The sequence below is a fragment of the Microchirus variegatus genome, assembly GCF_963457635.1.
Source record: "Microchirus variegatus genome assembly, chromosome: 7".
NCBI classification, from domain to species: domain Eukaryota; kingdom Metazoa; phylum Chordata; class Actinopteri; order Pleuronectiformes; family Soleidae; genus Microchirus; species Microchirus variegatus.
In genome coordinates, this window is record NC_139808.1 from 1808647 (window position 1) to 1872000 (window position 63354).

Here is a 63354-nt window from a genome sequence, read left to right on the forward strand (position 1 = left end):
TGGAGTGTTGGCGGTGAATCCGTGTGCCAAAACGTGTTGCCTGGACAAGAATTGTACAACCACTGATGTGTTGTGAAATACAGCGAGATTGGGAATTCCTTGAATTTGCGCGGCATCTTTACTGACTGTCAGTAAATCATATAATCAGTTCATTAATTGTCAAAAAAAAAAAAATGCGAGTGACTCACATTGTTTCATTTGACCAAAACGTGACCCTGGAATTAAATAAGAATCATAACCAGGAAACTCCCCCTCTGTCTGCACCAAATGTCAACAAACCTTAACCACACTATACACGATGGTAATAGTCTTAGAAAACTACACAGGAGTGCGTACACTCCCATCTGCAGTGTGCAGCGTGCACGAAACCCAAAGTTATAGTTATAGACGTCTTTAACCGTTAGGCTCTGTAACCTTTTAAAGATTGACTGTACGTCTCTGCTTTGTTTTTTTTAATATTTCAGCACTAATTCAACTAATTCAGCACACGTTGTCAATACAAGGATAAGTCTTTTAACACGTGGATTAAAGGTAGATGTTTGATTTAATTACGTGACACGAACTTTACATCTATCGCGTGTACTTACTGTAGGTTTTACAGGGTTTTCCGGGGACTCAGAATGAGTCATATGCCGACTTGCAGTATTGGAAGGCTTGATAAATACACCTATCAATCGTTTGAGTAAAAGGACCATTTACACAAGCATGTGTTGTAAAGCATGAAATATAAGTTAAGAAAATAAACGCAGTAATGAGTTAAAGGATCATTTCTCTTCCAAATCCCAGTTACGCACAATGTTTTTTGATTTTTACAAGAGGGAAATGTTACAAAGCCTGCAAGCGGTGAAACATTGTCCTGTTACTTGAACAATTCAAATCCTCACTGTAAATACACTCACACATATATTTATATACTTATAATAGATCAAACCTCTGTACAATTTATGTACAATTTGACCTATTCATTTTTATATGACAACTTATTGTTCTGTGTTGTCTTTGTGTTCTTTTGAGTTGAATGCAAGTCAAATTCCTTGTATGTGTTCTCCTACACTCTTAGAAATAAGGGTTCCAAAAGTATTCTTCTACAAGGGCTGTGGTTCTACCTAGAACCATTTGTTTTTCAAGGGTTCTTGGTAACACTCATGGTTCCAGTAAGAACCATTTTGATCCAGAGAACCCTTTAAAACTCCTTTCCTGAATAAAGGGTTTTTTAAAAGGGTTCTTGGTATCACTCCAAAAAGGGTTCTCCTATGAGGACAAGCCGAAGAACCTTATATGGTTCTACTTAGTACTTGAGTGTACATGGCCAATAAAGCTGATTCTGATTCTGAACATGAAACCTAAACATGAATAAAGAAGAAGTAAAGAAACAAAAATCAGATGTGTTAATATAAGCAAATGAAGATTTAAGAGAAAGATAAGGTTATTTGGATTGTCCTCATAGGAGAACCCTTTTTTGGTTCTAGGTAGAACCTTGTGTGTTACCAAGAAACCTTTTAAAACCCTTTATTCAGGTTTTAAAGGGTTCTCTGGATCAAAATGGTTCTTGCTGGAACCATTAGTGTTACCAAGAACCCTTGAAAAACAAAGGGTTCCAGGTAGAACCTCAGCCCTTGTAGAAGAACCCTTATTTCTAAGAGTGTACGTTAAAACTTATTTTCTGTCCTCACAAACAAACAACACACAGGTCCACCAAATAAATCCATATGAAAAAAAGAATAAGAAATACAAAAACACTTCTCCTCTCTTCAGCACATGAACACGACTGGGGGGTCTTTCACTTCCTCTCTTCCGGCTACAGCAGACGTTTCAGTCTCGCGAGCGTCTCTCGGTGACTCAACCGCACACATCTGACTGTGACGTCAGCAAAACAGGCACAATAAAACATCCTGAAGGCACACAAACAAAAGCACTGGTCACAATGGTTTCCCTCAAGCGTACGCTGATCTTACACCTATGGAGCATTTGGATAGCACTCGCCGGAGGCTGTGGGGAGCAGCAAACTGGGATCAACGGGTTGTGCTGTGACCTGTGTCCTCCAGGTAAAAACATAACCTTTGAATAACTAGAATAAAGTCATTATTAATCCGTCGGAATGTGACTGTTTACGTTGATATTACCGTGTGTTTTTGTTTGACCTGAGAGACTGGATTCAAGGAACAGAGAGTGAATATTAGTCATATGCTTATTATGAGTATTTGTTTGTTGTCCTGTTTCAAAGGTGAATATGTGAAAGGGTTCTGCACCGAGCACAGGCAAACTCTCTGTAGCCCCTGTGAGAACGGATCCTTCTCGGACCACTACAGCGTCTTTGACACGTGTAAGGAATGCCAGTCGTGCCAACAAGGTAAGGCCCTCTGACTGTCTTTGTCTGTGATAAAACAAACAATGTAAAGAGTTATTTGTGGACCGGAAGTTGTGATTTTTTCTCTTTTTCCGCAGAATACGCAGAGAAATGTACAGCGACCACAAATGCGAGGTGTTCGTGCGCCTCTGGGTTCCTGTGTTCCGATAATGTGTGTTCAGCGTGTGAGGAAAACAAATGCACCGCAGGGGAGAAACTGATAAGGGCAGGTGAGAATCTGACAAAACCAAAGCTCGTCGAGGTGTCGACCTTTACAGGCTGCTGTCATTTGATAAAGATCGTGGGGGTGTCGTGCCATCGGATGCCAAGGCGCTCAGAGGAAATGGGTTATGTAGGTTATTACAACCACATCTGTAGGTTGGACCAACACCAACAACCTTCTAATCGCTTCATGATCAGAGATCAAATGATTTATATAGGATACATATGCAACATTTTGAACGTTGTGACCCAATACTCCATGAGGAAGATCAAAAAAGTTAAAAGCTCAAAGAAGCACATGTGTAGGCAAATGAAGAAAAAAAACAAAACAATTTGATGAGACATGAACTACAGCAAATTTACAGAACTCTGACTTTGCCCGTTTTAATTCATATTGTGGATCTAATCTAAGAAGAAAAAGTCACTTACTATGCATTAATAGTCTCAGGCTGCTGTTAGATTTGTTGTTTTAGCAACGCTTCAATAACCACACAGTAGATTTTACTTCTTACTACTCAATCACGTTGGAACACCACAACCAGAAAATACAGGAAACATGTATACAGTTTCAGAATAAACAACAAAAAACAAAGATCTGAACAAAAGCACGATCTTGGCTCTCTTAACTGGAGTGGAGCCCTACACTGTAAAAAATGTTGAGTTGAGAAAACTCGAAATTTCAAGGCAACTTAGTTCAATAAATTTTCGAAAGTTTTTTTTTTTTTTTTTTAAATCCTATATTATTTTGTCAGACTAACTTGTAAGTTAGCGTTGTGCCAACTCCAAATTCTGTTTTTAAACAGTTTGGCTAACTTATCTTGTTCAGATAATTTCAAAATAAAATTTTGAATTTTGACTTGGCACAAGTTTGTCTAACAAAATAATATTAGTTGATGGAACTTATTAAAAACTCAAGATCTTTTGTTGGGCTGTAAACTCAAAAAGTGATTGCAGTAAGTTGCCTTGAAATTTTGAGTTTTCTCAACTTTTTTTTTTTTTACAGTGTTGTAAGTGGTGTTGTAAGTGGTACACTGTAAAAAAAATTGTACACTGTTCCATCAATTGATATTATTTTGTTAGACAAACTTGTAAGTTAGACTAGTCAACTCAAAATTCAAAATGTTATTTTTTTTAATACATGTTTACATTATCTGAACAAGCTTGGTTAGCCAAACTGTTTGAAAAGATAACTTTACAAGTTTGTCTAACAAAAGAATATAAGTTGATGGAACTTTTTTTTTTTTTAAACTTGCAATCTTTTGTTGGGCTGTAAACTCAAAAATTGATTGCAGCAAGTTGCCCTGAAATTTTGAGTTTTCTCAACTTTTTTTTTTTTTACAGTGTAAAAGCTGCGTTTGTACAACTATTACATGTCAGGGAAATATCTGCTGTTTTGCATACTTCTCTCACCAATCAATCAATCTGTCTTTGCAGAAACTCCAATGAGTGGAGAAATACTCATCTACTCATATCAGTGTGAGCCCGTTTGCCCCGGTCCTGCCTATTTGGACGTGAAAGCGAATCACTGCAAACCGTGGACCCCGTAAGAACCGCTCAAAAGAGTTCAACTTCATGACACACAATTGGCCGTAAAAGCTTCAAAGTACTTTGAATAAACAATGTGTGGTTAACAGGTGCAGTGCATTAGGACTTGCTGAACTGTTTCCAGGAAACAAAACCCACGACTCTGTGTGTGATATACAAGGTACGTACAGAGAGAGACAGCAACAGATCTGACTACAGCAGCTCTCAACACAACACATTTTTGACGACAATATGATCGAATTGACGTTTGATTGGCTGTTTCAGCACTGACGCGTGGCAAAGACGGAGAGAGCATTCATATAATCCTGGGCATCAGCTTTGCCGTGTTCTCCCTGGCCTTCCTTGTGGCCTCCCTTCAATGTGTAAAGAACGTCAGGAAGCATAAAGCAAGTAAGTCACACCGCTATAGGGAAATGTAGTTTTTATGTTTACTAAAATCACAGACATGGTTGTTTGACTGTGACCTGGACGCACACCACTTCAAATATGTGTTATTGTTGCGTTTTAATGCCATATATTACAGTATGCTAAGTAAAGTAAAAATGTGTTTTTGTCTGCATTAAATGTGCAAAATACATGTTTATAAGAATGTATTATTCAACAGGCATACACTTACACACCCACCCATAGGGGTTTTCTGAATCTCTTCTGCTGAATGTGTGGGTTTTTTGTTGGTGTTTCACTGCTTTGTGCTTTTCTGTGCAAAATAAATCAACCTAAACCTAAAAAGATAAGATTAAAAAAGTGTTAAAATAGACTGAGATAATACAAACAAATTGTCCACTATGTGGTCTATGGTGACGAAAGGCCAACACAAAGTACAGTTTACACATTGGCATTTTATCCATTCAGTAGATTAAAAAAAACCTTCTTTATTCTGCTTCAGATCATTATCCCGTTTTAGCCGTTTCCACCAACAACAACGACTATCACCTGTCAAAGGAGGAGAGTGGACTCCAGCTCATCCTTCAGGACCAATCCAAGGACAACAAGAATATTGAACTGCTTCTGGGAAGAGACGCCGTCTCTTTGCTATAGAAAGCCTACAATGACTCCATCAGTCAGGATATCTGCACCTTAAAAGCTGTACCAAAAAAACACATAACTAACACACGAAGAGAGAGCTCTGTAAAGGTTAGAGTTGTCGTATTTGATCTCAAGACAAAAAAAAAGGATACACGTGGACAGGAAACTCAAAGACGAGCACTTCTTCCGTTTCCTTTGAACAAGGTACTGCTCCACCAGAGTTCAGCAGGACAGGCAGTGGGTGTCATTTACAACAGTTTATACCGAATGTACAAATGTGAATGTCATTTTTTTTTTTTTTTTTTGTAATAAATGATTGCACAAAATAGAAACACAAAATAAAACACAAAAAAAACCAGTGCTTGCTTTTACAACTAAAGCAACGACGCAAACGCCAGTTTAGAGTTCACAATGTATTTTCCTAAAGTTTCCCTTACTTTCACTGAGTAAAAAAAAAAAAAATCAAATCAATGAATTGATGTGCCAGAACTTTCTCCAGATCGAAAGGTCAAAAGTCAGTGCTCAGCTTGAATCCATGTCATCGAGTGCTACAAATCAAGCCAGAAATATTGGTGTAATTATTGACTCAGCTATCACTAAGTCTGGCTATTATCATCTGAAGAGCATTGCAAGGATCAAGGGTTTTCTGTCTAAACAAGACACAGAAAAACACTGGTTCATGCTTTAATTTTCTGCAGACTAGATGATTGTAATGGTATCTTTACAGGTCTTATATAAAAAAAAATATCATCAAAAATCAACCATGCAGCTGCAGCTGGTCCAGAACGATGCTGCCAATGTCCTGACTAATACCAGGAAACTGGATCACATCAGATCCAGGTCCTCAGATCCACTACACTGTCTTACTCACTGACTAACTCTAAACATCCTAGATTGATTAGTTCCCCATCACCAGGAACAGGTTTACTGTGTGTTTCACAGATGCAGAACCAAAACAAAGTGAAGCGGAATATAGTTATTCTGCTCCTCAGCTGTGGAGCAAACTTCCTTCTACTGCGATGACCTGACAGATCTCCTCCATCGCGCCCATTCACTCCCACCTGACACCCTCACGCCCCATCATCAGGACCAAATACAGCACCATAGGTGACAGAGCCTTTGCCATTGCCGCCCCTACCCTCTGGAACTCCACCCCCTGGCCATTTCAAAAGCCATCTCTTCAACATCACTTACAACACCCGAAGAACCATCTTCCACCCTCTCTTTCTTAATTTCCTATCTACTCTCTCCGTATTGTTTTTTTTTTTTTTTGTAAATTATATTATTATTATTATTACTACACAAATATACAAACATGAGTAGTATATTCAAATTCCAGCTAAATTCCCTGCTAAATGATTAATATTGCTGTCCATGTACAGTATGTAGATCAGGGGTCTCAACACTCAAATGACCTGGGGGCCAATGTGCATCTATTGTGGTCAAGAGGGGGCCCGCCTAGAGAACAAAAAGGCGGAAAAGACTGTTCATAATATCACACGTATACTTAATAATACTAGTTATGATGCAAAATTCATGTATAATATCAAACACAGAGATTTATTTGAAATTACATAAATAATAGTATTACTGCCATTCGTGGCTCAGGCCCTAACAAGTGTATTTATATATGTAATTGAATGTTGTATATAATACATATAATAATGGGATAATAATGACCAAATGTCTTATTATTACTGTTATAAAAAAACATTGGTAGCAAACATATATTATATTCTAACACCTCGCTGGCAGCTGTGCCTCAGATAAGATAAGATAGTCCTTTATTCGTCCAGCAGTGGGGAAATTTCCAGTGTTATAGCAGCAAGACAATAAAGATAAGGATAATAAATAATAAACATGCATTACCAAAAAGAGATAGAATATATAAAGTACAATATATAAAGATATTAACACTGACTATAAAAATAGGTTTAAAAATAGAATGTAGAATGTACATTATAACCGGTCTGCAGAATATACACAGTATGCACATGGTATTTATAGTGTAAGGAAACAAGGTTGAGCTATTAAATAAGGATATTAAATAAGGATATGGATATTGCACTGATGAGAAAACTACAGTATAAAAAAATGTATAGTATGTACAGTATGAAAAATGATAAATATATTGCACTTAAAAAAAATGTACATTATGAAAAAAATATATACAGTATATTACAGCTAAGAAAAATGAACAGTATATTGCACATGGAGAGTGGAGTGTGTGTGTGTGTGTGTGTGTGTGTGTGTGTGTGTGTGTGTGTGTGTGTGTGTGTTCTTGTACTTGCGGCATACTGAGGACCAATGAGGGTTTTTAACCAACAAAGTGAGGTCATTTTTACAAAGTGAGGACATTTTGGCCGGTCCTCACTTTGTTTTCATTGAAATCACTTTCTTAGGTTGCTATAACATGCTATACTCAAATTTTGGGTCAATTTTTTTTTTCCACATTTTGAACGACATACTATAGTATGATGGTTTTGTCAAATTTTGGACCAAACATTTTTGGTCAATTTTTTTTTTAAATGTTGGTCGACATAGTATAGTATGATGTTTTTGTCAATTTTTTTATTTTTATTTTTTCCAGCCCTGTCTGCTCTGGGGCTCCACCTGCAGACATTTAATGGTACTGCAACCAGTAGTTCTTTGTAGATGTCATTCATGAAGTATATATTTGTAATTGTGTTGATTTATAAAGTGGAAATGCTGGTCCTCAGTATGCAGCAAGTACAATAATGTGTGTGTGTGTGTGTGTGTGTGTGTGTGTGTGTGTGTGTGTGTGTGGTCTACTTAGAGCAGTACTTGTTGTACAGTCTAAACACAGCGACACACTGTGTTTAAAAGACTTGGGCCAAGTTTTTCATCATAACATGATATTAAGTGGGGGGGACGCATGTAATCGATTGGGGGGCCGCATGTGGGCCCCCCAATCGGGCCGCCAGTTTGAGACCCCTGATGTAAATACATAGCCATCAAAGGCTTTACCAGGTGGCGCCAGTACCTCAAAGTGCCTGCCGGGGTCGCTGTCGAGCACACACGGACTGACGGACTGATCATATGACAGCGTCCCACTTCCCTTCCTCGCTGGAAAACGCCACATCTGACAGGGAGAGTACGCGGATACGACCGTAGAAAAACACACCGACGTCGCGATGCTGGCTCTCATGAACCGGTTGCTGGACTGGTTCAAGTCTCTGTTTTGGAAGGAGGAGATGGAGCTGACGCTGGTCGGCCTCCAGTACTCGGGGAAAACAACATTTGTAAACGTGATCGCCGTAAGTCTTCTTAAGCCGCTGCCTGGCGCTAGCCACCGTGCTAGCGTAGTGCTAATGCCATTAACGCTAATAATGTGGACACTAGCAGCCAATTTGGGGTCTTTGCTGACTTAAAGTGTCCGCTTGTCGGCCCCGCAGACAGCGCAGTGTTGCTCTGTAGTGGCCGTAACATCCACAGTAGCACACCTGAGGCTAAGCCCGTGTCAACATTGAGTCACCTGGGCTAACTTGTCCCGCGGCTAGTTGGTGACTGTGTTATGAATGTTTAGCATCACACACGCAGCAGTGTTAGCGAGGACGCTAGCCTGTAATTTGCACAGTCTAAACAAAAACCTGACCCCCAACCTTAACCACAATCACTTAATCCGAATTCTAACCAGTTAATGCCCAACCGTTACCTAACCCCTAATTCAGGTCTTAATCCTAACTTTACCCATAGCCTCAGAAGTGAGGACATAAGGACTATAGTGGACATGGGAAAGCTCGGTGTTTATATCAGAGAACATCACACAGAGGGCACAAAAATGTTTTTTTTTTTTTTTTAAAAAAGGTATACATTCGCTTTGCTGTGGCTTAGATTATTATTATTTTCAAAGGTGAAACACCAGGGAGGTCACACTCAATGACATCACACGTGTCTGGGTGTGTAGTCAAACAGGATACTAATACAAACACATTGTCTATGTTATGCTTCAGCACTTATAGCCAGGTAGAATTACACATGACTGTGTCTGATTTAAGATGCTTAACGTGTGATAAAGAAGCACAGGGAGGTTGGTGCTCTGAGAGCATCTCCCTCGCTTTCTCTCTTGGGCAACTTTACAGGGATGGAGCAATTTCCATTGGCCAATCACCTACACAGCAGCAGCAGCAGCAGCAAGTGGAGGTTAACGCAGCATAATATTGGGAAACTTGAAGACTTCCTTTGCTCGTCAACAGTCTGCGGTGTTTTGACAACATCAGCTCCACCTTTGCCCAGTCAAACTGAACTTCACTGGTTGTTAGATTCAGTTTCTCTGCGTTTTGATTTGTTTCAGGTGAAAATAAGTCACGTCGGTCTATTACTTGACGTTTTACTCGGTGCACATGCTTTGGCGCACTGACAGTGAGATGATCGTCGGCCCACGAGCGTTACAAAATTCTACATGGAACTACAACCATGTTGTAGGAAGAAATATTAAGAAGCATATACCCCACTAAAAAAAAATACTTTTTTTTTATCAAATAACAGACCAATCTAGTGTTAAAATAACACGTACAGCCACTTTTTTTGTTGATTTTATGTCTATTTTATAATGCACTAAACCAAATATCTCTACAGTTCTGACTGCTGGTTACTTATAGACGTCTTAGTGCTACACAATTTAAAATGTTTTTAAATCATTATTTAAGACACTCAATCTGCATATTAATTGATAATAAGTGCTAATTTACTCTTTGATTTATAGCCATGACGTAATTACTATGTTTAAGAGAATGACTGAATCCCCAGTGACTGATTTAAAAGTCAGGTGCGTGTGGAGTTTGGTGTTGGAAACACCGGATGTACACAGGGTTGGAACAGTTTTTATTCCTTCACATTGAAGATCTGGGATAAATGTTTTGTCAGCCAGCAACACAGATTTATATATATATATATATATATATATATTTATTGCACAGTTATGTTGGGGGGGTGGTTCCTCCTTTTTCTCAGTCATAAGACTGCTGCACTCATTTTCACTTAGCTTCATCAGGTGACTCTTGCAAGTCATGTGATGTAAAATGTGTGCGCAGCAGCAGCAGCAGCAGACGGCCCTTGTTCTGCACTTTACAAAGCAGGGGGCGAGCAGAGGGAATGCTTTGTACAAATCACATTTCCTGCCTCTGCACAAGTTTAAACACACACTGAAAGCTGATATTCCTAAACACCACTGCGTCAGTCATGAACATGTTTTATTTTATTGGCTGAAATTGAAATTACTGGCTTTTTGAAAAATAATTTGATTTAATCTAATACACTTAGTTCATTTATTGTGGTCATGTGCATATTTCAAAAGTCACATAATAGTAAAGTATAATAACCATTAACTCTTCTTTTCTTTCCAGTCTGGGCATTTCAGTGAAGACATGATCCCTACAGTCGGCTTTAACATGAGGAAGGTCTCCAAAGGAAATGTCACCATCAAGGTTTACTTTGAATTTTATTTAATACTGTTGTCAAAACATTCATTATATTACACATAAAGATGTGTAATTTGGTAGCACTTTAGATTAGAGAACACACATTCACCATCAACTCGGTGCTTACTAACGTATATAAGTTGCGTACTAGCCCTTTATTTAGTAATCATTAAGCACGTATTAACACCTTATTCTACATAAGCTTATTCTACCTCTATAATGACATGAATTAAGATTTTTCCTACATAAAGGTGTTAATGCGTGATTCATATTTACTAATAAAGGGCTAGTATGCTACTTTTATGCATGTTAGTAAGCACCTAGTTAAGTGTTACCAGTAATTCTACTTATTATTGTCACTTTTATAAGCCACATTATGATGATGTTTTGCCTTTTTAATAATTGTGCAGATTTGGGATATTGGAGGGCAGCCCAGGTTCAGGAGCATGTGGGAGCGATACTGTCGGGGAGTTAACGCGATTGTGTAAGTATCCAGGTTAAGATGAGTAAGGTATGGTTTAAATGACAGGAGTGTTGCACTGCACAACCTGCAACTACATGCAAACCTCTCCGTTTGATTCTCAGGTACATGGTGGACGCAGCAGATCGAGAAAAGGTGGAGGCATCGAGAAACGAGCTTCATAATTTATTAGACAAACCTCAATTGCAAGGAATTCCCGTAAGTCTTTCCCTGAAGCGACTTGAAACTTTTCGACAATTTCTGCAAAGCAATGCGTGGGCTCTGCCGCTCATTTCCAGCTGCAGTTGCAGATTTCAGGTGTAATCTGTTCTCAGGTCTTGGTACTCGGCAACAAAAGGGACCTTCCCAGTGCTCTAGATGAAAAGCAGCTCATTGAGAAGATGTAAGTATCAAACTACAGTGCATTATCCTTGACCTATTTCATTTGATTACAACTGAGTAGACATTTTTTAATGTACTCTAGATTCTTACTTTTATGGAAATTGTTAATTTTTCCTCGCTTGGAATCTTTTTGGTTGGTTTGGTTGAAGTATTGTGTTTCTATACAATCAACCCACATCTGCTATTTTTTTTAAATTCCACATCAGTAAATATCTTCACGCTGTCGACACAAACATTTCCTCAAAACCATTTCCTGTTCATTTTCTGCAAAAAACAACCTGTCGTCATAGGTTACTGTAAGGATCTGGCGCCATCTGCTGGCGAGTTAGAAACACGTTCAGAGAGTCATGTGCCTGGGAATCCTCGGATGAAAGACGGTGATGTTTGATGTGGATGCGTTACTTACTCACCGTTTGTATTCGCTTGCACGTCTTTTTTCCCTCTTCTGTGTAGGAATCTGGCCGCTATTCAGGACAGAGAGATATGCTGCTATTCCATTTCCTGCAAAGAGAAAGACAATATTGGTAAGTTAAAGTTAAGTCACACATAAGACACATGATATTGAATTGATTAGTGCATCAGTAATGCAGTTGGTTACTGAGCAGACTTCAATTCTCGTTGTTAACATTGTTAAATTACGATTAAAACGGCAGTTTAACCAGGTTTTGTGTAGCTAAGTTTGCAGCCAATTTTGCCTGCATGTACGGAAGTGACGCTTAAACGTCTGATTTCAGACATCACGCTTCAGTGGCTCATCCAGCACTCGAAATCCCGGAGGAGCTGAAAATTCCAGACTGCGTTGGCCCACGTTACCGTCATGCCACACCCTTCGTCGCTCTGATGTACAGTCGTGTCTTCGGGTCACAGGTCACGCGCTGCACTGTTCTGCTTTGTGTCATACAATATTCTTTTCTCACTATCACACACACACACACCATGATGGTTCTTTTCCCCCCTCTCGGAACCCTGATGATGCACTACTTAAAATGTAAACCTGGTACCAAATTTGAGCATTATAATTGGGATTGTACTTAAAAGGTGACGCTGTCATTTAACTAGGAGTTGGAACCTAATTTCTCAGGCATTACTCTCTTAATCATACCCAGAGGTTGATAACACTAATCTTGGGCCTCACAATCTGAGGAGTGTTCATCACACGGTGGGATTATCATGTCAGGAGGTGGCTGATGTGGATTTTCTTTAAAAAAAAAAGAAAAAAAGCTAGATCTCGTTTTCTTCTTCCAACGGTCGCCTCTGTCATTTCCAGTTTGAGCAGGTCTGTGCAAATACCAAGCGAAATATGATTTTTACTGATGTGAGATTGTGCGCGTGTGAATATATGACTCTATTTAACAAAAAAAAAAAAAAAAAAAGACTGAATGTACTAAAAGTAAACGCTGTATGGAGTTGTGTGGTTCATGCTGGCCTCTGTTTGTAAGTAGCCTCAGTGCAACGACGTCCTTCGTGCCGCCTCGATGCTGACGGAGTGGCAGAATTTAAAGTGCCTTGTGCAGCAGTAAGCAGTGTCTCTCTCTCTCTCTCTCTCTTTCACCTCTGCGGCATATGCGAGGTGTGCCCAATGGGAAAAAAAGAGTGAAAATACACCACTTCAATACATTCAAGAAATAAAAAGGCATGCTTTTTAATTTATTACATCGTCCTGTTTGGTCTTCACTTTTTGAATACAATCATTCTGGGTATCTCACACGCCGCTGCTCATGTTTGGGATTACAGGTTAAAAGGAAACATTTATCTAGTATCTAGTAATCTAGAGTGATATATGTGGAAAATGGCTGACAAAAGAAATTAATGTATATGTTTAGTTTTATGTGCTGATACGTAACAGCTGAATCCTGTTAAAACCTTCAGAGAAGTAGTTACTTTAAACCTTAAAAAGTACTATATTTTACGTACGATAATACATCTTTTTAGAAATGTTTAATGGTATAGTTAAATCCAGCGCTTGACTATACCATCCCTCCAACCCTGGTTACTAGAAACACACAAATGTCAAATAATATTAATATTAAGTCATAGTTTTGTAAAATTAATGGATTTTAATCCACATTCTTTGCAGCCCTTTTCACAAATTGGACCAAATTACCCATATGGGAAATTTAAAATGGACACAGCAGCACAAAGGTTTACAACAAAAGGTAATAAGAATTGAAATGAATAGAACAATTGTAGGAGAAAGGTGAATAGAAATATTACAGTCTTTTGGGATTGGTTTATCCAACCTTAAATAATAACTGACCAATAAAGCCACAATTTGAATAACGGAAGCAACATTTCTCATCGTAAACATCTGCGCGACCTCCACGTTCGAGTCATCAGTTTCTCGATTCAGCTTTACCGCTGTCAAGAAAACAGGTGACGAATAAACAAACAGGAAACACAGTCAAGCTGGGGGTTTCTGTGTCACTTTCACAATAAAGCGTAATGTCTTTCATACTGGTGGGTGATGGATTTTTTTTTTTTTTTTTAATTCCCCCTTTCACACCACTTAACACGACTAACCACAAAACCACATCAAAACATGTCGCTTTCGTATGAAATAAGATGGAATTCAAGAGGAAATCATAGCATTTGTTTACATCCTTAACAAATTAAAGTTGCATTATGTAATAAATCTAAATCAACTGGCCGTAAAATCCTCCTAATATGTCACAGAGACTCAGGAATAATGTTCATATAACAAACTGAACTCACCAACAACAACAGTACAGACAAAATATTTGCATTAAAAAAAATATTTTGCAGACTGCAAATTATGTTTATGTTTTGAAATCATGTTTTGGCATGTGGCGCCACCTACCGCCGTCTACCAATCATTGCAGTCGGTAGAGTCTCAGCTGCCGAGCAACCACGGGTTGCCAGTTAAGTCAGAAAACGAAACCTAAAAGACCTCGCTATTTTGAATTTGAATGTAGTGACTGTTTTTGTCCACATTCTTACATATGGCACGTTTAATTAATGTATTTTTTTTAAATAATTAATTTCAAAAAAAAAATTAATAATTAATTTCCATCCAATCCAACTTTATGTGTAAAGCACTTTAAAACAACAACAGTGCTGTACATCATAAATAAATAAATAATACAAAAAATAATAAATACAAACATGTGACCTAATAGACCTAAGAAATGTCAAATTTCGACAAATTAATCACAATACCACGCAAAACTTCACGTCAATCCAGAAGAATTTAACACGACGAATTTCCCAGAATAAATGTAAAATAGTCCCAGTGTCACAAAATCATACAAAGATCATGTTTTTTTGAAAGAAAGCGGTTGTGTCTGTTTTCTATTGGCGCACAAGTTGAACGAAGACACGTCACGGATGCCACGAGACGCACCCTCGGTGACGGACGTGCCCGCAGCCAATCAGCGGCCTCGCTTTTTGAATGACGACGCAGAACGTGGGCGGGGCTAGTTTGTTGACAGGAAGCGTGTGAAAGCCACCGTAGTCAGTCAGTCAGTCAGTCAGTCGGAACTCGAACCACCACCAGCAGTGGTTTGTGTTCTAAACCTGTGAAACTGATTTCGCCCGTAGCAGCTGACGGCAGTTCCCATTCGCCCATGCCCTCGCTGCTGTGCGAACTTAAACTATGCTCTGTAAGACCGAGCCAGGGCAAAGATGCAATGGAGGTCAATAGTGGTCGGTCTGGTCGTGCTGAGACTCTCCCTCAGCTGTGTGCTGTGGCTCGCTTTCGGACTGGGACCTAACGTGAGCTGCGGCTTCAACTTCCCGCTCGGGTTCAACCTGGGCAAGTTGGACCTGCTGTTCCGGGACGGGAAGGGAACCGACCAGCGGAGCAACTCGTGGTCGCAGCGCATACGCGGACACGGCTATGACGAGGCGGCGAGTACATGGGCACAGGTGGCGGCGGCGGCGGCGGAGGAGGCGGAGGAGGCGGACGACGGGGACTCACCCAAGCGGTCCTACCTGAGCTTCTTCGACGGCAACAAGGACGAGTACGCGCGGCGCTACAGCTCCTTCCCCGACACGCTGAAGACCAAAATGAGAGCCATGGCCAAGGAAATGTTCTACTTCGGATACGACAATTACATGAAATACGCCTTTCCCGAGGACGAGCTGAACCCCATTGACTGTGAAGGACGGGGGCCGGACGTGCTCAATCCGTGAGTACGATGGCGATTAAGGGACGATATTTATACACGATATGGTTCGATACTTTGTCTGATACCGATATCGCAATACATAGAGAAACAATACAGTCTAGGTCCATACTAGAGCTGAAACGATTAATCGATTATTCATCTTTTACTAAATTAATCGCGAACTATTTTGAAGTTTTTTTCATGATAAAAACAAGATTTCTGATTGTTTTAGCTTCTTAAAAATTAATATTTTCTTGGTTTCTTTGCTCCACATAAACAAAGAAATCATTAGGGTTTGTGAACAAAGCAAGACTTTCGAGGACATTGTCATTTCCAGCTTTGACAAACACCGATCAATGTTTTTTTTTTTACATTTTATTACATTTTATGACCAAACGTTTCACCGAGAAAATAATCGACAACGAAAATAATCGTTAAATGCAGCTCTAGTGTGGAAAAGTGTGTTTTCAGACAAATAGAAGTAATCTGCCTCCATACTCACATATGTCACATGAGCATTCATGCTGGTGTCAACAGCTGTTAATTATCACCTCTGCAGTTGTTTGCTCAGGTTCCAGAGATGTGTTTTTAACCACATGTGATGGTGAAACATGTGATGTAAAACAAGGATTATATTTAGGAGACTAACGACACAATTAAACTGTAATTTGAAGTAGTTAGTCGGAGTTTTCCAAGCAGAATAAACATCAAAACGCAGGATAATGTGGACGACCGTACACGAGCATAGACTGTGATACCAAAAAAATGGACAGAGTTTGTTTTGGTTTCCTCAAACTCTGTTGGTTGGAGAAAGGACTTGGTTTGAATGGAAGTCTTCTTCCCACTCGATTTACATACAACAAGTATGTTCCTGTTTAGAGGAAATTTGACAATAATAAAGCACGGTGCAAGGTTGTCTAGGCAGCACCAGTGTGGTTTGCAGGTGACACCTGTGAACTTCTGCCAATGTGCAAATCGTGCGGCTTCAAAACCGGAGTTCAGATCGTCATGGGTGACCGGCTGCCACTTGTATACGTGCGTCATTCAAAGCTGCTGTGCACTTGGGTTATCTTATTACTGTCCCCTTTGCGCTTGTTTGCATCTATTTTGCAATCAAATAAGCCAGTAAGTAGTGTAACAGTACTGCTGTCTCTGTGTTTAACTGAAACCTAGTACCCGACACTGACGAACACATTTCCATTATATGGAATATTATGGAAATATTATAGCCCAAGGTAATATCATCCAAAAACTAGTTTGGTCTGCCCTACAGTCAGACGTATGTACAGTATATCCTGCCGATACTAGTGCGAGATACTACTATAGTAAGCGTTTTTCTGTGGTCTGGTGATTATTTTCTGATGACACAACTGCTCCTGTTTTGATCACTGTTTTTATTTCAGGTCCAACATCAACATAAACGATGTCTTGGGGAACTACTCTCTGACACTGATCGACACCTTAGACACCCTGTTGGTAAGCGTAAGCTTACACTTCTACGTCTGACTTGTTCTTCATTGTGGCTTGAAAAGAACATTGAAAAGTGCATATTTGAAGCACTAAAATACCATTTGTTTCTGGAAGATTAACATTACAAAAAGTGTCATAAGGAGCTTAAAGTGCTTTACATTCAGTGGAACAGTGGCGAAGGCTTCCTCTGACATTTTGACAATGAGCAAATTAAGTGGAGCAAATCTTTTTAAACATGTGTGTAGGTGTGAGTCTGGGTGTGTGACAAATTGAGGTGTGTAATGTCTCACGTCCAAGTGAAACAAAAACAATAATAACATGTCGGTATGAACGATGATGGCTATTATTTCAGGAAGAATACTTTGCGTTAACAGTTTGCTTTCTTCTTCTTTGTCACCGTGACTGACTGTTCTACTTTGTGTGACTTATGTATACAAAATGTGGCCTTTCCCTCCAGGTGCTCGGCAACGTGACCGAGTTCCAGAGAGCCGTCAAGCTGGTTATAGATACCGTATCTTTTGACAAGGACTCGACGGTGCAGGTTTTCGAGGCCAACATCCGGTACGAATGTCGCCGCTGTTATTCTCTGTGTCAAAGAAGTGTCGATCCAGAAGTTGATCGAACTAAAAATCACGTTTAAAGTGTGTCAACGTGGTCTTGTTTTTCCACAACAAATGTTTTGACTCGATCCATAACTAAATATGTCCATTTTAAAAGGACAGATGACTGCATCCCCATTCCTACAATACTTTACATGTGAATAAAGTCGTTTCAGATGCACGTGTTTAAAATAAAGTAAGAAAAGCAACAATGCATTATGCCTGATCGTTAAACTGTGAATGCATGATTAAATGAATATGCTATACACTACCGTTCAAAAGTTTGGGGTCACCTATACATTTTTTGTGTGTTTTCCATTAAAAGTCACACTTTTATTCATCAAAAGAGTTGCAAAATGAATAGAAAATATAGTCAAGACATTGACAAGATGAGAAATAATGATTTTTAGAACCAGCAAACCTGTTGACAGCTGTGCTAAGATAATTTCACAAGGGTTTTCCCTATATAATAGCCTTTAGTCGCCATTAGCAAACACAATGTACCATTAGAGCACTGTAAATGGGCCTCTATACACCTATGTACATATTCCATTAAAAAACTAGCTAGAATCGTCGTTTACCACATTAACAATGTATAGAGTGTATTTCTGATTCATTTAATGTTATATTCATTGAAAAAATAGTGTTTTTCCTTAAAAAAATAAGGACATTTCTAAGTGAGCGCAAACTTTTGAACGGCACATTTTTTATGATTGTTGTTGTTCATGTTTGTGTGTGCCATCACTCTGTGAAGGATCTTGGGCAGCCTTATCTCCGCTCATATCCTGCTGACCGACCCAAAGCATCCGTTTGGCGAGGTGGGCTTTGAAGGCTACGACAACGAGCTGCTCCACTTGGCTCACGACCTGGCCGTGCGCTTACTGCCGGCCTTTGAGAACACCAGCACGGGCATTCCTTACCCCAGGGTGAGTGAGTGATGCTGCTGTGGCCACAAGTTTACAGGGTGTATTACACAAGTAAACCTGCAAGTGTGTACGCGCAAGCTTTTGTTTTACCTGCTCGTAATGATCGTCTTTAGTGACTTCGTACAAAACCGTCTCTATCTCAAACGCAGGTAAACTTGAAGACTGGCGTCCCCTCTGACAGCGTCAACGAGACTTGTACTGCAGGAGCCGGCTCCCTGCTGGTGGAGTTTGGGATTCTGAGTCGCTTAATTGGGGATTCCACGTTTGAATGGGTAGCCAGGCGAGCTGTGAGAGCTCTGTGGAACCTGAGGAGCAACAAAACCGGTCTGTTAGGTGCGTGAATAGCAGTCTATCCACTTCTTTTCTTGCAATGAAGTAAAACCAAACGGACTTTAGCTTAAAATGGGTGCATTTATGCGGCAAATACACAAATATACTCTTTGCAAAGTGTTATGTGGAAGTGGGACACATCATAAATAATATAATGACCGCAAATATCTTCAGATAAATGCAGAGAACGGAGTTTCTGTTCCTACCTAGCTTGTAGATACGGTGCCTAGAGTTCATCTGTTAAATTACACTGATTTCTGTCCCCAGGGAATGTTGTTAACATCCAGACAGGCCAGTGGGTTGGCAAGCAGAGCGGCCTCGGAGCTGGTATGGACTCGTTCTACGAGTATTTGCTCAAGTCGTACATCCTTTTCGGTGAGAAAGAGGACTACAGGATGTTTCAAGCCTCTTACGAGAGCATCCAGAACCACATGCGGAGAGGGTGAGTTCCTGCACTGAAGAACAAAGTGACAAAGTAGATGTTAATTTGCTAGACAAAGTTAAAATGGCTGTTTTCCCTCTCTGCAGTGTGTGGAAGTTTGAGTTTGAGTGTGGTAGGGGGCGGCCAACAGTATAAGCACAATTGTGCTCTGTGGTTATTTATACACGAGTGTAGTCACGATCCAGCGACGGTTCTAAAAAGATTATAATAAGATTGAAACGGTGTGCATTTAAACCATAGGTAGATGCACTACCGTTCAAAAGTTTGGGCTGCAAAATAAATAGAAAATATAGTCAAGACATTGACAAGATTAGAAATAATGATTTTTAGAACCAGCAAAACTGTTTTCAGCTGTGCTAACATCATTGCACAAGGGTTTTCTAATCATCCAATAGTCTTCTAACGCCATTAGCAAACACAATGTACCATTAGAACACTGGAAATGGGCCTCTATACACCTATGTACATCTTAAGTAATATTATTATATGTAATACAGTGCTTTTCCTTCAAAAATAAGGCCATTTCTAAGTGACCCCAAACCTTTGAACAGTAGTGTAATAGGGAAATAGGGCATTTAATACAAAATGACACAATAACTAATGGTGAAGGTGGTGCTATTTTATTATTAGCCGCTTATTTGCTAATTTGGATGTAAAATTGTCACTTTATTTAAGCAATACTTAACTACCGATTTGAATAGATGATTGAAAACAACCAAATTATTTGGCTTACCTGTGACTGTGCAGCTGCCGTCCTAAAGAAACAAGAAACAAGAAACAGAGAGTTAGTGAGAGAGTGTCTTTTCATCATAATATGACATCATATATAAACTGTGTTTGCTTGTGTTTATTTACCAGGAGAGAGTCCTGTAACGAAGGAGACGGCGACCCTCCTCTCTACGTCAACGTGAACATGTTCAGCGGCGAAATCATGAACACGTGGATCGACTCGCTGCAGGCCTTCTTTCCCGGGCTGCAGGTGAGATTGTGCACTTTCACTTTGTAGGAGATTAAAAGGGTCACAACTAAAAAAGAAAGCCTTGTGTCCTGTGCCCTAGGTGCTGAGTGGTGATGTAGATAATGCCATCTGCCTGCATGCCTTCTACTACGCCATCTGGAAACGCTTTGGGGCTTTGCCAGAGAGATACAACTGGCAGCTGCAGGCTCCTGATGTGCTCTTTTATCCCTTAAGACCAGAGCTGGTGGAGTCGACTTATCTGCTGTACCAGGTAACACCGCTGATGTTTCTGCTGCTGCTGCTGCTGCTGCTGCTGCTGAGACACAGACACGATGATTGTTAACCGCTCACGTATTTTAACTTTATGCTCTACAGGCGACCAAAAACCCGTTCTATTTGCACGTCGGGATGGATATTCTGCAGAGCCTTGAGAAAAATGCCAAAGTCAGGTATTATTCATATATATTGTGGCGTTTTACAGTGTGAGCCGACGTCGTTTATACGCTGTGAGCTGAGCCGTGTTCTGTGCACAGGTGTGGTTACGCCACTCTTCACCACGTTGTCGACAAATCCAAAGAGGATCGCATGGAGAGCTTCTTCCTCAGCGAGACCTGCAAATACCTTTACCTTGTAAGTTACAGCTACAGCATGAGATCTGTTTAAGTTGTACAGCGAGAAGACACGATATAAGACCATAATATTACAGTAAATAAGGTCAAGTTGCATTGTGATAATTGCAGTACAAGATATTGTATGTTCTCTTTTCTTGGAAATAAGATTAAATATGTCAAACAGAGATCTTTAAACTCGATTACTGGAAATAAAATAACTCAAATCAGATGAAAGATATATGTATTTACAAATTAAAATTAAAATATGTTTCCAGCATTCTTTAAATACATAGTACAAAGTAACAGAACCTTTCATTTTGGTTGTTTAAATGACGTCATTTGCTTTTTACCATCTCTAATATAATTTCCCCTAATTATATATATATATATATATATATATATATATATATATATATATATACATACATACATATGTATGTGTGTATACATACATATGTATGTGTGTATATATATATATATATATATATATATATACATACATATGTATGTGTGTGTATATATATATATATGTGTATATACGTATATATATATACATGCATACATACATATATATATATATATATATATATATATACATACATGCATACATACACACATATATATGTGTGTGTATGTATGCATGTATATATGTATATATATATATACATACATACATACATACATATGTATATATATATATATATATATGTTCACACATACACACAATTCCCCCGACCTCAACCATGTCTTTTGTTATTCCGCTTTTTTTTTTGAGAGACCCCTAGTGGCAGTATTGACATATTGTCCCTTCAAAACTGGAAAATTGGTGAATAATACATTTTCGTAAAAACAAACGTCAATGAGATTCAAACCATTGTGGTGATTATCTCCACATGACTCTCTGTTTCTCAGTATAGCGCCGCACACAGGAAGTGAATTCATTTTCTATCAAGACAGACGGAGGCAACGGCAACATTGCGCTAGTAAGACGAGCTGAGCCTGCAAACAGGTCGGGGTGTGACTGGAAACACAAAGAAGCGCCTGCAAGAAGTGAATTTTACTGCTAAAAAACAGGTAGTTTGGCTGTTTGATGGCATTAAAGCTTTGTGCCCATACCTGCCCTGTCTGCTGCTGGTCTGATAGTATTGCTTCACAGACCAAGAAGACCAAAGAGGCAGAATATCATCAACAACAAGAAAGAACAACATAAGCTTCAAACACAGAAATTTAAATAAGTGTAGTCAGAAAAGGCCCAACCTCTTATTTGCCGTCACATAAATAACATATTTTTCTGTGTGTGTGTGTTTTTTTTATTGCAGTTATTTGACGAGGACAACCCGCTTCACAAATCTGACAACAAGTACATCTTCACTACAGAGGGCCACGTCGTGCCTATAGACCAACGCTTCAGGGAGAAACAGTGGGACGACATGATTCCGTGTGAGGAGGGGGCGCTGGCTGAACGAGAGCCAAACGCACAACAACCGCCGTCGCCGCCGCCGTTGCCGCCGCTCAGCAACAGCAGCAATGTGAGAATGAAAAGTCATTGTACAACACTTTGTTGTGTTGTGTTGTCTGACTCGTTTCTGACTTCTTTGTCGCTCGTCCTGCAGTGTAACAGGATCCCGGAGGAGCGACGGTACACTCTGCCGCTGAAGAGCGTCTACATGAAGCAGATCGATCACATGGTGGGACTGTTTTGAGAGAGAGAGAATGAAGCTGTGCCTTCAGTTTTTTCCGCTCCCTCCTGAGGCAGAAAGGTTTACAAGAGACCAAACTGCCTCGTCTCTTCAGCTGCTTAGAATCCAAACGGGGGGGGGGGGGGGGACTGACACTAAAGGAAACCTGAGAAAGCCGTTTGTTTTCATTGCTGTATCGATATAAGGTTCTCTGGGTGTGTGAGCGCGTCGCCAACAACGGCAGAAACGACGGTTCCTGCTCGAAGACGACGAGGAGACGGTGTGTGTTTTTTTGTTTTTTTTTTAGAATTACTCCGTGTGCGTGTGCATATACTTTTGTGCGAATGTGACAGCGAAGCTGTGAATAATCCACTTGTGTTTAAGGGAACAGTGCCATCTAGTAGCCACACATTATGTCAAATGTATTGCCTATAAAAACTCACCTCGAGTTCATTGTCTGAACGCGACGAACTCAACACGACTGCGTCGTCGCTGTTCTATAAGGGCTACGTATCAATAGGTGACGCCTCTTTTAAACGCACTCTAATGCATTTTTTTAGTGCCTATAGGAACTTTTTTGGGGAGGTCTTTTGTCTTTTTTTGCAGACCTGAGGCTAGTTTGTCCAAAATGTCTCACTTTAGAACAAAAATGAACAATAATCAAACTTAGTTTAGTTTCTAAATGTCTTATAAAAGGGCAAACAAACGTGCCATCAGTCTCTGTGTGTGTGTGTGTGTGTGTACTTTAGGACCTTTTGCTAGCGTCTACATTGACCTTGCGAGGACCAGCCGTCCTCATGGAGACCAAAAACCTGGTCCTAAATGAGGCAGAATGTGATTTTTCTGAGGAGCTGGTTAAGATTAGGGCTGAGATTTGAATTGTGGTTTGGTAAAAGTTAGGGTTTAGACTTTACTGTTTATGGAAGCTGTGCAAACCTGTGTGTTTGTGTGTGTGTGTGTGTGTGAGGTTAAGGAAGACTTTCTGTTTTTAAAGTGCCTTCAAATGATCGTGGTCTTTCTCGTTGCTGTACAGTGCAAATTAGTTGTGGTTAATTTTGTATTATTTGGAGTATTTTTTTTTTATTATAGGCTAATGACAGAAATGCACAATCGGGTCAATCCATAATATAATGTGTCTGTGACAGTTTTTACATCATCCTTTTTGACGAAACAAGCCATAAAACTATTTTTTTTTAAAAATGTAATACTGTTATTATTTTATTGTCAGACGTACTCGTTTGATTTATTCTTCTTTTTTGCGTCATATTAATTAATTGATTGATTGATTGATTGATTAATTAATTAATTAATTAATTAATAAATAAAATAAATAATTGATTAAATAAATAATTAAATAATTAATTAATACTGTAAGTAATTAAATAGTTATTTACAATGTGTTGTTAATTAATTAATGAATCAATTAATTAATTAATTAATTAATTAACTAACTAAGCAATTAAGTCATTTATTATTTACAATATGTTGTTAATTAATTAAATAATTTGCTAACTAAGCAATTAAGTCATTAATTAATTTCAATGTGTTTTTAATTAATTAATTAATTAATTAATTAATTATCGTGTGGTGACAACTCAGGGGTTTCAAGGAAAAAAATGGAAAGCAATAAAAGCTTTCGTTTTTTTTTAAGTGTCTCTTACAGCATTAGGTATTTATATTGCAAATGCATCAGCTTGTTAATCTAAAATCGAGGGGAATAATGTCGCCTGAACTGAAGTCCAGTTTCTGTGGATATTCACACTATCTGGTGCCTGACTGTCTGGTTCTCCGTTTACCAAAATCCTTAACGTTTGCTTTGTAAGGGCTGCTGAAACAACTTCACATGGTTGCAATCACATTTTTCCCATATCCACCCACATTTTTCTCAGATTATCATTATTATTATTGTTCAACATTTTGGTAAATGTGTTTTTTTTTATTTAAAGAGTTACAGGAGAAGATCTATGACACAAAGGTTGCATGCATATCACAAAACGTTAGTAATAATAGTGTTTCACAAAGGTTTGTTGCTCATAAAGTGCAGATAATCGTCTCTCATGTACACTCGGTCAGATGTTTGCTAGTGTTAGCTTTCATTAGTAGCTCCAGACTCACAAACGCATCGGTGCAATAAAGTGCTAAACTTCTTTAACTTTGTGGGCATTTATCGAACAAAACACATTTGTAAATTAGGGCTGAGACTAATGATTGTTTTTCATAATCCAGTCAGAAAAAAATCCATCAGTGTTTTCCAAACCTGGAGATGATGATGATGGTCTTTGTTATATGGAGCAAAGAAACCTGAAAACAGTCACATTTAAGAAGCGATGGAGTAATAAAATGTTTTCTAATCTAACTCCTGACAAGAATGCAAAAAAAAAAAAAACTAAACAATTTGTTTAATCTTAAATAATAAATGAGAGATAATGAACAAGTCAATGCTGCGTTGCCTTTTTATTTGTGAAAAAATGGAAAATACTCAGTCGTCTACTGAAGCTTTAATGGATTTTTAACAAAGGTTTTTACAGCTTTCTGTTCAGGATTATTATTATTATTATTATTATTATTATTCTATACTGTAGTCGCTCAAAGGCTTCCTCCGTCATCGTTTAAATAGTCAACACGGTGTCGCCGCGCTCCACGAGCTGAGAAATCACTTTTTAAATTATTTACAACGGCCCTTTTTTCAACTACAGTTACATTTTCTACCTCTTCCCTCACAAATTATTCATCATTTCCTGCTCGAATTGTCTCAAAACTGCTCTGAAATAAAGCTTCTAGTGTTCAAGTGCGTCTTGTTTCTTTGGCGGTTTCACTGACCAGTAACTGGAGCAAAGAGATCTATTCACCATCGTACTTACGTCAGAGTCGTCCCTACGCTGACTGAAGCTTTTTTTTGACGTTTTTAACTACAGATTTGCAAACTTCACGAAACTCTCCTGGTGTCGGCTGACCTCGAGTCTTTTTGTCAAATCTACAAGTTTGAAATTACGGTTTGCAAAAAAAAAAATAGGTGATTTTTAGGGGACGAGTTTCTCCCCTCAGTTTCAATCGAGGAAGGGATTAGTGGATTAGTGGAAGGTGACGGGTGCTGCAGCTCCCTGTGAACACAAGGAAAGTCACGCTGGTTTATTCAGTCCAACAGTTTGTGAGATTCCGATTATTCGTGCGCTTTAAAACTCACACCCACCGTCTGCGAGGGTTCCTCAGCGCGGCTCTTAGAAGAGGCCGCAGTCTTTGAGGTTTTCCTTGATGATGATGTCGGTGACGGCGTCGAACACAAACTTGACGTTCTCCGTGTCTGTGGCACACGTCATGTGAGAGTAGACCTCTTTCACGTCGCGCCTCAAGTTCAGGTCCAGGAACTGCACTTTGATGTAGTTACCGGCGTCTTCGTAGGTGTTTGGTCCTGAGTTAAAAAAAGAAAAAGAAAGAAAAGAACACATTTATGAAGCTTCGGCCCATCCTTACTTCCAGGCACTTACCCTTCAAAACCCGTGTCAAGGTGTTTAACTCATGTGTACGTCCGGCCGGGCCCCTACTGCCCCTGATCTGCAGCGACTGCGCCGAAATGACCGAACCACGATCGGGTGGATCTGTGGTGTCAAACCACAGGATGAGGCACCATCTGCTAGTCTACATTCTAAACTAGGTGTTGCAGACATCTCCTCAGTGCTGCGGTCACGTCGTCTCCGGTGGTACGGACACGTGGAAAGAGCCAGTGGCTGCATCAACACTATCACAAAACTGCAGTTACCGGGCAACAGAGGTCGTGGTAGACCAAAGAAATCTTGGATTGAGTGCGTAAAGAAGACTGGCCGACTGCTGCCGACCCCTGCGTCAGGGAACCCCGCAGCAGTATAATCTAATACTGGATACTACTACTACTTTTCAGTTTCTCGGATTAAACCTTTATTTACACGTGGACCTCACCGTCGTAGTCGGGGAAACACATGCTGAGGTGAGCTTTCTTGATCTTCTCCACGAACACGTCTTTCTTGTTGAGGAAAAGTACGATGGACGTGGTGGCAAAGTAACGGTGGTTACAGATACTGTTGAACAAGTGCAGACTCTCGTGCATTCGGTTCTGAAGGGAAAAACGAGAAGAGCCGGCGAGAAACAAGCAAAACTGGCTTTAGGGTGTAAAGAAAAGAGAGCATTTTAAAAAATAAAACAGCATGAATTCTGAGACTAAAGTCAGAATTCTGGGGGGGGGGGGGAGTCAGAATTGTGAGATTAAGGGAAAGTTCGAATTGTGATATTAAGGAAGAATTACAATTGCAGGATAAAGGAAGTCAGAACTCTCAGGGAAAAATTGTCTGAATTCTGAGATTACGTAAAAGTCAGAATTCTGAGATTAAATAAAAGTCAGAATTCTGAGGATTACGAAAAAATTCGAATTCTGTGAGAAAAAAGTAAAAATTGTGAGATTAAGGAAAAATCTGAATTGTGAGATTAAGGAAAAATTACAATTGCAGGATTAAGGAAGTCAGAATTCTGAGGGAAAAAATTTCACAATTCTGAGATTAAGTAAAAGTCAGAATTCCGAGATTACGGAAAAATTTGAATTCTGAGAGAAAAAAGTCAAAATTGTGAGATTAAGGAAAAATCTGAATTGTGAGATTAAGGAAAAATTACAATTGCAGGATTAAGGAAGTCAGAATTCTGATGAAAAAAAGACAGAATTGTGAGATTAAGAAAAAGTCAGAATTGTGAGATTAATGAAAAATCAGAATTCCGAGGGAAAAATTAGAAATCTGAGATTAAGGAAAGGAAAAATCTGAATTCTTTCTTTCTTTCTTTCTTTCTTTCTTTCTTTCTTTCTTTCTTTCTTTCTTTCTTTCTTTCTTTCTTTCTTTCTTTCTTTCTTTCTTCTTTCTACATGTGGCCATACTACACTTGTGTACAAAATAAAAAAGGACGGAGGAAGACTCAGATTATTAATTCAGATTATATTATTATCATCCAACAGTCTTCGTACCACTTCATCGTCTTCCACCAGCACCATGTCGTAGGCACTCAGAGCAGCGATGAAGATGATACAGGTCACACCTTCGAAACAGTGAATCCACTTCTTCCTCTCTGACCTCTGTCCGCCCACATCAAACATCCTGTGTGGACGACACATGTTCCTGTTATTATGACTCAAACCTGATGATAAAACACGGACATAAATGCTTCTCTGACACGAACGCAGCACGGATTCACCTGAAATTCAGATCTTTCAAACCAAACTGGGTCTCGATGATACCGGTCGTCTTCACTCGTGATCGCAGCACGTCCTGCTCGGTGGGGACGTAGCCCGGGAGGATCAGTCGCTCCAGGTCGTTCAGGTAACTGGAGGAGGAAATCAGCGTCAGTCACGAAGAGTTTGTAACCGCCCTAAATCTGAGCCTGGCTGATTTTCTCACTATCCAGCAGAGTCGTTGAGCTGATATTCAGACGCTCTGTCGAAGCAGGCCTGGATGCCCGAGTCCTTCCACAGACGCAGAATGATATCCGACAGCTCTTTGGGCATGGTGCCTTCCTCGATGGTGTCTGCGATGTGAATCAGTTTCCTGGCGTCGTCCTGTGATGTGAACACGGGAAGTCACAATACAGCAATAAACACATAAATGTACATATGTGTGTGTGTGTGTGTTCTTGTACTTGCGGCATACTGAGGACCAGTGAGGGTTTTTAACCAACAAAGTGAGGTCATTTTTACAGAGTGAGGACATTTTGGCCGGTCCTCACTTTGTTTTCATTGAAATCTCTTCCTTAGGTTGCTATAACATGCTATACTCAATTTGTCAAAAAAAAAAATCGAATTTTGGACGACATAGTATAGTATGACTTTTTTTGTCAAATTTTGGACCAAAATGTTTTTTAAAAAAAAAAATGTTTTTCAAATTTTGGACGACATAGTATAAGTATGATGTTTTTGTCAAATTTTGGACCAAAATGTTTTTTCAAAATGTTTTTTTCAAAAAATGTTTTTGGTCCAAAATTTGACAAAAACATCATACTTATACTATGTCGACCAAAATAAAAAAAATTTTTTTACCAAAAATGTTTGGTCCAAAATTAAAAAAAACTTTTTTTTCAAAAAATGTTTTTTTCAAAAAATGTTTTTTTCAAAAAATGTTTTTTTCAAAAAATGTTTTTTTCAAAAAATGTTTTTTTCAAAAAATGTTTTTTTCAAAAAATGTTTTTTTCAAAAAATGTTTTTTTCAAAAAATGTTTTTTTCAAAAAATGTTTTTTTCAAAAAATGTTTTTTTCAAAAAATGTTTTTTTCAAAAAATGTTTTTTTCAAAAAATGTTTTTTTCAAAAAATGTTTTTTTCAAAAAATGTTTTTTTCAAAAAATGTTTTTTTCAAAAAATGTTTTTTTCAAAAAATGTTTTTTTCAAAAAATGTTTTTTTCAAAAAATGTTTTTTTCAAAAAATGTTTTTTTCAAAAAATGTTTTTGTCAAATTTTGGACCAAAATTTTTTTGTCAAATTTTGGACCAAAAATTTTAAATAAAAAAAAAAATCGAAAAAGTTTTCCAGCCCTTTTTGCTCTGGGGCTCCACCTGCAGACATTTTTTGGTACTGCAACCAGTCGTTCTTTGTAGATGTCATTCACAAAGTAGATATTTGTTTATTTATAAAGTGGAAATGCTGGTCCTCACTTTGTCAGAAACCCAGTCCTCAGTATGTGTGTGTATGTGTGTGTGTGTGTGCGTGTGTGTTGTTGTTACCTGCTGGTCAGAGTGGCCATAGTTCATATTCAGGGTGCCCATGGCCTTCACGATGGCCATCATTGACTGCAGAGTGTTGCTGTAGATGATGGTGATGAACTCCAAGGATTCTTCAAGTGAGTAACCGTCCTGATGGATAATTCTGTGGAGAAAATACACCGTTATAATAACAACTTATTGTATTATTTTAAGCCAAAAAATACCAAGTTTCCAAGTAAAAGGGTTCGTTTCTTACTTCATCTGTTTGACAATTGTACTTTTGCCTGATTCTCCCGCACCTGTGTTCAAAGGAAGGAAAACATGGATTAATAAATAGATCTGTGCTTTTATTCCCAACTGTAAAAATTGATTCTTTATTTAATGGGGATCTATCTATCTATCTATCTATCTATCTATCTATCTATCTATCTATCTATCTATCTATCTATCTATCTATCTATCTATCTATCTATCTATCTATCTATCTATCTATCTATCTATCTATCTATCTATCTATCTATCTATAGCAGGTAATAAGACAACACTTCTTCTTACTTCAGGTCTAAACTTGTTCAAACAATGAGTGGATATAATAATATCAGAAACATCCCCATGTTACAATCCTAAAAATTCACATTTCTGAGCTTAGTTTATATTATTATAACAAACAATAGAATATAATTAAAATTGTAAAGTTGTATGTCGCTGTTTGCGTTCATATTGCAACTCTAACCCTATACTGTACAGTCTGCTGTCAAGACATCGGTGAACACACTTTACTTATCTTTAAATAACGAATAAATAGGTCATAGAGCTGCGGCTATCGATTATTTTTATAATCGATTAATCTGGTCCATAAAATGTCAAAACTCTTTAAAAAATGTTGATCAGTGTTTGTTCTCAAATGTCTTGTTTTGTCCACAAATCAAAATGATTCACTTTTAATGACTTCTTCATTATGTGGAGCAAAGAAATTAAGAAAATGTTCACATTTAAGAAGCTAAAACGATCAGAAATCTTGTTTTAATCATGAAAAAAAAGCTTCAAACTGATGAATTGTTTCAGCTCTAACAGGTAAATAAATAAATAAATAATAATGAATGAAATAAACGACTAAGATTGTGATACATGTTGTAGACGTGGAGACTTGGGTTGGTCAGTCACGTATCCTTGTCCTTCATGGTTAAGCCCTCTGTGTTTCAGGATTAGTGAGGGATTGAGGTTATGTGATTAATAAAGTGTCTCAGCAGACACTGATTATACTGAAGTATGTGTCCGCTGTTTTAATTCTGCTTCCATGAGTTAACAAAATAACCAACTACACATAACTAAGAACTGATATGCCTTTTTAATGACTATGTTTTAAAGGTGCATTATGTAATAAATCTAAAGCAAATGGCCGTAAAATCCTCCTAATGTGTCACAGAGACTCAGGAATAATGTTCATATAACAAACTGAACAGCCAAAATATTTGCATTAAAAAAAATATTTTGCAGACTGCAAATCATGTTTTGGCATGTGGCGCCACCTACCGCCGTCTACCAATCATTGCAGTCAGTAGAGTCTTAGCTGCCGAGCAACCACGGGTTTGCCAGTTAGGTCAGAAAAAAGGAAACCTAAAAGACCTCGGTATTTTGAAATTGAACGCAGTGACCGTTTTTGGCCACATTCTTACATATGGCGCCTTTAAATGAATAAATAGGAAATTAGGAAGTATATAAGGAAGTATCAGAGGCAGCTTCTGAGCGTCTTTACCCAGCAGCAGCAGCTTCACAGTCCTCGCCTCCTTGTCTCCGTCCTCCTTCAGCTTCTTCTCCAGCTCTCTGGAGCGTTTCTCCTCGGCGCTTGCTCCAGCCCCCATCTTACTGTGTCCCGGCTCGGGGCCCCCCTCTACTCAAAAAGCCAGGCGTCAGGGAGAAAAAAATAAATAAATAAATGGGTTCTGTTCTGCTGCTGCTGCTGCTGCTGCTGCTGCTGCCCGGTGACCGGTGCTGTCAATGGACTGCCTGCAGCGAACACTGGAGCATGTTGGGAGTATTTTCCCGACTTAGGAAAGGATTTCGGGCATCGATCCGTCCACCTGACCAACGGTGACCAATGGAGGACAAGGGCGCAAGGACGGGGACGTTTTAGGGCAGAGGGAAAGGTGCGAGGAGAGGCCGATATTCACACATACATCAGTGGAGGAGTGATTTAACCTTTCAGAAGAGGAGGGGGGGGGGTTTGCTGTGCTCAGCGGAAGATAAACGTCGGATCAAGTGCTTATCTCTCTCTGTGCTGTTTGTTCCAGGCCCATTTACTAAGAGAAACATAAATAAAGCTAAGTTTTGTGTCATTTTACATCAACGTCAGAAGAAGAAGTGGGATTAAATAGAGTCTATGTATGTTTTTTTGTAAAGGGGAAGGTGGATTAGAGGAGAACATCAACAGACACACACACACACACAAATTCTTGTACTTGCTGCATACTGAGGACTGGGTTGCTGACAAAGTGAGGACCAGCATTTCCACTTTATAAATCAACACAATTACAAATATCTACTTCATGAATGACATCTACAAAGAACTACTGGTTGCAGTACCATTAAATGTCTGCAGGTGGAGCCCCAGAGCAAAAAGGGTTGGAAAACTTTTTCAATTTTTTTTTTATTTAAAATTTTTGGTCCAAAATTTTACAAAAACATCATACTTATACTATGTCGACCAAAATTTAAAAAAAAAATTGTCCAAAAATGTTTGGTCCAAAATTTGACAAAAACGTCACACTATACTATGTCGTCCAAAATTTGATAAACATTTTTTTTGAAAAAAATGACATCACTTTGTTGGTTAAAAACCCTCACTGGTCCTCAGTATGCCGCAAGTACAAGAACACACACACACTTCTGAGTTTTCTAAGTCTAACTTTGACAGATCATCCGTTGGCGTCAAAGGAGCTCATTCTAACGTTTTCCTTGTTGGGACCAGTGCATAATGTCCCCACAAGGAAAAGTGTCCCCACGATAAAGGTGTTTTTCCAGGGGGTGGTCCACACAAGCTTAGAAAGACAAGAGCGCGCACACACACACACACACAAACACACATGTTTTTTTTAACCACATTTCCCTTGTTGGGACTGGGCATAATGTCCCCACAAGGAAAAGTGTCCCCACAATGAAGGTGTTTTTCCAGGGGGTGGTCCACACAAGCTTAGAAAGACAAGAACACACACACGGTTATTTCTCGTAAGGTTCTATAAACATACTGAAAGGTGAGCTCTGAAGTAATTAACAGGCTTTGCGGTTTCACCTGACAGAGCGGACTGACCTCAATCTGAAGCTGGTTAGGATCCTAATCTACTCACTCTCAATTAAGTACACACACACACACACACACACACGTATCCGTGGATTTTCCAATGTACTATAACTTATTTCTGTCCTCATCTGCATGTTTATGCCATTTATTCATTAGCATTTTAGCTGCTAATTTCCATTACTATGTTTAAAACGTTCAGTATATACAGAGACTATACGAATGTGCAATATATATAGTGTCTTATATCCTTTTTTTCAGCACAACCTCGACAGTCTGATGAAAAAATTTGTAATTTTCACCAACTATATAAAGACATCTGAGCAAAAAAAAAAAAAAAATACTCAAAATGTTTAAAATCGTATATTGAATTTGTGAAATTTGGAAATACGTCACGAGAAAAACCCGTCTATTTTGTGACTTCTGCACAATTATTGCGACTTTATATCACTACTATAAATGTGATATAAAATTAATCATACATTTGACTCAACAACACATAAGAGGAAAAAACATTATTTTTGTTAAAGCCTGAAATTGTGACCTATAAAGACAGACCCCCAGGACGTCCATATAAGGACCTGTGTATTATTCCCACGGGCAAATGACCACAGGTGCACCTGCAGCACAGATTTAAGTAAAAACAACGCATATGAAATAAGATCAAATTTAAATAACGTTTCAAATTTAAAGATCAAACAAGAGTCTAAAAGAACAATAAAATATGACCACTATTAGGCAAACATTACTTGCTACTTACAAGGAAAAAAATACATTGAATCAAATTATCTTCAGGATCCTCAGCTTTAATAAGTAAATAAAAAAAAAAATGCAATTATTTCAATTTAATTTTCACATCGTGACAGGACCAGTTTTTAAAAATGTACTGGAAATGCAAAAACCAAAAAAATTTGGGAAAGGAGAAAGGCCGTGTAGCATTTGTCTTCAGGCTTAAATAAAGATTATATTTGAAACAAGATCTCTGGTTGTTTCAGCTTCTTAAATGTGAATATTTTCTTCGTTTCTTTGCTCCACATAACAAAGAAATCATTAAAACTGAATCATTTTGGTTTGTGGACAAAACAAGACATTGGAGAACATCATTTTCTGACCTTTTTCTGGACCAACAATTACTCGATTAATCAAGAAAATAGACAGAATAACAGAAAATAATGGTTATCTGCAGCTCTTAGATAATCCCCTGCAGATTGTGCGTCCGTCACGGTCAAACAGAAGAGAACGTGTGTTATTATAAAATATAGAGCTTTAATTTATTAGTCCGCAACATTGATGAGGAAGAAAAAGATGAAGGTAATATTTTACAAAGTCATTACATTAGAACATCAACTGTGCAGGATTTCATACTTTACATCACTTTAGCTCAACGCCGTCAGCAAAGTCTGTCCATTAGAGAGAGAGAGAAAAACAAGATGGAGTTATGAAAAGGATGCACATTTTGTTTTTGTCGCTAATTTATAACAGAGTGGGAGAGAGAGAGGGTTTAAAATCCACCAAAATAAACCTTTTTTGCAAGTATTTTAGACAAATACCATATGAATACAAGGTTTCTCTTCCGGTTGTTAGTGTTAGTGGTTGGAGAAAAAGATGGCCGATCCCCAGTCAATTAAAAATAATATAGTGCTGGGCCTAGTGCACGTTAGCGCGCAACGTCATGTTTACGTGCCGCGACACCAGAGTCCAGACAACGTTAACCGTTTGCTCCGTTAGCTCCTTTAGCGTCAGTTAGCGCGCCGACAGTTGAACTGGAACGCTCCGTTTACGAAAGGAAAAAAGAGCAGCGCTACAAATAACTAGCTTAACTGTGTTCTGCGTATGTGTGCGCCTCTGTTTTTAGAGACTTATTTGGCCAATCGGGAGTCACATTAGCATGACGTCACACGCATCTTTTTCCAGTCAGGAAACGCGCCACGTGCTAACGCGTTTCCATGACGACTGAAAAGACGTGCGTGCCGCCATGTTTACGTTCCGCGACACTGGAGTCCAGGCACCGTTTACTAGTTAGCGCTGTTAGCTACATGTAGCTCCTTTAGCGCCGTTAGCGCGCTTACAGTCGAACCGGAGCGGTCTGTTTATGAAATGAAAAAAGAGCAGCGCTACAAATAACTAGCGTAACTGTGTTCTGCGTATGTGTGCCTCTGTTTTTAAGAGACTAATTTTAACAATCGGGAGTCACGTTAGCACGACGTCACACGCATCTTTTTCCAGTCAGGAAACGCGCCACGTGCTAACGCGTTTCCATGACGACTGATCAGAAAAAGATGCGCGTGCCGCCATGTTTACGTTCCGCGACACCGGAGTCCAGGCACCGTTTACTAGTTAGCGATGTTAGCTGCATTTAGCTCCTTTAGCGCCGTTAGCGCACCTACAGTCGAACTGGAACGGTCTGTTTACTAAACAAAAAGAGCAGCGCTAAAAATAACCAGCGTAGCTGTGTAACTGCGTATGTGTGCCTCTGTTTTTAAAGTTTAATTTAACTTTAGTGACTCATTTTAACAATCGTGAGTCACGTAAACATGACGTCACACGTCTTTTTCCAACGCACGTTAACGCCGCACTAAAATAAAAACAGCATTTTGTCACTGTAACGAAACCAAAGTGTGGATTATTGTAGTGTCCGGACACAAAATTCCCTTTCGTGAAAGCTAATATTTAGCAGAAAACTGGCAGGAATGCTAACTTTGGATTAATTTACTGCCACGGATACACGTGAAGTGTCCATTGTGCGTCGGTTTTGGCGACAGAAGGTGCTTTTTGTCTCTTTAAAATAGTTCTTAATCACAAACTGGCACAAACTCACGCATGTGTTTAGCTGCCTGCTGGAATTTTTAATCTCGTAAAAGGAGATAAAAGAGAAGGCAATGTAATGTAATGTTTCGTGTTGTTAAAAGACAATCCCCCCCCCCCCCCTAAAACGAAAAACAGCTTATCACAAAGATTATTTTTTAAAAGGTTACAACATTGACATGTGATATTCACATATAAACAATAACAAACACTTGGCAGGAAGTGGTTTTAGGAGGAAGTATTTGGGTGGCGAGCGATTTGACCGTCAAAAGACGCGCGTCTTTCGTTCACGGCCGCAGTCTGTGGGCGTTTCTTTCATCTTTAACATGTCCTCGTGAAACGCCATCACCATCATCATCACCATCATCATCATCATCATCGTCATCGTCATCGTCCGCTTTCTCATAAACAGAAGAGAGTTCTGGGTTCTCAGACTCTTAAATACTGCCTGCAGTCATGTGATCCAACACGGAGCTCGGTCCGCGGTCCACGTCGAGGCCGGTCATGGTTTTCCACTTCACCAAACATAAAAAGGTCTCCTCTCAACATAATAACACAATTATTATAAAGAAATATCACTCACAATAATATTATTATAATAATAATAATAATAATAACGACAATATTTGCACAGATTTTTACCTATTCACAAAAAAAACATGTTTTTTTCTAATATACGTACAAAGAATTACTTTTTACAACTTACAATAAATATTTTTTTTAAACAGTTACATAGAAACTGTCGTGATGCTGTTAACTTTGGGTTGAAAGTGTCTTTTGTCTTTTTCCCCCCGTGAGGAAAAGTTCTATTATTGTATGTGAAGTCTCGTCACTAAACAGATGGTTGCCGTGGTGATGATTGAGCGGTGTGTTGTTTTTTTTTTTTTCTTTTCCGCGCGGCCCCTCATGTCTCGGCCGGAGTCGTCTGCTCGTCGTCGTGATGCCGACGGTTGCGCGGCTTCTTCTGTTCTTTCAGCTCCTTCAGGCTCTTGGCCTTGTTGTCCCCGAGGCCGCCGTCGCCGAGCTGCCAGTAGTCCTGACAGTACTGGTTGATCAGGCCCATCTCCGGCTGGCTCAGAATGGTCAGCAGGTCCTTGTACTGCCCGGCGCTCGGAGTCCAGGCGCTGGACTGGAGCGGCGGCAGCGCGGGACTGCCCGTCTCCACCAACACGCTGTTGACCGTGCGGCTGGAGAGGACCACGAGCTGCAGCCTGACGAGCATGTGCTTGAAGTTCTTCTCCGTGGAGCTGCAGTGGTAAATGCCGCTGTCGGCGGGCTGCAGCGAGCGGATCAGGAGACCTTGTTCTGATTTCAGGATCCGGCCTTCTGAGCGGATCTGGAAGGAGCAGGAGGGGGGCGGGGACAAGTTAACGCCAGCGTTCGCAAAAGACTGATTTAAAGCTCCCATAGAGTGGTCCTATTACACATATATGCGAGTTATGTAGGTCTAAACCTACTAGTTGCTGTAAATGAGCCGATAAAAATCTCTCCTCACTGAAGCTCTCATCAGTTGCGCTGATTCAGACTGAAATCTCACCCCCAGACGACAGAACTGTGCTGTGATTGGCCAGACAACGAGAGCTTTCCCAACTGTCTTGTGATTGGCCAATACCTGAAAGTGACGTAATTAACACGTCAGCTCTCGGAAGCGCAGCTCCCCCCTCTGGAACGGTGGATGCACTGCTACTCATTATCAAAACATTGTTTTAACAGTGTTTAAAAATTGCTTCGTCACGACTCCCTGCCGCAGTCCCTTTCACGACCTTTGACCCAGAGTCAGAAGACACTGTCGCTCGTGAAACACCTCCACAGCGGACGTTCTTCTTCTTCTGCGGTTCAACGTACGCAACCGGATGTGCCCGGACTAGTGCCCGGAGCAGGAGGATCTGCTGTTCAGGAGACGGGATCCTTACGTCACCATTCCAGGCTTTTTTTCAGAGCGCTTGCAGAGACCGAGAATACAATAAAACCCAGCGTTCTCAGCAGTGGCTGAACTGTTCGTTTCCAAACTTTAGGGCTTCAGAAACGCAGGTAACGAGGCGCAGATACGCACCAAAAAAAACAGTCTATGGGAGCTTTAAGTGGCTGTGGTGGAGGATGAAGCGAGGGCGAGGTCGGCGCTTTGCTCACCTCTTTCCTCCTGTCGCTGTTTTCCTTCTGCAGGTGCCACTTCAGAGACATGTACGGAGAGCGGGCCTGGCACTCCAGGAACGTGGTGCTTCCCTCCACGCCGTACTGAACCGCCTCCAACGTGTTCTTGTTGGCTAGACAACCGATACGTGAATATGTTTTTATATTTTTTATTCATAAAAACGGGTACGGACCGAGAGAAGAACCTTTGAGCACCTGAGCTGTGCGTGTGCGTGCGTGCGTTACAAACACTCACCATTGGAGTTATAACCTCTGCACTGGCGGATCGGGTTGCCGTACTTTACGTCCTGTCGGCGGCTCCGTCTAAAGGGGTCAGATCAACACATGAGAATAATAAAAAAAAAATCAACATATTTCAGAGTTTCCATTGAAGTACACTACTGTTCAAAAGTTTGGGGTCACCTTTTGGGGTCAATTTTCTCATGTTTTCCATTAAAAGTCACACTTTTATTCATCAAAAGAGTTGCAAAATGAATAGAAAATATAGTCAAGACATCGACAAGATTAGAAATAATGACTTTTACATCCCGCAAAACTGTTTTCAGCTGTGCTAACAAGGGTTTTCTAATCATCCAATAGTCTTCTAACGCCATTAGCAAACACAATGTACCATTAGAACAGTGTAAATGGGCCTCTATACACCTATGTACATATTCCATTAAAAACCAGACGTTTGCAGCTAGAATAGTCGTTTACCACATTAACAATGTATAGAGTGTATTTCTGATTCATTTAATGTTATATTCATTGGAAAATATGTAGATAATGTTCATTTCCTGTATATTTTCTCAACTTTTTCAAACACTTAGTCAAATTTATGTTTGTTTCCATCCACAGAAGTCATTCACTGAACCAGTAGGTGGTGCTAAAGTCCCTTGATGATGTAAATAAAGAGCCGCCAGAGGCTGTCGATGTGGGGGGGAATGTTGTAGTTTTCTGTTGTATCTATGTTTTCATCTTCTTTCCCCGACGCAGTGAAATACGGCACATGGACGGCAGCGATGTCTAAACATCCTCTTTTTATTTGTTGTCGTTATCATCATCATCGTCTCCACCATCTTGATCCTCACCTCTTCTGTGACGCCGAGTATCTCGAGCAGGATTTGCCGTCCCAGGCGCAGTACGGGTCTCTGGCCAGACAGCAGTCGGCGCAGGCTTCGCCGTACACGTCGCAGCGGTGCAGCGCTAAGTGGGTCACGCCCAGCACTGAGCCTACGTACAGTTGTTGCTATAACCAAAACATATAGGTTATATAAAATTAGAGGTATTTTTCTTTATTAATGAGCAGCTTATTGTTTTACAAGCAGCTTCCATGTCACTTACCCGTTTGGATGAAATCTTCATGGTGGTAATTGGCGTAGGAACCTGCAGTTATACAGTTAAAAAACATTTTTTAAATATGTAGATAATGACATTATTATTTGTCTATGATGGGATGGATGGGTGGGTTCCTGTACCTTGAAGACCTCCACCTCCTCTAAGACCAGCTCTTCTGTCTGTAGGTCATCTCTAGGCAGGACGATGACTTTCTGGACCGTCCCCCGATCTATAAAAACAGTGAAATAAATAAATAAATAAATAAATAAAAGTGAATTAAACTTCTATTTAAAATCAAGAATAAGCTCAAATCAAATGTATTTTGACAATAAAATACAATGGTGTGAAAAATAGTTAATAGAAGACTGTGAAATAAACAGAATCTTAAGATTTACATTTTCATTTCCACAGTAACCACATGACTGAAGTGTATTTACAGCAGTATGAACAGACTCAGGGGCTTATGGACTTATGTCTATTATCTAACCCTGACAGTCATCACCGCTCCACTGACCTGTTCCCAGGAAGAGAACCTCGTAGCTGCCGTCAGCAGCCGTCACCTGGTCCACTGCAATCGTGGTGAACTCATAGTCCACGTTGGTTCTCACCACCAGGGGGCGCTTGTGCACCGGGTATACGGGGTTGTACATGGTGGGGTGGTTTCTCATGAAGTTGATCACCTCGTCTGGGTAATCCTTTGTGGATTTCATGTTGGGGGTGAACGTGCCTCCAGGACACTGACGATGAACAATGACACATCTGTTATTATTGATCTGAGCTCATATTTAAGAATATACGCACGACTGTTCAAAAGTTTGGGGTCACTTAGAAATGTCCTTATTTTTGAAGGAAAAGCATTTTTTTAATTTAATTGAATATAACATTAAATGAATCATAAGTAGACTGTATTCATTGTTAATGTGGTAAACGACTATTCTAGCTGCAAACGTATGTTTTTTAATGGAATATGTACATAGGTGTATATATAGAGGCCCATTTCCAGTGTTCTAATGGTACATTGTGTTTGCTAATGGCGTTAGAAGACTATTGGATGATTAGAAAACCCTTGAAAACCCTTGTGCAAAGACGTTAGCTCAGCTGAAAACAGTTTTGCTGGTTCTAAAAATCATTATTTCTAATCTTGTCAATGTCTTGACTATATTTTCTATTCAGTTTGCAACTCTTTTGAGGAATAAAAGTTTGACTTTTAATGGAAAACTAGTGCTGGGCACTAGGTTAATGCGCGTTAAAGCACGCTAACGCATGGGCGCGTTTCCATGACCGGAGTCCAGGTACCGTTTACCAGTTAGCTCCGTTAGCTGCATTAGCACCGTTAGCGGCGCCTACAGTCTAACTGGAGCGGTCTGTTTGTTAAACGAAAAGAGCAGCGCTACAAAAAACCGGCGTGTACTGCGTATGTGTGCCTCTGTTTATAAAGTTTAACGTTACTTTAGAGACTCGTTTAAACAATTCCGGAGTCACGTAAATGGTCGGTCGTCATGGAAACACGCCGTGAGTTAACGTCGACGCCATCAATACTACTAATAGCACTATGGAAAACACAGACAAATTGTATAGGTGAGCCCAAACTTTTCATACTTGTTGTTGTTTTATTATAACTCACAGTGCCAGGGCGTGGGTAGGGGATCTTCCCAGTGTACGCCACCCACTGGTAATTGGGTCCTTCCTTGTGGGCAAACGGTCCGTTGAAGACCATGCGGATGTCGGCCATGGAGTAAACGCACACCGCCGAGCCTTTAAAGACGGCTCTGTTGAGGAGGGAAAAAAGGAGATGAGCACACGTGGATGGAGATCAACTCACTCCCTGAGATAATTACTATGGCTGCTCTCCGCGGCGGCGAGAATCTACTTCCTTCCCACGTACTCAGTCGGCCTCTCAGGAGGGAGAGCGCGCTGAAACATTATGACGCACAAACTGTCTCTCAAAGCGAGTCGATCTGTCTGATGCGCTGACATACAAACACCCACGTTCTGCAGAGAGACAGAGACAGACAGAGAGAGAGCGAACGGTCGGGCTCTCGCTGCCGTGTGGTGGGTGTACTGTGTTTGTTACTCCTGTCACGGTTCCTCTATCATTAGCGCCGCGTGTGTTTCTATCAGCTGAGCTAAGAATGACGGGGGGGGGAAAAAAAAAACAACGATAACAATATTTGTTCCTCAAATAACGTTAATCAGGGTTGTTTGTTATGGCTCGGCGCACAACATCCCGTCAAGCTTGTGTACAAGTGTCACGGCTCCGTTTACATCGTCGTCGTGCCGCTTGCTATCAAACGTGACCCCGCAACACACAGACAGAGAGAGAGAGAGTGTGTGTGTGTGTGTGTGTGTGTGTGTGTCGCAGTTTCCAGATTCTACTTCCTGTCTGCTCTTTGTAGCCTGAAATGTGACAGGCCATGTGCAACAGATCATTTCAATATCACAGAGAGAGAGAGAGAGAGAGGTAGAGAGGGAGCCGTCACACCTTCAGGTTTGAGCGGAAAATAAATAGAACTGCAGGAAGAGGAAATTACAGCTTTCCTTTCAAAAACTACATGAAAGTTGAGGGAGTTTAAAAAGCTCGTCAGTCACTTACCCCGACACAGAAAAGACACCGTAGATGACAGGATTCCTGGTATCTTGAGTCGGCTGGATATATACGTCCCCTAATAATAAAGAAAAGTAGTTATTAGTCATTGGAATCAATATTGAGCAGCAGATGTAGAGTAAATAGGGTAACAATTTAGATTAGGGAACACATATTCACCATTAACTAGGTGCTTGCTTACACATATAAGTCACATACTAGCCCTTTATTAGTAATCATTATACATAACGTTATTCTACCTCTATTACGACATGAATTATGATTTTTCCTACATAAGGTGTTAACGCGTGCTTAATAATTACTAATAAAGGGCTAGTATGCGACTTATATGCATGTTAGTAAGCACCTGTTTCCAAAAATATTAACCTTTATCACTGAAACACAGTTAGATTGTTGACATTTCATCATGTTACTGTGGTAACTGTTGAAAAAGGACCGATTTACTTGGTTTAGTTCGATAAATCCGACAAATCAACAGCGTGGTACGACAAAAACTGTAATTATGTTCATATTCTCAACGTTTCTTTTATTAAACATTGCTTTTTTTTGTAAGAATTGTGATGACAAACAGGTCAACACCTGCTGGTTTGATTCTTATGTCATAACTGATGTTGTTTTGTCAGATAAACACCGTTTGGCCTCAGTAAAAAAAAAACACGAGTACGCAAGGGGATTAATATGCACAAATCAGATCATGAATGCTTAAACATGTGCATCTGTATTTATCCATTCACAGATTCTAATGGTGACTTATGGAGCCCTCTCTCTGTACGTCCTCTGGAATTCAAACTCGTCTAAACCTGAAACTCGGCCGCCTCAGTGGGGAATAGAAGTGAAATAGAGATCTCCAGTGCAACATGGCTTTAATAGGAGCCATATGCATCCACTGACTGTATTTTTTTTTTTAAACCTGCATATCCTCTTATGACCTAATAAGAGGGGGAAAGTGCAAAGGAAAAACAATGTAATAAAGGAAGAAAAGTGAAATAAATGTAGAGTAGAATAACACCCTCGCATACGTCCGTTTATTTCACTGCATCAACGTGAAACTGGAGAAAAGATCCCAAGGCCAACAATTACTACTATAGTGGAGAGTCTGGGAACGGTGGAGTCACATATCCTCTTCTTTTAGAACTATAAAGATATTTTTCACGGTTTTCTGTCAAGCTATTAAACTATTTCTCTCTCAGACGTCACCTGAAATAACTTTGAGGGGGTGGGAAACGACGTGTAAACGAACATAAATGCTAAGCTACAATTACACATGTGGAGGATTAAATGTTGATCCTCGTGCCCTCGGTGTTATCTAAGGTGCACTGAATAAACAGCAGAAAGCTCAAAGTCACACGGGCTTTTTGCTTCAAACGCACCATTTCTGACTTTCTGGCGAAGCTGCAAAAACACACAAAGCGTCTTTTGATCGCGCGTCGAAGGTATAAGAAATGACAGGTAATGAAAATTTGACTTGGCAAAGAGAGGAGGAATTCATCCGACGCCACTTTGACAGACCTCCTGGCTACAGAGAGAGAGAGCAGTGAGACGGAAGAGACATAAATCAGTGAAGCACAAGTTTGTGTCACAGCAACTTTTGTTCTGATGTGTCAGACGAGACAGACTCGGAGCTGAGAAACATCTCCACTAAAGAGATAAATAAAAAGGTGCCCGTGAAGAAACTAAAGAGGACACACGGATGTTAAACGACGGCTGATTGTATACGATTATCTCCGTGATCTAAGACGCGTGCGCCGAAAATATGTTGTTGTTGAAATGTCCACTTTGGACGAAAAAGATTACAGAGGGGAAAACCAAAAACAGAACAACAAAAATGTCCACTTCTTCCTGAAAAGAATGAAAGGGTTTTTTTTTTTTGGGGGGGACTAAAACAAATAACTCTATAATTACATTTTCAGAAAAAGGCAATAAAAACGTATCGCCAACACATTTATTCTCATTTCTGTCTGGCAGACATTTTTGACTCTAAAGTGTCTTTGTGTGTCGTCTTTATAACCCTGTTCCTCTCTCGGGTAAAAACGCTGAATGCTTTTTCTCCTCTGTCCGCCTCTGTACTCTACGCTTTCCCACAAGTGCTCGTGTACAACCACTCTGATGCCTCTGCAGGAGACACAACACATTTCTAAGGAGGGGAATGGCCGACCACAGAGCTATGGGACGCAGCGCTGCACCTCGGGGGGGCTCGCGGTGACCTCACCACAAGCGATCGTCTGCACCGACCTGCAGATGCCGAATGCTCTTGATGCAACTTAGCCTCGTGACAGAAATGAGGGACGATGACATTAGCTCGTAGCAGAACGCTATTGTTATCCTTCAGATTATTATTACTAGTGCAGTGCCCATATGAAGTATGTATTCCTATAGTGGGAGCTGAAGAAGATTTTTCAGTTAGGGTAATGCATGATGAAGGAACGTTAAGGCTAAAATAACACAAAAACTGTGCAACCTAATTAGGCACAACGCAAATGTGCCTAATGTTTTTTTTGAAGAAAGTCAGCTCACTGTCAAAGTGCATCAGGGCAAATGGATCATTTCCTGAATTTCAAAAATTCATTAAAATTATTCCTTAAGAGCTTTGCAAATATTTTCAACAGATCCTTGTTCAGGGCGATGCCGACTATTATGATGGTGAATTTCAAGTCATTCTGAGATACTTTTTGTTTTTGAGAAGAAACTCCGCTCACTGTCAAAGTGCATCAGGGCAAATGGATCATTTCCTGAATTTCAAAAATTCATTAAAATTATTCCTTAAGAGCTTTGCAAATATTTTCGATGGATCCTTGTTCAGGGCGATGCCGACTATAAGGATGGTGAATTTCAAGTCATTCTGAGATACTTTTTATTTTTGTGAAGAAAGTCAGCTCACTGTCAAAGTGCATCAGGGCAAATGGATCATTTCCTGAATTTCAAAAATTCATGAAAAATATTTCTTAAGAGCTTTGCAAATATTTTCGACGGATCCTTGTTCAGGGCAATAATGAATATTATGATGGAAAATGACAAGTCATACAGAGATACTTTTTGTTTTCGAGAAGAAAGTCAGCTCACTGTCAAAGTGCATGAGGGCAAATCCCGTCAAAAGTCCCGTCAGTGAACTACTGCAACACACACCTTGTGTGGATGCGAGGGCCCTATCATCACTGTGCAGCACTGTGTCTTAGCTTATTTCTTGTTTCTTGAAGCAGCTGCTTCACAGCTGACTCAGAATATCGATCGAGCATCATGACAGAGATGAACTGGAGTCCATCTCGTCAGCTGGATTCAGCGAAAGTAAGTTTCATCTTCTTTTTACACGGTAAACACGAATCTCTTCCTATAATTATAATAAAACTCAACACAGTCTAGTGAAATTTAGTCAAAATAAGATCAGCAGCTCATACCATCAGTCACTATAAACTCCAGGATTACTACAAATTCCTGCTTAATCCCCGTCCAGTCATGTGTAAGATTGACAGGGTGGGATGATCGACACAAACCCAGCTGCTCATCGCTGTGATTGTGCGTAAAAAAAAAAAAACACACACACTGATGTTGGGTTAGAAGCAGAAAGATCCCAGTCATAGAAACCTACTGTTATCAGAGCCACATGTCAGCTGAGATTAACATGTATGAGTCAGTGATAACTTAATCCGGGATGTTTATTGCTACACATAAGAGGAGATGTGGATTAAAATCACGGTGAAAGAAGGCAATGCAAATGTGGAGAGACCTCAACCAATGAGGAGTAAGTAAAGTAGTACAGATACTGGAGCTGTCGACGAAAAAATTCAAAAGTAATGGCTGACGCTAAGCAGACGTGTTATAATTTCACTGCCGGGATGTAAAAATGGTTGGAATGGGCCCTGTGCACAGCAGCCATTTTAGCAGGAAAAGCACACAATGTGCTACTGGTCACATTAGCAATGGATCTGTTCAGGACAGGACAGTGAAAAGGACGAAGCTAAATGGAACTCAGCCGTCACTCATTTGATCCTTTAAACCTGTGATTTTACTACGAAATGTCTTCTGTGCAAAAGGCCATGTTCACGTTTTCATTTTATTACATGGGCTTGTGACCCAGTCTGAATATGGGTCCTTCTCCGGGGGTTTTCCGGCTTCCTCCCACAGTCCAAAACCATGTAGATTTGGGGATTAGCTAAATTGGACGCTCTAAATCATTGGTTCTCAAAGTGCGGCCCGGGGGCCAATGGCGGCCCGCAGAAACATTTCTGGCGGCCCCGCAATGAATTACAGTTGATAGTTTTAATCCAGGAGCTACTAAGCTTGTTAAATGTTTATTGGACATTACTGGATACAGACCAATAAGTGTAAACAAAAATACTGGCCATTTACCTGGTTTCTATATGGTGAATTTTAGTGTATTATTGGGTTATAATTGGTAATAAGCAGGTAGCTACAGCCCCCAATTACTAGCTATTTACCCAGTAAATATATGGTAACAGAAATGTGTTACTTGGTATTAACCTGTAATTAGAAGGTAAGAACAATGGCCAAAATACTGGGTAATTACCTGGTTTCTATATGGTGAATTTTAGTGTATTATTCGGTTATAAGCTGGTAATAAGCAGGTAGCTAGTAAATATATGGTAACAGAAATTAGAAGGTAAGAACAATGGCCAAAATACTGTTATTACCCAGTAAATTATAAAGCATTGTATTAATGCTTATATTACTTAACGCTAAACTGTAGAACTGAAATCTGGTCATTAAAATTATTACAAATGGGATTTCTTTCTGTTTTTTTTTCCTTTGGCGGCCCTCAGTCCAATGTTGGGTTCCTAAATTGGCCCTCAGGTATCAGAACTTTGAGAACCCCTGCTCTAAATTGACCGTAGGTGCGAGTTTGAGTGTAACATTGGACAAAAAGTTGTACACATAACAGATCAGAGATGCTCTGATAAGGTCATGTATAAAGAGAGCGAAATAAAAAAAAAAAGAGGGTAATCATGATTAATTAAAACTCACTTAGTTCATCAAAGTGCGTCTCGATGCCTTCAGCTCCTGGCACTGAGCAGATGAGTCGAGCCTTCAGGAAAGTGCTCCACTTGTTGACCAGACAGCAGTGTCCACCGTCATCATTCTGTGAGGCGCACACACACACACACACACACACACACACACAGTAGTCATTCATCCACACAATATCTGACGAACAGCTGTTTCAAACAAACGTCCAAAATAACTGTAGCGGCTCTGTTGTTATTGGGCCCTGTTTGAGCAAAGATCAGCGCCGTGTTTGAGCTCGGCCCATCTGCTCGCGAGGTCGGCCAACGTCTACTACGGAGGTAGACGCTCGACCCTTGGGAAAATGATTCACAGGCTGAAAACTGCACTAAGAACATTTTGCACGAGTGGAAGAAAAACATTCTTACAAACCGTCTTTACAGCAAAATAGAGAACGGAGGAGTTCCGTTTTTCAAACGTTGTTGTGTTCGTTCTAGTAGCGTTTGCTTTTTTTCGAAACTCATTTTCTGGGTTTATTCCTCCTGAACATCAGGGGGCGCAATGGTAAAGGCTAATAATAGTGTAGTAATAGTATTTTTTCCCCTTGAGTTGAGAAATATCTTATCATTCTTTTTTGTTACGTGCCCACCAGTGACACTTGGTCCTCTTAGCGCAACTGTTAGCAAAGATGGCCGACACTGTTTACATTCTGGTAATGAGGTAAAAAGTGCAGAATTAGCATTGCAGTTTCAAGCCTTGGACCAAGTAAACAAGTGTCACTGGTGTTTTTTCTCGACTGAGGGTAACTGAGGTTGGGAAATACAAAAATACTACCCCTTTTCTAGTAATACAAAGCTAAATGCAAATCTGTGAAGTATTCCTTTAAGTTCAAGTCACTGATCACAGGCGATGATGCTAATTTGGGGGAAGCAGACAGTTTTTGACTGTGTGGGACGTTTAAGATTTTATAGACTTTCTAAGTAACATCACAACAGAGTGTGGACCGTGTGCAAAATAAAAAGCATTTTGAGTTAAAGTACATGAAAGTTTCAGTATCAGGTTCTCTGAGTTTACACGTCCAAACTAGCAATTAGCAACCAGTAGCGGCTGAAAAAGGGACTTGTACAGTGATTTGCTGACTTTTTCCTGTCAGAAGGACTGAAATTTTGTGGTAGACATTACGAGTTCCCAACAGGATGCACTTTTTAACGTTTACCACCAGCAGGTCAAATCCGGTGACAAAAAAAAAGCAAATTTTGCAAATATTTTCATGCATTTTCCTCCCTCAATGTTGACATTTAAAACCATTTTCAGGTCAGAAACGTCTGGATTTGTTGACTTAAAAAGCTGAAACACATTGTACACATTATCCCTATAATGTCTACATTGCCGTGTTAGCACGGTGATTTAAGCATTTATGTAGCTCAAAGCGCTGCTGTGTCTAAATACAGCCTCAGTGAGCAGCTAGCCAGGCTGAAGGCTGCGAGTCTTGGTTAGTATACTTCTAAATTACACAGTTTATGGATGCATCTCGCAAACACAGGAGCATCCCCAGAGACATTTGTTCTGAAGTCTGCACAGACAAAAAAAAAAGTTTTGGACACCGTGTAATTTTTTTCTCTCGTGGAAAACGCTGTTCTGGGCCATGGGACTACATCAGTAAGTAAACATAGCTCTGGCTCTGTGTGGATGTCTGTGCATGTACACAGATGTGGACTAAAAGTAAACCGTGCCACTCAAACATTTAATCCAGAGGAACAAAAATAACAGAACGGTTCTGAGAGGCACACGGCACAGATTGTGTTTCCTCGCTGGGAATCGGTGTGTGTTATTTTGTGTTTGCTCAGCAGTTTCTGATGATCTCTGGTCCTCTAAGAGACAAAGAAACACCAGCACCAGACTGTAACATTGCGGAGACGTATAAACCTTTCACGTGCGATGATCAACGTGAGGTTTGCTGACTGGCAGTGATAACTCACCAGGCAGATCCGCCCTATCCTGGACTGGGTCATGGGACTTTGGCCCATCTCGGAGGCTTTCTCGCGGAAGAAGAAGTAGAGCTTGTCATCATTTTTCTCGTTGCTCTCTGGGATGAGGTGTGCGTGGATAAATGTGGGATCTGAGGGGAAGAAAGACGGAGAGAGAGAGCATTACAAGCTGTGTAGCACATGTTGCTCTGCACACAAGCTGCCTCCAAATGTTCAGCCCTCAGCACACATTAAAAAGGTGTGGGAAGTCTGCGAGCGCTGAGGACCGCTCAAACCCACAGTTCATCAAGTCTGAGCGGGGGGCCTCCAGCAGACTTTTCCAGACTTTGGTTCAGACATTAACGATAATTTATAGATATATAGATTTGACTGTGCTTCGAAAAAGTAAACAATATTCACATGTAGCCCACACTGTGCTGTGGACATGTAAAATTAATGTTAAACTTCAGTTACACACCTCCATGTCAATGGTGAGGTCTTGTTACTTTGGCCCAACACACAAAACCCCCTGAAACGACTCAAAACGCTGTAGTACATGCTAACATGCTAGCACTGTAGTCCACAGAACCCCCTGAAACGACTCATAACGCTGTAGTACATGCTAACATGCTAGCACTGTAGTCCACAGAACCCCTGGAAAACAACTCAAAACGCTGTAGTTCATGCTAGCACTGCAGTCGACAGAACCCCCTGAAACATCTCAAAATGCTGTACTACATGCTAACATGCTAGCACTGTAGTCCACAGAACCCCCTGAAACAACTCAAAACGCTGTAGTACATGCTAGCACTGTAGTCCACAGAACCCCTTGAAAACAACTCAAAATGCTGTAGTTCATGCTAACATGCTAGCACTGTAGTCCACAGAACCCCCTGAAACATCTCAAAATGCTGTACTACATGCTAACATGCTAGCGCTGTAGTCCACAGAACCCCCAGAAACGACTCTAAACGCTGTGTTACATGCCATCATGCTAGCATTGTAGTTGCGTTGTAACATTACACCAAAAAACAGAGGACGACGTTGTAAACGTTAGATATAATAACAGAAACGGAGACAGAATGAACAGAGCCAGAGGAAAGAAAGGGTGTGTGTCGTTTCATTGTGCACTTTACAAAAAAGCCATTAGCGACAAAGCTAGCGACTTTCTGTCACTGTGTGTGTGGAACAACCACTGATCTGTTTTGCTAATTAGAGTAAAAATAGATTTTGTTTTTTTTCTTCTCTCTTTATTTTACTATTCAACACATTTTTTTTTTCACTCCCATGTGTGAAATCTCTACAGACAGGGCAGGTGTTCTAGTCATATCTAGCATATTTTCAGACTGACAGCGCAAGAGAGAGCTGGGAATTATTGCCGTTATTGTGTTCCTAAAGTAGCTTATTCTCTGTTTTATACGGTTTTAGGGGCCAAAAAAAATACAGTTTTGTGGATAGAATGCATCTCCGACCAAAAAAAGTATTTGTATTAACCTAAACCCGTTTCCGTGAGGACAGGCCCCTTACTGTATCTTTGGCTTTCGAGGAAACACAACCCTAACCCCACAAGAAAAGACCACAATATTACATAACATGAAAAAAAATCTGGTGTGCAACAGGCAGAAATTGAATAAATCATCAAAATATGTTTGTAGAGTGGGTATACACAAGCGTATATTTACTTTATAATAAATTTGTTTGTTTATAATAAGCCCTGGGCCTTTTGCTTTGTAGAGGCTGCGCAAACCAGCCACAGCGTGCGTTTTGTGTTTTTGAAGTGGAAGCATACTACGCACATAAAAAGGCCGACGACGTCCTTTCACGTATACAAAGTTAATCATAGCTCCAGGACGCACATGGGAAAGAGAGCAGCAGCAGCAGCACCATTAGATTTCACTCATCTTTTACACACTGTATGCTCTGACAGTCAACAGGACAAGGAGTTAGACTATTTTAATTTTGACAAAGACACGGAATAACGCAGAGTTTTATTAATAACAGCCGCCTGCATCACTGAGCAACGCTGCTGAATATGGCGTCACAGTGCGGACTTACTGGGTCATCACTGGACACGCGACACAGGCTGCCCCTCCCCCACCATGACCGATGACGGTCCCAAATGGGGACAATTGTGGGGGGAGAGCCATGTGGAATCCGAAAGATTCCACATGGCTGATTAGCAGGACTCAGGTGTCCCAATTCTGCATGGCTCCACCAGGGGACTGTTGTCAGGGTAACAGGGTCAGAGGAAAATCTGGGAGAGCCAGCAGCGCGAGGGGGGAAGCTGCGATTGATTCGGAAACATCAACCAACAAAGCACCTGACGGGCATTTATGGCGCTGCTGCCACAGCCACGGTTCATTAGACGGCAGTAAGGCTTACTCTGAGTCATTATTGACATTCAGCAGCACACTCGCTGACCTCGTTGTTCAGGCTCTGGAGGCACGCGGTCAGACAATTAGTGCCATGTGTTTTACGAGTTAAAAGTGATCGAGGGGTCGTGGAGAAGATCAGCATTGTCATTTTAAAAGCCATCGAGGAGACGAAGAAAGGGTGATTTACTGGGTAAATATCAAAAGGTGCAGGTGGACGGAGTCGTTAAAGCAACAAGGGATTAATTGAAAATGATGAATGAATGAAATAAATATTGCTGGGTGCTCGGAGTTGAGATTTTTACCGTTTAACCATCTGGAGTTGTACTGATCCGTCCTCATGGCCGTCTGCTTCCCCAGCGTACGGAAGATGGCCGAGTCTGTTCCCATGAAGTCGATGTAGACGCCTGCGTACAGCTCTCCATCTGCGAGTCAAAAAAAAAAAAGAAGAAAGGTGTTGCAGATGTGGAGTCACGGTTAGGGAGAACACCGAGAGTGTTGTCCGAGAGTGATTGAAACGTACATTTTGTCATTCCTCTGGGTTTCATCCAAATCAGACTAACGGCACGCACAACGCACACCGCTTGTAGTCGTTTAAAGTTGGAGATCAGCGACGCGGTGACGGAGCGGTGCCAGAAACGCATCGTACTTTTTTATTTTAACGTCACGTCAGAATCAGCGGAGGCAGAAATGTCACGTTGACCTCATCGCTGTATCATAATCACACTCATTAGTGCAATCAGGGCGATTTAACAGGTACAGCTGGATTTACACAGATTTGATGCAGTACGGTGTGGGGTCAGATTGACACAGTTAGTCCCCCCAGGCTCTCGTGTCCGACGTCTACATAAACAGACGCTGATTTTTTCATTAATGTAAAGAAGACGAACCTTTAGAGTCCCAGCTGTCTACTCTACTGTGACATTTTAAGGAGGGGTTAGAAAACCAGGGAAATTCCAGTTCCCTCTGATGTGTCACTGTGGTATGCATCTGCCCTGCCAGTCATTTCTTTTTTTTTGCTGGGTGTTACAGTTTTGACGAGAGAGTCTCACTCTCTAACACACACACACATGCACACACACACAGAGGGCAAAGGTCAGCAATCAGCCGCCATGCTTGACCACCTGTAAGCTGCTGACAGGGAAAGGACCACCCACAAGCAAGGACACAAGCATTATGACCATATATGTGAACACCAAGGCGAAAACTTGACCTAAAACACAGCTGAAAGGTGCATAAAAAGCACTGATTCAACTTCCTACAGTGATTTGTCACTTTTCTCTGTCACAGTACAATAAGCAAAACATGAATCTTGAAGAGAATAATGTGCAAATTAATCCTTAATCCAAATTACCCCCATCTATAAATGTAGCTCATAACTGGAGCATGATTTAATTAGACATTTGGGCAGGCTTTTAGCTAGGACTTTTATTTAGAGGGTGTCCTTCGCAAGATTTCACTGGAAAACAAACATGGCGGCGGCGAAAGTGTCTGCTCGGAAGGCTTGAATCGGTGAATTTTGATCACATTCAGTGACGTTATCGGAGAAAACATGGAAGGAAAAAAATAGGGCGTCTAATTTCTTCTTATTTGCAGTACACGCCTTGCTAGAGATATATAACTCATAAATATAACAAAAGGGAGGTACTCACTGATCAGAGAGGAGACGCTGTTAAGTTTGGGATCATACGGACATTTTCCTTTCCCAGAATCCACTTTGCTTGGGTCAAGTCGGAAAATATATTCCTGTAATGGTAAAAAAAAAAAAAGAATAACGATGTCAAACATTAATAACTCTCTTGTTTTTCCCCTCCATCATCCCAAAACTGTTTTTGAATTCTTCGCTTTATGCAGCACACACAAATCAAACGTAGCATAAAAAACTAATTCTGTTTTGGAAGACGAAATAACAGCGAGCTGTGACCCTACAGGCACCGACGCTCGTGGGACCGCTGCATCTGCTGAGGAGAGAGGGGGGGGGGGGGGGGCAAAACAAGCAAAACAAAAACTGCCAGTTATCAGCGAGATGGAGTTGCGGAGGAATACGCCGAGAGCAATTCAATTCAAAAACGTATCCACCATGCGCTAATGTTAGTGGCTCAAACAAGAACAACAACCAAAAAAAATCCATTATTTCACAGAGGAGGAAGAAGTGGAACATCTGTGTCAACACTGGGGCGTGTGCCGACACTCGTGTGCCGAGATGTGTCTGGTGCTTTTAAAAGCCTCCTGGGGGGATTCTCTGACAGGTGAGGGAAATAATGCGAGGGAAAAGCAGGATATAGTACATTTATATAACACAACCCGTTCTTGGATGTTTTTGTCTTTCAACAACGATGCAGCGAGGCTCAGAAACAAAGTGCTGCTTAATCACAGCCAAACGTGCGTCTATATGCGTTTAAACATCATTTTGTCATTCTCGTTTTAAACGACGGTTTTGTGCTATTTTTGGTGCTCTTTCTTGTACGTTTATTCTGTAAGTTATTAAAGGGGAAGTAAGTAGTTTATAGTGCCATCTAGAGGAGAGGCTGAAATTTACAACAAAGAACTGCTCCTCTGCTCACCCCCTCCCTTCCCTGAGCGCTACGGTATCCTCAGCCGGTCAAATGTCGTCCTCGTCGTCTTTCTCCGTGTCAGCAGATGAGGTTCGTGAGGCGAGGGAGAGGGCGGATAATAATAAATAATAATAAAAGTATTCTGATTCCCATAATAACTTTACACATTTACAGAGCATTGTTTTCTGCCGAGTGTACTGGAGGGAGGTTTTTCCAAAGTTATATTTTCTTCACAGAGTCTCCGCGTGGACGCCAGAGCGTAAAGAGCCTCAACAAGAACTTCCTTCTGCCCACCTTCGCGTCCAAATGCTCTGATGTAGCGACGACGTCTGCTGCCCGACTCGTTCTCCCTCCCGACTGTGGTGCCTGTAGGTAGTGGGACCCCTAAAAACAGAGACATGGCACAGTGGGGGGGGGGGGGGGGGGCCCATCTCATCATTACCCATAATTCAAGTCCACATCAAAGCTAACGTTCAACTGGTGAATGAAGAGAAGATGTAGGAAAATAAAGGTCTGTGGGGGGAAAGAAATACAGGTGGAATTGAATAAGGAAAATTAGGTAGACGTGCGGGGGGGGGGGGTGGGCAAGAGAGCCTGAAGGAGAATATCCATGTGAGATTAGACTTCATGCAAACACAGCTGCAAACATGCATAATCCATGCAGCAACAGGGAAGATCAAAGACAACAAAATGAGACAAAAAAAGATGATATAAAAAAAAAACATGACTTTCAGTAGTGTATAATGAAGTGAATACCCGAAATAATATCAACTAAACGTTCTACTTTTGAAGTGTTTCATTCAAATCAACTTGAAAAGACAAAAATAATCTGCAAAATGTGCTTTGAAAACGGCATCAAAAACCAGGACGAGAGACTTCAGACATAAGAGCTAAAGTGAGGGCTTAACAAACAAACGTGTGAAGAACTTCCGAACAATCGGTTCCTGTTACCATCTGCTCTCGCCGAGGAAAACCTTTACAGTGTGAAGCAACATAGCTCCTGGGCCTTTGGGGGGGGGGGGGGGGGGGGGGAGAGGGAGAGAAGCTGAATGACAAGAGGCCGGAGGACTGACCTTTCCAATGAAATCTGAACCTTCCATTTGAACAGTGAGACTAAACAGGCGGACATGGTGAATGTACGTGTGTGGACTGTAGCCGGGGCTGGGCTTGCAGCTCTCTGCATGGCTGGAGTGTTGGGAGTGTTGGGAGGGAGGGAGGGAGGGAGGGAGGGAGGGAGGGGTTAGCTCCACGGCCAATGATGGATGAGAGGTTCCATCAGTAATGATGGGCTTTCAGAGGCTCGCAGCCAGACGGAAAGACAGGCCGCAGGCTCTGGTGCGTATAAGCAGGTGAGGGAGGGAGGGAGGTCTACAAGGAGGTGACATTTGCTCTAGACACACTGTCAATGTGATATCCTCAGAGGTAAAAGAAGATTGTTGCAGCAGCAGCCGTCTCTGAACGGTGCCTCACCGACAGCAATTTCCCCCCCCAAAAAAATAATGGAGATCTAAAGACGAGACGCCGCTACCATGAACTTTTCTTCTCTTTGAAACTTCTTCAGAGCGTGAAAAACTGTGCAAATCGATGAGAACTAAGAGGCAAAAGAAAGCAGAGGCCGTGAAAGCGAGGAGCAGAAAGGGAGGATCTAAGAGAGTGATTGACGGGGTAAAAAAAAAAAAGGTCACGGCGTCTTCGTTACCTGCGACCTGCGTCCTCGGTCCACGTAGGTGCAGATGGGGTTGTACGCGCCCGTTCCGCACACGTACAGGTGGGTCCGATTCCACGGCTCAATCAGACGGATGAAGTTTCCACATTCTCCCTGTGAAGGGGAGGAGGGAGGGAGGGAGGGAGGAGGCGGAACAAAAACCCAGCAGGATTAGAGATTCAGATTTTTTTTTTTTAAAAAAAAGGGGATTTTAAACATGAAAAAAAAAGTGTTATATAAGACAAAATAAACACACAAAAAAATGCCCCCACTGATGGTTAATAACGTCTCTGCCTGGCTCACAACACTTCACATCTATCATTTCCGCTGTGTTTGGCAGCTCTGTTTTGCTGGCTCTGAGCGTCGGCCTGGTCCAGGCTGAACATCAGACCACGCTGTCAAAGGAGGACGAGGAGAGGAGGAGGGGGGGAATGTTTCCTAACACCAGAGAACTGTGTGGCACAAACCAACATCAGCAGTGGAGCAGAGCTGTCCAGTGTCAATTCAACGTTCTGTCATTTTTTCTCCACAACTGAAAAACATGCCGGTTAAACCAAAACGAGGCCGTCGAGTGAAGAATTTGGCTTTTTTTTTCGAAATCAGAGTTAAGAGTTTATAATCCAATTTGGGCTTTTATTTAAGACAAAGACGTCAAAGTCTAAAAGCCGACGTGGTCGAATTAGTGCTTTATTATGTCTGCGTACATTCAACGTAACACATTTTGATGATATTTTCTGGAAATGTAGGTTACGGAGCATGGAAGAAATATGATTTTGGTGGCGTTACAGATCCAGATAAAGGTCTAACAACAGTTAAAACCCTTATTCTTGAAAGATTATGACTTTATTCTTGAGAGATTACGGCTTTATTCTCATAATATTACAGCTTTATTTTTCAAAGATTGCGACTTTATTTCTCAAAGATTACGACTCTATTCTCGTAATATTGCGACTTTATTCTCATAAGATTATGACTTTATTCTTTAGAGATTACGATTTTATTCTTTAAAGATTACGACTTTATTCTTTAAATAACACAATTTTATTCTTTTAAGATTACGACTTTATTCTTTAAAGATTACGATTTTTATTCTTTAAAGATTACAACTTTATTCTCACAATATTATGACTTTATTCTCAGGGTTAGTTATTTGAACATGAATGAGCTCCAGGAAGCTACAGACGCATTTGAACACCAACATCAGGCCAGGATGAAACGGAAAGAAATTATTAAAATTCATTTAAAAGTCAGATCATTATCTTTTGATTTGTTCATATATTCTGACCTTCCTCACACACACACACACACACACACACACACACACACACATCCATGTTAGAGGTGAGAGCTGCCAGAAGTGCCAGAGTGATGAGGTGCGGGCTAATAACCCTGCGATCCCCTGCTGGTACTGAGTACAGGCTGCTGTTTATCCAACTGGAATGTTCATTTATGCGTGTTTGGTGACCCGCGCCTCTCGCTGCCTCCGGCTACATCGCATTAGCCCCTATATTATGTGAGCATGTACTGTACGTACCTCACTGTGTGTGTGTGTGTGTGTCAGAGTTAGGCTTGAAATTTCATCACAAAAATAAGAAACAGAATAGCCGACCGGGAGACCGAGCTGCTCTTTAGGGAATGACGGATGATGACAATTCAAAAGCAATTCAAAGAGGATGTTGGTTCATCCTGGAGGTCAAAGGCAATCATCCCCACTGTGATGTCTGTGGGGGGTCTGCCAAAATGGCTCATCTTGCATTCAATTCTTTTATTTTATGCTTGGTACATTCTTTCTTCTTTCACCAGCTGTCACAAACTCCCCGCGTCACAACGGACAAATCTGTAATCCCTGTACAGTTTTTGTGTTTTGTGTGTCGATGGGAGATTTCTGATTTGCACGGATTGGATCCAGAGAAGGTGGACAGCTGGTTGGACGAGCGGAGATTAAGGGTGCTTTCACACCTACAGCATTTGGTGCGCACCAAACGCGTCTGGTTCCCTTGGTTCGGTTCATTTGCGTAGGTGTGAATGTAATCTCTGTACTTTGGTGCGCACCAAACGAACTGGTCCGAGATCTGCCTGAAGGGGTGGTCTTCTTTATTGCTTCATCCGCCCTACTTTGGTACGGTTCCTCTGGCGTGAAAGCAACCAAACCAAATGGGACGAAACTAGTCTAGTTTAATGCGTTATGGATATGAGATACGGGACAACCCTGGATTTCCACCAGGCCTGTCAGCGCCTCGGAACCTCAGTGGCGCGGTTCTGTGCCATTCTCTGCCCAGCTTCAATCCCCACTGGGCCCATTACGGCTGCTATGGGTGGAAATCTGCATGCACACGGTGATGCTAAAGTGTGTGAAATTTGATGTAGTGTGCATGCCAGGTGGTTTAGGTGGCACTGTGAAGCACTGCCATACAACAAGACCAGGAGCGCGTGCATGCGTTGAAACTTCCTTCTACTTCGGCTTAATTTGACAGGTATCAGAGCAGCTAAGGCAACTTGAAGGTCCGACTGATGGATATAATCCGACATGATCTGGGAGGATAGCCAGCGTGAGCAGCTCGGAGCACAATTTTGAGTTTTCAACCCTTTAGACGGGAACGCGATGGTGGAGCGTATTTAAGATTTCCACTCTGGTGGGGTGGGTTAAATTTTTTTTTGCATTTTTAATCCCCAAAAACGCCGTCGCCGTCTAAACGAAAAGGCACATATTTTGCGTTGTTGTGTAAAGCCAGCCTAAAGGCAACATTATACTTCCCCGACTGCGTAATGCGTTATCCGACTGCGTCACCACGTAGACCACTCGAGCCTTCATACTTCTGCGTCGTGGTGACGGATACGCGCTGCAATTTCCCGCCCGATCAGTAGGGGTCGATGCGCAAGGTTGTTGTGCTTCAGGCTACAGTGAGCAATGGCGTCCGAGGGAGAAAGACTGTTGTTGTTGAAACAGTGGCCGTTTCTCACTTTTCTGTGTCACGGAACGCAGTTTTAAGATCATTTGAGGCGAGAAATTGGCCATTTAGGGTCTAAACATGTGCTGTGTGTGTTAAGATATGACGTATTCATAGTTTAGCAGCGACGTTGTCGGCGGTGATCAGCTCCGCCTCTGTGGACGCTCGGGTGCGCACTGGGAGCCGGCACAGAGCAGCGTTATCTCGGCCTGTCCTGAGGACCAATCGCAGCTCCTGCCGTCTCCGTTGTCCCTTGACGGACCGACGGACAATATTTCGTGCAGTCGGAGACGACGCAGAGCCTCTGAGAGTCTCTTCATAACCTACGCAGAGCACTTTACGCAGAAGTATAAATTGGGCTTAAGAAGCCGCATAGCTCGAGAGCAGCGGCGGTCGCCACCTCTTGGTCTTGAGTTGAGGAAAACATTAAAAGATAAACCACATTATCTTTAGCATCACGATGGTGAAAGAAACTGAGACTGTTTAGAAGAAAGAATCACACGGACTTGGAGGAAATCAGGAGGATATGACTGGTAGTGGTCGACTGCAAGGATAACGCTGGTTACACCTGCGTGCTGCTGCTTTTCAATAATAATACATTAAACAATGATAAAAAAGAAACTTAATTCTTGTAAAATTGCAAATTTATTCTCATAAAATGACTGCAGGGTCGTTCACAGAGAATATTTCCAGCTGTCAGAGACGACGACTGACTGTCACACGTCCCGAGCGCCTCCTTCAGTCTTAATTGGCGGCAGCTGGATGCAATCAGCAATCAGGGAGACAGAGACTGGAGCCGCACAGTCGGTCACATTTTGGAAAGAGATTTCAAGTGTCCTTCACTGACCCTGCTGCCACGGCAGAGTGAAACAACAGTGGGGGTGGGGGTTTTATTTTACTCTGATATGAAAAAAAAAAGGTGTTCAAATTAGGGATGGGACTTTTTTGTCGACAAATCGACCGACAATCGACACGCGCGCACCTCGACCAAAAAAATTCAAAGTAAAAAAAGTCGAAGTGTCACAAACGTAGCGTAAATTTCACAACCACGGAGGTTAAAGAAGCTGTGCACGAAAAGGTGACCCTGCTGTCCAGCCTCTCTGCGCTCTCACGTGATGGTTTCACGTGTGTTTCGCGTGTGTGTGCAGTGCGAACTAGGGCTGAACGATATATCGTTATCGTATCGATATCGAGATATGAACATTCAAGATATTAATATCGAAAAAGCGACGATATATACGATATAGATTTTCCCCCCGCGCTCGCCCTGCATGTACTGCTCCGGCAGTCGAAATAAACATCTTTTTTACGATTGTCCTTGAATGCACCACTACAGCCAGCCAATCACAAACCTTATTTCATGCTTGCTGTGGATCGACAGCTGAAGCAAACCAATGACAAATATACGAGGGCGGGAGGGAGACGGAGACTGAGACGCACACTCACACGCACGACATACAGTGGGAAAATCAAAAAAAAGAAAGAAAAGTGACATGAGTGCGGAAGATAATGAGGCCGGTGGCGATTTTGTAAAAAATGTGATGATGAAAAATGATTTTTTATTTATTCTTTGGTAACTTTATGTTCATGTTGATGACTGGCAGTGAGTTCTCATCAATAAAACTGCACTTTCCATGTGGAAAGTTTCCACAGTCTTTTGTATAATGTTTTTATTTTTCTGAAAAATGCTTGGTTTTCACCGAACCTGTAGTCATATCGTATCGTATCGATATCGAGATATCTGGCATGAATATATAACGAGATATGAAATATTGTCCATATCGTTCAGCCCTAGTGCGAACGAGGTTGCGCTTAAGTTTAGGACGGGAGTGGGGGACATAACATGAGCCTAAAATGAAGTAGTACACTGTAGAATAATTTCCACCCCCGCATTACTGCTGTTGCTGCTGCTGTAAGAAAAAAAAAAAAAAAAAAAGTTGACAAAAAATGGACCTCGACAATCGACTCTAAAAATTTGTGAAATTCCCGTCCCTAGTTCAAATGTGTCGGGGAGGTTTACAAAGGACGCGGCTTTACAGCCGTGGCTGTAATATTTACTGGTGTATTAAAGGTCTCCCTGTTGGTGTTTTTTTAGATTTGATGAATTGCTTAAATGGTCGGTATGAAAACACTCGAGGAGGAGGTCACCACCAGCGTGAGACTTTAAATTAGGGCTGCAGCGTGATTACTTTTACAGGGATTAATGTGTTCATTACTTTCTTTGACAAGCTGATTTATGGTTTCGGGGGGGGGGGGGGGGGCGCACAATGTCAGATGTGTGAGCGCGATCGTCCGCGGCTCTTTAAAACTCTTAATTTCACGTGACAAACTGTTAAAACAATAAACAATTATCTAGAATGAATACATGGACTGTTTGAATACTCACATTGGTGTCTTTCCCAGACAAAACACATTCCGTTTTCCTTTGGGGAACAACAGGCCAGTGGATCTGCCGGGGAGACAAAAGTGAATGTCGGTTAGGCTGTAAACTGGCGTTGAACTCGTTCAGTCGAAGGTTTTCTTTCTTTTTCTTACAATGAGTGGCTCCTTGTTGATGTCGTGCAGATCCAGCGAGAGGATATAATCTTTGCTGCCCACATACATGCGGTCGTGGTCCTCGTCCATGCGGAGGATGCGATAGTCGGTCGAGTTGAGCAGAAAGGAGAAGTGGTGAGCGGTGCCAGTGGATTTCAACTCTATATGGAAAAAAAAGAAACAAGAGGAGAAAATATACGCTTCTGTCAGTGCTCTGTCTGTAGGACTGTCGTAGAAAAGCCATAGAATAAAACTGGGAAACACAAAAAACCACAGACATGGTCACGGGAGGACATGTCTGTAAGCTTGCTCATTTTTTTGGCAGCGAGAAGTCGTTTGGTTTGCATTCTTCCTGTTCTAAAAGTGTTCTACTCTTCATTTACTCACACACTTAACCCTACAACCATGTTGTAACCCACAAATAGCCGTTCAAAAAAAAAAAAATGTCACCAAGTACGCACGCACACACACACACACACACACACGTACACACAGAACGTATGTCATGTTTATGGCATGATAGCCGTTAAATGACGTGCTAACCTACTATCAGACTCTCCTGAGTTAATTTATAGAAGACATTTGTTCTTTTTCGTCTCGGCGTCGCAGTCGGAACCCGTCATTATGGGCTTATGGGCAGGCTAAATCAGGTTAAGGGCGGGGAAACGAAAAAAGAAAATCACATTTATGCACAAATGTCACAACAGCAGTGACCGGGGGTTTGCTTCAAAATGTTTTGGAATATTAGGAAAAGTAAAGGTTTGGTTCAGAATGAATTAAAGTAGACATATTATACCCTATTTCTACAAGTGAACCTAGTTCCCTGGTGTCCTAATGAACATGTCTGTGACATGCTTTGGTCAAAATACCTTAAAGGTGAAGTCAGTAGTTTATAGTGCCATCTAGAGGAGAGGCTGAAATTTACAACAAAGAACTGCTCCTCTGCTCACCCCCTCCCTTCCCTGAGCGCTACGGTGTCCTCAGCCGGTCAAATGTCGTCCTCGTCGTCTTTCTCCGTGTCAGCAGATGAGGTTCGTGAGGCGAGGGAGAGGGCGGAGCTACCGCGGCCGTAGCAGACGAAAGCGGAGAGAGAGGAGGCGGGACTTCAGCTACAAGTAAAGAGACGCTTGATTTGTTCTCTCGCGTTTGTCCTTACAGGCTCCGGTAGAAACATGGCGTCTCGCTGCTAACAGTGGCTATGCAACCGCGGCCCGCGACCATGTTATTTTACATGACTTTTTGAAACACTACGAAAATGAAACAAAAAATATTATACAGCGAGACGAGACAATGCAGGAGCACATAATATGTATAAAAAAAGTGGATTTTGGGTTATATAAACCCATAAATACTACACAGTGTCCCTTTAAGGATTAAGCACCACTGCAGTTTAATCACCCTGCACAAAACAGTCGCTTTTGAGTGCCTGTCTCTTTAAATATGCAAATGAGACACAGGAAACTACGTCAGCGTCACTGAGGCTCCGGCAGCTAACAGCAGTTAGCATTTGGAAAAGCCATCATTATTGCCGTCATATATAAAACCCATCAATCCATCCATCATCTACCGCTTTATCCTCCACCGGAGGGTCGCGGGGGGGAGGGGGGGGGGGCTGTGCCTATCTCAGCTGACATTGGGCGATAGGCGTGGTCTCACCCTGGACAGTTCGCCAGTCCATCACAGGGCCACACATAGAGACAAACAACCATTCACTCACTCTCTCACACCTACGGTCAATTCAGAGCGACCAATTCACCTAATCCCCATATCGCATGTTTTTGGACTGTGGGAGGAAGCCGGAGAACCCGGAGAAAACCCACTAAATCCTCTGAGGCTGGAAGTTTGTGTAGAACTCTGTGCTGCACTGTGCAGCCAAGAATAGAACACTTTGCAGACTTCCGCTCTTCCGGATACCGTTGCCCTCATCTGCACTCTTGAGTGCGGAAGTTAACATTGCATGTTTTATCTCCTGTAGACTTTACGGAGTCATCTTTTTTCACACTATGCCTCCTCATAGGGCCTCCAGAGTGACAAATATAAGTATTAAAATGATTAAAAAGTTGATTTTGCATAATAGGTCACCTTTAAAATGTACATTTTCAAGTCAAATTGAAGGTTTTTAAATTCCAGGGAGATGAGAGTCAGACTTCAGTGGTGACGGAAGCAGAAAAAGAAGCAGAAAGTAAACTTTAAACATTGCATTACATGGTTTCCATTACACAAAAAAAGGAGCCTGGAAGCAGATAATGATCAGAACCTGTACTCTGACCCTGGGTCTCATTCACATTTTCTCCCCCCTCCTCAATTACGTTGAGCCGTAAAAGACATAATAACCATTAACTTCTCTTTTCTTGTGATTTCTCGCAGCATCATCCCCAGGCTCAGTCCCAACATCAAATCACGTGTAAAGATTTCCACGTCGTTTCCTCAAATATCACTATTTAAAAAAAAAAAATAAATAAATAAAATAAGCTCTCAGATGGCTCACACATACCGCTGAAGGCAATTCACTGTGAGTTTTAGTTTCACTCGGTGTGTGAGCGGAGATAAGTGGGGATCTGGTGTACAGAAAGCAGCTTTTTCCTCCCGGTCCTCCCATTACCTCTCAAGCTGTTAGAGAATCTGATAGGAGAGCAGAGAGGAGAGAGGAGAGAGGAGAGAGCAGAGAGGAGAGAGGAGAGAGGAGAGAGGAGAGAGGAGAGAGGAGAGGGGTCTCCTTCTTTTCAAACTACACTTTGGGGGGAAGTATAGTGGAGCTCGGGATAGTTAAGCCAGCACTTGTGCTGTTCTATTTACAGAGACAGAGAAGCGTCGGACAGAGGATCTGTTCATGTTCCACTTCAAAATGGGAGCAG

General features: G+C 41.0%; 5 protein-coding genes across 5 annotated transcripts; 3 read left to right on the forward strand and 2 right to left on the reverse strand.

The window, feature by feature from the left end:
* Positions 1-1924: 1924 nt before the first annotated feature.
* On the forward strand, positions 1925-5152 carry tnfrsf18 (tumor necrosis factor receptor superfamily, member 18; the record flags this gene model as incomplete). The annotated part of the gene is made up of 7 exons (XM_083892584.1): positions 1925-2045; positions 2225-2350; positions 2446-2699; positions 4045-4112; positions 4204-4274; positions 4379-4504; positions 5019-5152. The coding sequence occupies 7 exons, from the start codon at positions 1925-1927 to the stop codon at positions 5150-5152; spliced, it is 900 nt and encodes a 299-aa protein (XP_083748710.1).
* Positions 5153-8231: 3079 nt separating this feature from the next.
* arl8ba (ADP-ribosylation factor-like 8Ba) lies at positions 8232-13123 on the forward strand. Its single transcript, XM_083892755.1, has 7 exons — positions 8232-8418; positions 10507-10587; positions 10992-11065; positions 11167-11260; positions 11377-11444; positions 11897-11967; positions 12178-13123. Exons 1-7 carry the CDS (start codon positions 8296-8298, stop codon positions 12225-12227), a joined length of 561 nt encoding a protein of 186 aa, XP_083748881.1. The 5' UTR covers positions 8232-8295; the 3' UTR covers positions 12228-13123.
* Positions 13124-15085: 1962 nt separating this feature from the next.
* edem1 (ER degradation enhancer, mannosidase alpha-like 1) lies at positions 15086-22609 on the forward strand (the record flags this gene model as incomplete). The annotated part of the gene is made up of 12 exons (XM_083892767.1): positions 15086-15591; positions 16974-17046; positions 17498-17601; positions 18394-18565; positions 18715-18898; positions 19163-19337; positions 20196-20316; positions 20396-20566; positions 20671-20744; positions 20829-20925; positions 22226-22435; positions 22520-22609. 12 exons carry the CDS (start codon positions 15086-15088, stop codon positions 22607-22609), a joined length of 1977 nt encoding a protein of 658 aa, XP_083748893.1.
* Positions 22610-25803: 3194 nt separating this feature from the next.
* gnat1 (guanine nucleotide binding protein (G protein), alpha transducing activity polypeptide 1) lies at positions 25804-31150 on the reverse strand (the record flags this gene model as incomplete). The annotated part of the gene is made up of 8 exons (XM_083892823.1): positions 25804-25994; positions 26519-26672; positions 27567-27696; positions 27794-27922; positions 27997-28154; positions 29310-29451; positions 29545-29587; positions 31045-31150. The coding sequence occupies 8 exons, from the start codon at positions 31148-31150 to the stop codon at positions 25804-25806; spliced, it is 1053 nt and encodes a 350-aa protein (XP_083748949.1).
* Positions 31151-36292: 5142 nt separating this feature from the next.
* Positions 36293-60583, reverse strand: LOC310929629 (semaphorin-3F-like; the record flags this gene model as incomplete). The annotated part of the gene is made up of 17 exons (XM_083892445.1): positions 60500-60583; positions 60351-60413; positions 55011-55130; positions 53606-53695; positions 52409-52502; positions 51062-51181; positions 48397-48536; positions 46439-46553; positions 41450-41519; positions 40481-40625; positions 39371-39593; positions 38997-39085; positions 38863-38904; positions 38610-38767; positions 37775-37842; positions 37519-37652; positions 36293-36724 (listed from the first exon to the last, which is right to left on the reverse strand). The coding sequence occupies exons 1-17, from the start codon at positions 60566-60568 to the stop codon at positions 36293-36295; spliced, it is 2172 nt and encodes a 723-aa protein (XP_083748571.1). The 5' UTR covers positions 60569-60583.
* Between the last annotated feature and the right edge of the window lie 2771 nt (positions 60584-63354).

Bases quoted from the DNA above. Each gene is read 5' to 3' on its own strand.
- arl8ba (XM_083892755.1), top strand. From the start codon at position 8,296: ATGCTGGCTCTCATGAACCGGTTGCTGGACTGGTTCAAGTCTCTGTTT. The intron at 10,588-10,991 runs GTTTACTTTGAA...ATAATTGTGCAG, and splicing joins AAGGAAATGTCACCATCAAG to ATTTGGGATATTGGAGGGCA. The intron at 11,261-11,376 runs GTAAGTCTTTCC...ATCTGTTCTCAG, and splicing joins CTCAATTGCAAGGAATTCCC to GTCTTGGTACTCGGCAACAA.